Here is a 63047-nt window from a genome sequence, read left to right on the forward strand (position 1 = left end):
AGCTAACGAGTGAGCTGCTTCGAACCGAGGGGGTTTAATGGGGGCAAAGAGGGTGGCTGATGCTGCTAGTCGTGTGGCAAAGGAGTTAGCTGTGCATGATACTGCCGTGAAAAAATACGCGCGCGCGCGCGCGCATGCACACACTTGCCGCCAGAGGGTTATTTGGTTCTTAGCTTTATGCTTGTTTTATTAGCTGGGTTTCAGCTTTATGGCCCGGATGTATGAATATGCATCAACGAGATTCTCTAATGAAAAAATTAGCTATGTATTATTTTTATTCGCCGCTAGTAATACTGATCCAATTCTTTCAAGAATCGATGACGACTTACGTGTTTTCATCAGTCCTGTGTACACGCGACGACAGTATCGCAATATCGACTGATTTTTATTTAATAATGTTCCTGCACTCTTTCAATGGCACAAATGTGGTCATTTTTTCTTTTCTTTTCAAATTACATAGGCAGCGTAGCGCACCTGCGGAAGAGCCTTGTCTTCCATTGTTTAAGTTCAAAATCTTAATTGCAACTGCATAACCACGTACTGCTTTGAAATATTGTCTTTTATAACTTTGGCAAATGTCTACTTTCTTCGTAACTTTTTTATCCATAGGCTTAAAAAATAATTATCTCTAAAGTTTTTTTACGGTTTTTAGTTACTTGTTTTTTATATGTTCTAACGGATAGAGTACACTAACCCAAGCCAATCCCTATAGCTACCAAAAGTTACAAATACTGTATTATCTGTATATTTAGTATTAACTTATTATATTCTAGACACTTTGCCACTTTTTCTTTACAATTGTATTTTCCCATTCGTTAAAATATTAGAGAATTTGTCAATTCACAGAGCACATACTTGAGATACCAAATACATGGCAGTGGACCGAGGATTGTATTTAATGTCTTTATAACCCTAAAGTCATTTCCAATTTTTGCTCTTTGTTGCCTTCCCAAAGAGATCACTACTGAATGTAACACCTCTAACCTCATATCTGTAAAGTTTTCGTAACAAAAATTTATAATCTACTGCATCGAAATAACGCAAAATCCTACTAGTTGGAATAGTTAAATGTTTCATCACACATTGCTTCGTTTGGAAATGAAGATGACGTTAATGAAAAGCTCGTTGGTGCGTTTAAAAAGATAGCAATAAATGATTTTTCGCATGAAAATGACGATAACCCGACTGCTCTTGGAAAATATAAATCGGTAATCCTGCCGAAACAAAGCCGCGAAATCTATCACGCTTTGTTCCATTCTATTAGTTGACTCGACCGCGAGCGGCGTCCGTCAATGCTCGTGTCCCACGGAAACGTACACGCATAGCCGATCGCTCGGCGATTAGGAAATTAATCATCGTGCTTGCGCGCTGAAAACGCGCGACCGACACCCTTATAAATCATTTCCCTCTCGCATGTGCGTCGAGGAGTAGCTCTATCGCCAAGTGCTCGTTCTTCGGTGACAGTGATGTATCGGGGCGGGCGCGCGCGAGGCTGATTTTTGCTTGTCCCCTTTAATTACTCGTCGTTCGCAAAGAAATGAGATGGGCCCGCTGGCATTTCGTAGTTGTGATTCGATCTAGCGCTGCGTCGAGTCGTCGCGTGCTTTCAAAAAAAGAAATTACGTTACTTGGCAAAAGCAAGTCTGGAATGAGATGCTGAATCACAGAACAGATTTTCATGGGGTAATTGCCTACTAGTGCCAATAACAAAGATTTTATTGCAATTGTCAACGAGGCTGGCGGAATAATTTCACAGCCTTTTTTCTACGAAATTCATTCTTTTATAAGATAAATAATTAAAAATCGAATTTTTTCATTATATTACACTAACCGATATCAGATGCAAATTTAATGGATAACCAGCAGCTTAAAAAGTACCATTAAAATAATCAACAATCTTTTTCTCATGGTCAATCGTCGATAAGACTGCTTTCGCGTAAGAATAACTATGAAATGATGAACCAAAAACTAATGAGTTTGCCATTTACCAAAAGATCAAGATACACTTATACAGAAACCGAATGTTCGGTGTCTTAAACGTCGTCTTTAAATTGCTTCGCAGCCATACGAGCAGAACCAGCCACGCGCAACATCGTAGCATGATATACAGTCAATGCACATTTAGCGAAGCATCATCCTCGTTTAGCAAACACATACTCCGCTCCATATATCTCTCTCATCAAGCCTCGCGCGGCATCGTCCCAATTGTTCAACGCATCCCGGAATAATAATCCGCGATCGTTGGCTCGTCGCTAACAAGCCTGTAAATCATGTAATCAGTGCGGCGCGCGCAGAGCAAACAAACGCCCAGGAATTACCGTCGCGCAAACAGTAAATCGCGCGCGCATACAGCGCGGAGTAGGTATAAGAAAGCCGGGCGTGGGATCGATCGCGTACGCGCGTAAAAGCCGCGGCGGCCGGCGGCCGGCGGCATAATGGCGCGCGGCAATGCTGTTTAGAGCGCTCGCGCGCTCGATATAATTCACTGAGCGCGTCCGCGGGCTCGTGCCGGCGCCTGTACGCGGCGCGTTAATCGAGTAACGCGCCGCTAACGAGCCGAGTATGTTTAGCCCCCCTCCAAAGAGCCGTGCCCTGCGCCCACTACCCTCCCTCGACCTCCCTCTTCCAATGTTAATCCACTCTGCACCTCCGACTAATTAAGGAAATAGCCGTAGGTTTGGGCGCCGTCCCGACTCCCCTTTTTCGCTTTCGCCTCGCAACGAAAACGCTCGACGGCGAGGAGGCCGCCACGTAAGATCGCCGCGCGTCTAATCTCTGCCGAATGCACCGCGGCGATCCTCCGGCGTTCCTCCGCCGCTCCTTTTTTTCTCTTCTCTTTTTGCGCGTCACGGCCGGACAGCCGAATTGACTGATGTCTTGGGAGCGAGGGGGGATACGGATCGGTTTTGACCGAATCATCGCTTTATCGGCACTGACAGGGGCCCACATCAAAAATGTATATTAAAGCTAGCAGCGAGAAGCTGACAGTGAATGACGTATGGCCGCCCCGACGACGACGACGACGACGACGACGCAGCGGGAGGCTAAGGGTTATTGCTCCCTCTGCCAGAACTAATGTCTCCGAAAGAACCCGGATCGCTCCGATTATGCCCGGTGGTCTATTTTTCACTCGATATTAGCTCCCTCGCTCGCCCTTCTTTGTCATATTCTCACGCGGCGCTACGTCGCTTGCTCGGTCTCTATTGAGCTCGTACGTCTCTTTTTGAAGAGCAGTCCCGTCTCTCTGGCTTCGCATTCGATAGCTCTCCTGAAAAGCGCGACGGATTCGCGCGCATCGCGCCTTTACATCGATCGCTGGCCCGTTCAAGCCAGCCACCAACCACTCTGACACTCGGAGCAACGTCTGAAAGCGCGAAAGGGGGGCAACAGCAGAGAGCCCTTCAGCTCATTAGGAGTCGACGTCACGTTCGTAGCATACGTGGAGGTTATAGTCTCTTGAGGGTCTAACGAGGCGGCAGCCAATGATCACGGGGGCGCCACGCCGCCTCGCGCACCGGCTGATAAGAATACACGTGCTTCTCCCGCTGAGACTTTGTAAAGTGTGCACCACGGCTACAGCAGCCTCGTTACTCATCGCTTTCAGAGAGAGAGAGGCTTATCGTGTACGCGATGATACGTGACGTGCATTTTACGCGGACGTGAGTGATTGTTATTTTCTGTTTTCGAAGGTAGCCCTGCAATTCCTTCGAAATATTCGCAAAGCAATCTGGCAATCTAGATTGAGAACGAACGACAAGAGCGCAGTGAGGTAGCAGTAATGAAAATCACACGGTTGAAGCGTAGCGAGCGCAGACAACAGCTGCTGCAAAATGGCATAAGGCATATCGCAGACGTCCGCACGCGCAGCGGACATAGCGCTGGTGAGCCTATGGGCAAGCGAGAAATGAATGTAGCGTCGTAAAGACAATTGGCGCTCGTTAATCTTTGTCTTGGGGGCTGTTGCACTCTCTGGCAACTGAAGTTGGATCTGACGGAAGGGAAAGGTGGCGTGCGAGCGAATCTATAAATCGTCGCGCACGTAGGTTATATGCGCGCCGTAATTACGCGCCGAGGCCCATTAATCTTTACCGCGTACACTCCTCTCTCTCTCTCTCTCTCTCTCGCTCCGACTTTATTAATTAGTCATCGTTTGCACTCCGCGCGCCTGCGCGCGCGTATGTGTACGTGCGCTATTGTCGAAGGCTTATTAATAACTCCGCCGATCGTGACAGTCATTAGAGCCATTGCGCAAAAGACTTTATTGTTTTTCTTTTTCTTTTTTTTTTTTGTTTTTTTTTTGTATACGTGTACGCGCGTTGTAGCGCTGTGGTAGCGAAGGCTTGTTCGTATCGTTGTTAATGCCCTCGGCTCTGATTTATCGTCCGTAGGCGTGCTGTGTATATCAGCGCGTGCGCTTTGTTTTCTTTTGTGCTGTCGCGCCAACCAACTTTTCAAATTTTATTCTCGCGCTAATGCGCTCCGTGCGAGTGATACGTCTCGTTTTTCCTGCCTCGCGATCGCGCGATAAGTGCGAAAATGAATGTTGAAAGTTAAGCTACACACGGGCACTCGATCGCACGGGCGCGCTCCTTTATAATTGTAATTGGCCGCGCACCAGTGAGACAAAGTAGCGCTCGCGATCTCTCTTCGTTATAATTGGATTCTTTTGTCGAGCACGTTGTCGCGGCAATTAGGATTTCGGTATCGTCGTAATCTGGCAACATTCGTATTTTCTCTGTGCGCGATTCGTACGCTAACTCGCCAAGTCATTCTTTTGAAGGAACAAAAGAAAAAAAAATAATACAGCGATATAAATATATCAAATCTCACCATCGGACCTTTCGGTACAGATCGAAATGGCTTTTTTATGATGTATACCTGTGCACGCGTCAACCCGTAATTACCCGTGAGGCAGTTGTGTGGCAGATTGAACCATTTTTTCCCCCTGTGTAATGTACATTACATCCGGTTCTTGGAAAAACATTCTCGAATTTCGTTTGTAAGGACAGCTTAATCAGATCGACTTTCAGCGATACGCTAATGAGTCCAACTCTAATTAAAACGAATTGTCACTGCAGCATCAAAAGAAAACATTTATTGCGGAAATAATATTGAATAAGAAGGTGCTCTCGGCTAAGCTTTACGACAAACGTGTGCAAGTTATAATGCAAGCGAAACTTAAAAATCCAACGTAATAACGTGAAACGATCTTGTCTCGGCGGCTTAGCCAAAAATCGCGAAGGGTCGTGCGCGGTTTGCCTTTGTCTGAGTCCGAGGGGCCTTTCTCTTCTCGATCGAATCCCTGCGGATGTATACCTCGCACAGATATACTTCGGCATGTGATTTATGACGCTCGTGGGGTTGCGCGCGATCGACGGCCGGAGGAAAAAAGTGAGCGAGAGAGAAGGATAACCCACTCGATAAAAAGGGCTCGTGCTCCGCTTTCGGGCATTTTGAATGGCGCGCGGACGGGAACAGTTGAATGGGCGGACTCGACTGGCACTGTCGCGAGCGAGCGAGGGAAATTGCAAGCGCCGCCGGGCTATCTGCGAGCTTTCGGTTTTTTGCCGAGTTTCCTTTTCGATAAAATTTCGTTGTCACGCGTCGCCACGCACGAGAAGTAACGCGATATGAATGCCAGCGGAAAATGGCACTCGATTAGTCTGTCTGGAAACTCCTCGAAAGCTCGATCATCGCTCAAGCGACCAAGACGAATCCATTAATTAGCGGCACAAGAGCTCCCATAAATATTCAAGTCGGCGCACACTCTGCGAGCCTCAATTTTTCTTGCCGCAATTAGGAGCTTCCAATCAGATCTGCCGCACAAACCTCAACGGATCACTTCTCCAAAGCTTCTCTCCCTTTTCGTCGCTACATCATTAATACTCAGGCCCGTCGATTTCGCCATACTCATCCTGCTGCGCGTGTTAGCGCAAAAGGGTCAACGTGACAAGTCCAATCCGAGCTGCTTGCCATTAATCGACGGGTGAGAGAGACACTCGGCTGTATGTACGTTGGAGGGTGATTTATCCGAGAGCTTCGCTAATCCCTCCGTCCAGCTCGATTCGCGTGGGCTCGGTACGCTTGTTATGGGAATCTTACCAGCCGACCGAAGGCTTTTGTGTTTGCTGATTTTTCATTGCGATCTTGTAGGTGTCTGTTTACTCGTTGCATTGCTTCGATATTCGTGTTTGTGAAATGCTGATAGAAACACGCATACTTTACGAACAATACTATGGCCTGGAATGTATTTTCACTGAAAGATCAAATTACAATATAATCATATCTCTGTTTTCATTTGCATTATTTTTCACTTGCAAACGCGTCGATGGTTTTTTTTTCCTCTTTCGAACGAAGAACGCAATCAATTGAGTAAGTAATTTTCAACATTGGTTTCTTCGGTAATTAATACTGCATCAAGATCTCGTTAAAATTTTTTGCTGAGCAACCTCCCTGAATACTTCAAATATCGCAGCCAGGGGCAATCATTACTCTTACTCACGCGTACGTACGATTCACGTTATACAACCGGCACGATGTAGACACACACACACACACACACACATTTTCACGGTACCAATTCTTCACTTCTGATTGCCAGAAATACGCACGGCGTCTTAGTCACTTTGTTTGTGCAACAGAAACTGTAACGCGTACGTAAGAGCAGCCAGCTACTTTCTCATCCCTCGACAGTATTCAGCCGTCTGCCAAATCGCCTGGCGGTCTGCGTCGGTTGTTGTTATGGCTTCGCGCTAAGTGGCACGGAAGTCATAATTAACCCTTTCTCGCTCTCGCGACGCAATGTTGTGTACATTTTTACGGAGACTATATGTTTACCCGGCCGAAGAAAATTTGCCTCTCTAGCTAATTTGACTTCATTATGCAAATGCGGCGCGCGCGCACGCTCGTATTATTCAATGGGATAATATGCAAACGATATGAAAATGATAATGAAAATTTATAACCATGTCGCTATATGTGGCTGCTTACTCGGAGAAAATCGTATTAATGGTTTCCAGCGTCGATGCCTTATCTCACTCGACAATGTTCTATATAACGGCACATCGATCCGACCACGACACGGCCAACGAAAACAAAAGACTATACAGCAGAAGATGATAATTTACTACCCGGCACACATTATTTATCCCTTTGCGTTCGTAAACGGCAATGAATACAAGTTTCCTTTCAGATAAAAAGCGAAGCACACGCCGCACGTAAGAATTTTTCAGCGGTCATGTAGTTGGCATTCGCAGGCAAATATACTTAGACTCGCGAGGTGACGAAGAAACGCGTTTTTCTCTCTCTCTGCCTCTCGACAATACCCATCTCGCCGCCTTAGATATTCTCTCAATTAGCGGCGATAAAGCGCTCCGGTTGTCGGCGTTCAGACGATTGAATTAGCCATCTCATTACGCGAACGTAATGAAAGAAGCGATCGCGACGTTGCGCAACGACCAATTAAAGTGGTAATCCGAAAGACGCGCGCGTGCGTTGGCACAACAAACGAAATCTGCTCGTTCGCCGTTTATTGTAAAAAGCTCTCTGGCGCCCGCGCGCACGTCGGCTTTCACTCGCGACGGGCGCTAGATAAATGTACAGCGCACGGATGTATAACCGATGATTACGCCTGGTCATACCTCACGCCGCGGCCGCCACCGACGTGCTATACGTACACACGAGAGATTTACTTTCACCGGCAGAGAGAGAGAGAGAGAGGCCCGTGTACATATACGCGAGCGCACTTGGCGACTTTAAATGCTGATTTACAAGCTTTCCACGCGCTCCAGGCCGTCGATTGCAAATGCACGCGCGGGTGCTCCTTCGAAAGCTCTTTAGCCGAGAGCTTTTTTTTCCGTGCAAGCGATGTGACGGTGAACTTTTACGGGAGGACGATGTCGAGGGAGCATGCCCAGGGTGTGCCAATTTATTCGATTTGATTTTATTTTTGGAAGTTTGTGACGTGTGACGCGAGAGCTTTATTGATTGAACAAGTGGACGAGACATCGGACACGGAGAGTGAATGCACAGTGTGCATTTTCGATTAATTGCGAGCAATCACACCTAAAGCCATCTAACGAGCGTTCTAGCAAACTGTTTGATGTGTGCACACGCCGACACGCGGCACGTAGGTAAGTAGAACACTGCATGAAACGCGCGATTGTCAAGCGTCAAAAGTGAATAAAGACTTGCGGTGCAGCATAGCATGACGTTGTCGTCTATTCAATCCGAATCAAGTAAAAGCAATAATCGGGCAAAACTTATTTGAAATGAATTTCCGAGTGGATCGAGGGAATGCGAGACGCCCCCCTATGGAAACATCAAAAAGGATGTTAACATAGTTAGCGAGCGAGCGAGTCTGGCATAGTATTGCCAAGATTTATTGGATTAGCAGAGGAAATCCGAGGCACGAAGGGCATTCTGACCCTTCGATTAGTTTCGCTTGATATGAGTCGCCGCCGGCTATATAAGAGAACTGCACACGTTGCGTGCCGAGGAGAGCCTAAGGCCTTTTAATTAAAATAGTTGACGCATTGGCGCATACGCGCACACGCAACGCCTGGCAATAAAAGTCACAGATGAATGATCGTAAGCGCACTGCAAAGTCTCTGTCGAACGCGCGCCGCGCGCTTTTTCTCCGTTGCTTTGTTTGACATTCGACGGCTCGGCCGAGCGTTATACATCCGTGAATCGGCTGGCCGCGCACATCGAATTATTCTTCGGCAGCTCGAACGACTCTCGCTCGCACAGTTTCCTCCTTTCTTCTCTCGCTGTCAAAATTGGTCGTTGCCGACGAGTCTTCAAGTCCAACAAGTCTTCAATGAATAAACGGCGGAGAGATTGATCGCTGATTGTAACCAAACACTCGTTGCTCGGCCGGCTGTCCTGGCGGCACTCGGTCGCGGGGCAAGTTTGCGCGCGTGCAGCACGCAGAGAAGAGGCAATGTTGCGCGGATAAGCAGCAGCTTAAAAAGGTACAAGCTCGCGCTCACTGCTCGGGAGCGGGCGGCGAATCAAGATGCAAACGAGCGAAATTAATGAAGCATTAAGCTCTTCTTCGCGCCGGCCATATTTAATATCTTAATCTGGCGGCGATCTTATCGCAACGGCGGCGGCGCTGAGCATTAACTTGGCGGCTGCGGGATATATACGCCGAGTGGTTTTAGTGGGGTATAAATTAAGATTAGTCAGTCGGCACTTGCCATTAACATTTGCCATTACGGCTATTAACATTAATTATGGGCCGCGGCAGAGCGAGCGAGCTGGCGCAGCCGCAGCCTTCCAGGCCATAAACCACGCCATGATAGCTTCGTATCTCGCGCCTCTATATCGCATCGGCTGCCCGCGTTCCTCTCGTCTTCGCTACGCTCGAGCGCCGTCCGGCCGATCGCTCGTTGGCCCGCGACTTTCGCGGCCCTGCCCGTTCGCTTCCGAGCTCACCGGAATGCCGCTGGCATTGATTGCGCGCGACGCGCCGTTCGCTTAATTATTTTTACGTGCCGCGGAATTACATCGGCCGCGCAGGAACTTACCGCGGAATGGAGTCTGCCGCGCGTCCCGTAAAAAATTATGCATCCGGTGCAATTAATTCGGAGCTTTGCTCAACTTCGTTAGCATCTAATTGCGCGGACTTGGCAAGTAATTAGCTAGTATAGCCACGCGTCGGTACGTCGTAGCCTGATTGGCAACGCACCAGTCTCGATAAAAGTCGCTCAATTAAAGCCTAGAAATCCATTACCTCGAGCACGAAGCTGCCGAGCCATCCGGGGCGTCCGTTCGCGGAACTTGCAGGAATGAAGAAATTATCCCGGCTCGCGAGCAGCAATTAAAAGCTTCGGCTTTCCCTTCCAGTCGACGCCCGAGTGACATAAAAGGCTGCATTCCGCGAAGCGCTCTTCGCGGCAATCTACATCTCGCGTCGCGCGCGGCCGGCGAGCAGCATTCTCGCGAACAGCAGATGTGGCCGTACAGGAGCGCCTCTCGATCGACGGCGGCGCCCGCGCGCGCGCGCCGGAATGACAAAAACTTACGAGCGACGCGGCGCGTAATAAAGTCACCAGCGGCCGGTACTCCTGCGCGCGCGCAATTACGTACCCGTCGCTCGCCTCGCGTGCGCTTAATGCCGCCACGGCTCTCGGATTCTTTGTCTCCGGATCGTCTGCGCCTTTTTTCGCTTTCGCCCGGGACGATTGCCGTGGCTTCGCCCTCTCTACGCCGACCGAATTTCAAGTGGCTTATTTTCTTCCCGATGGCTTGCGGCGCAATAATTCTTGAGGGCTACTGTTGTCTCCGTGACCACGGCTTTTCGTTCGATCGCTCGCTGCTGACAATGAATTTGAATATCAAACCTACATCAAATCTGCGATACGCCGTACGCCGTGCTTTCTCATTCTTGCCACGCGTCTTTAGCCACGACAGCTCGACTGAATTTTGCCCTGATTTTGCCGCTTTAATCGACAACAGCGAAGCATCAATCATTTCTGTTGAATTGTTAGAGAAGGAAAAATGTGGACACCTCAACATATCGAGGCGAAGCTGTGGCATAATACATCGCTCGATAGGCATCCTTGACAAAGTAGATTTGGTGCTTAAAGTGGTGCGAATGGCGGCACGGCAGCAAACGCAAAGCCAGGCCGGTAATGAAGGCCCGCCGAGTGGTGTATATTATCAAGCGATAGGTGTCAAAGTTAAGCCCGCGCACGCAAACGCGCCAGATGTATGGAAGTGGAGCCGTTACAGGCGCGATGCACAAGTCGGAAATTACGCGCGCTCTCTCTCTCTCTCTCTCTGTGGGTGTGGTGCACATGTCGCGGCTGAGAAATCACGGCGACGGCGCCCAAGGATTATAAATGCGGGGCAAAATGAGAAGGAAAAGAGCAACGAACAATAAGTATTTTTAGCATCGGCTAATTGCAATACGAAAGCTGCCGGCGGCAGGGTTTTACGAGTTATTTTGCGAAATCGTTAATCAGCACGCACGGCAACGATCCTGCCAGCCAGCGAAACAACAACAACAACAACAGCAGCAGCAGCAGCAGCAGCAGCAGCAGCAACGGCAATAGCAGCGCATCCTCTAAAACCACGCGCGCCATAAAGAGAGCAGGCCAATTTTAATTCCACCGTAAGAACAGAGAGCCGCGCCGTTAAAGGCGTTCGTTGCATGGGGCCATTGTAAATTAGAGAAGGCCGGGCGCGTTCTTCAAGCGGAAGCTCGACGTGCAAGTGCCACTATATCCTGATGATTTACGGGAGCCCCATAACCGGCTACCGAGCGTTTATACGTCTCGCGGGCGTAAAGTGCCGAGATGCGATGCGCAATTCTCCCCGAACCCTCGCCATAGCACCCTGCCCATCTCTTCTCGCCGGCAACGCATAGGCGTTGCCGGAAATCGAAGCGCTCGTCAATCATCCGCCTGTAATGCACTCGTGTACACCGATGGCTTTCAGTTGCGCTGCGCGATGCGTCAAGCACTCGCCCTTGCCGACATCTTGTACGTAACTATTGCGCATATGTCATTCTGGTTATCTTGGATAAACGAAAGCTCGCTATTTCTCGTCAAACGTACACCTTTCCTCGGGAATTCAACGAATCATTTTTTTAAATTTTATTCCTGAGTCGTCCGCGTGCCTTGTTTTGCTCAATAATTGTTTAATCCTTTGTCAAATTCAACGTCAATCCCTTTATATCGATTTCAAAACGCACGATTACATTTTCTTAAACGAAATCGTAAAAAACGCAGATTAGCAGTTGCGTATAGGCATTCGACCTCCGGTTTGAATGATTTGCCTTCGCTTTAGAAATGCGTCTAAGTTTGCTTTAAGGCTGATGGTAAATCGTTTCTAGGTAGGCATGTTGTTGAAAAGAACGTTACCAACTGCATTGACGGAGTATTTCCGTGAAGAGCAAAAAAAATAACGTTTTATTTCTTTTACGCTGTTATTACTATTTTCGATGAATGGAAAAAGCACAGTTGTTTTTTAAATAGCTCAACGCAAACTGAACAACAGCAAAAAAGCATCGATAAAATTTTCTTTCGTCTGATAATATTTTTCGGAATTGTTCTACGCACCAATAAGCTCGTCTCGAAGCCACGAAACGAATCACACCTTCATCTTGTTTTTACAGCTCAACGCGATCCTCGATTCTGACTTCATCAATCTTTTCCAGAAATAATCGAGATAACGATCACTTTCAGTATCCAATAACTCACATATACTTTTACGCATTGAGCCAGTCCAACTCTTTCTACGTCTTCGGAGGATCTCAAATTTCTTTCGCTCCACGGAGTTCTATAATCTTTTTATCTGCGTAATGCTTACAAGTTTTAGTCGTTTTGTTTCGACGATGTTATAAAAATTAAATGTTACTGAAAAGCAATGCGTATTTAATAAATATTTTGCATGTAAAATGTTAGCTCAAAAACGGCAAAAAATCTTTTCGGTATGGGTATCTTTTCGGTCCCCTCGAAAGAAGAAATGAAAGATATTCTCATATGCTCGGTCTTTCCCATCTCAGCAGCGCATTCGCCTTCCGATTTTTCATCTGCCCCAATCCCAGTATTCAGGAGGACGTTATATTTATTTCCTCGACTCGATCGTCATAGCGGCGCACGAGAGGCTTGATCGTCGCCAGCTTGTGAAAACGTTCCCCAAGGAAGGGCGAAAGGTTATTCCCGATTGAGCCCTTAACGCCGGCCGCGACGCTCACTTTTTTTCCTTCTTCTTCTCCCGAATGTCCGGCCGAAATCCTTCGCGCGAAAATTGCCGCAATGCGCGCTGGGACGTCGTTAAAGCTTGCGGATGTTGGCTGAAAGTGATGTACGTTGGTCGGTATGATTTTTTTGGACAGTTGCGATCGTGCCGTTTGATCTCGGGGCAACAAGATCGAGAATTTCGAGATCAACCGGGTGAAATATTTCAACACGCGTGTTCCGTGTATTGCGTAAAAGTTTTTGCCATTGCATCCATGGTCAACGATACGAGTTCGACACTGCCAAGAAGCTTTTGCTCGCGCTAACGTGCTTTCACGCGCGCTATGCGAAATACGTCGGCGCATTCTTTATCGAAGAATAAAATTACGATTAAAAATTTGTCGACGGGCAACGTCCGCTCACTGCCCTCAAATATAAATCTCCTTCAAGTTATATTTAGCGGACTTGACGACCAGTTTCACTGTTCTCGGGTAGCTCTATCAATAGGATAATCAAAAGGCAACAACAAGTCACGCACCATTCGTTCGCAAAGACGATCGACCCTTATGGCAAAGTGCGCGTACGCACCCGTAACTTTTGGCGTTTATCGTCGCGATAAATAATACTCGTCGTTCGCGTAGGGTCGAAAAAGATGGAAAAAGTCATTGCAGTCACCCTTCAAAAACAGAAATTGATCGGGGCGGCGAACGGCGATTTTTTTCGTTTACGAGCCACGGCTCGCGCCATAATGGCTGCCAGGGATTCGCTGTACCCGGCGATGATTTATACACGCTGCGCGCTCCAAACCATCTCTTCTTTCTCTATTCCCGTATGTATATGTATGAGGAAATAAGCTCTCGCCGAGTGCCTCGATTTTTCGTTGTCGCTTGACGAGTATCTGCAAGTTGACCAATTCGTTCGGCCATTTTTTTTTTTTTTTCGGTCGTTCCTTACCGACACGGGTATGCTCGTACTTAGCATTGCGCGTCGAATGAAAAATTTGCGACGTAATTCAGCGGCAAACAGAGCTCGGATGCACTCGTTAGCGTTGCGAAATACAGTGACAGCTTGAAAAGTGACGACAGTCGAGGTTACAAGCGCAAGAGTTACCCGTGGAATGAAAAAGCTCACGTGTTGCGTCGAGCACGCCCCGCCTGGCCGCGCTACCTACACGATTCTCCAAGAAGCTCCGAAGCTATAGCGTACGTCGATAACGCATCGTTTATCTGCTCACGCTAATCTAACGAAAGATCTTTTTAGCATCACAGGGAATAGCTTGCCAATTAACTTCATTCTCAAAGTTTACTTGAATAATTGTTGAGGTGTATAGTGCTAAGAAAAAAAAACTAATTTATTGCCATTTCATACTTTTTATTAGAATTGCATTGAAAGCATGTGCTTACTTGTTCGAATTTCACGACCTTACAAAGTGTCAACTGGCACAGTAATACATTTATCAAGTTTTAGTATCGCTAAATTAACGCTCAAAATCGATGTGTCGCTCAATCTTACGATGGTCAACATAAGAACATCAGCAACGAGCGAATCTCGCAATCAAGCCGCAAGCTCTAACAACAACCTTGGCAGAATGTCACGGTCATCTCGCGCACAAGTCCTCGCAGATTTGGTGGGACGGCCACAACAGTTGCGGCTCGTGCGCGCAGCTGGAAAATCATTGGGCGAAAAAGAGACAGCGAAGACGAGCTGGAGGGCCTCGATCGATCGTCGCCCTCGAGCATGCGTCGTATGCTGGTGAACAGAGAGCCGACGCCGCCGCCGGCAGCCTGCTCTATACCTGAATGGGAAAAGTGAGCTCTACACACGCACGCACGCGTCACTCGCCATAGGCAGCAAGAACGAAGTGCAACGAGGATCACACTGATCAAAGTAAGTTTCTCTCTCTCTCTCTCTCTCTCTCTCTCTCTCTCTCTCTGTTTTTCTTCTCTGTGGATGCGTGATTATCACGGGGGAAGGGCATGGATTTGCTGGAAGCGAGACAGTGCTGAGACTGCGAGAAATCGATGGACTATTTTCGTGTTTAGAATTGGTTCTGTTGTGCAGTTTAAGAATAAAAAAAATGCGTTGGAACCACAGTACAAGAATATAAAACGATAGTTTCAACTTCGCGAGCTACGCAGCGTTCAACTTACGGCCAGTAGCTCTATATTTCAGTCTAATCAATTTTTCACCTGTTGGAATCAATCTGCTGTCCGTATAACGCAGACACAAGCTTACGTGAAAGATGACGTAAATCAATGAAAGAGATACTTATTTTTTATTATCTTACTTGGGATGATCGACGCGAAACACTGAAGAGGGAATAAGGATCTCTATGGAAGAAAGTGCCACGTAAAGTACATAAAGTGTGTGGGAGTGTATGGACCTATCGATTTTATTTTTATTTTACACATCGATTGGGAAAACTGTCACGTGCGTGGTTCGTGCAGTTCGTGATCGCATTTTAAAATAACGGCCACCTTAATTCAATCTGTCCTTTATAATGTCGCATCGTAGTACGCGAGGATAGGGAGGGGGGTGACTACAACCGAACTGTTTCAAAGTGTCACTTTGCGAGCCTAAATAACGTTCAAGTTATTCGTCGATCGGATTAAGAAAAAAGAGCTCATAACTAAGGTGCACGGTCTGTTAATGCAGAATTACGTGAAACATGCAAACATTATAATTCAATCAGATAAGTGGGTGTGATAATTTTTCAGGTATGCCGTCAGTCAGAAGGATCATTTTAGGCCACGTTATGTCAGATATGCGCGCGAAAATTAATCGTAAGAAAAAGTTGGAGGGTGACGTCATGGACACCCCATTGAAGAGATGCCTGTCTACGTTCGATATTACTCTCCTTGGTATGTATGCCGCGTGCCTCACTGCACCCACGCTTAATAATTTTGAAATACTTTCGTGAAATCTTCCGAGCGCATTGGCATCAGCTCGTTAAATAAATATCTTCGTATAACTTCGTATAACAACTCCGTAATTCTTATTCGATTAATCGATCGCATTGTTTTTAGTATTTCTTGCATAATTTTATCAGTCACCACAACGAAATGATCATTTTTATTTCATTGACTCTCGAAGAAGTTTGTTTGACAACTGAACCAGTTGTCGAATCTATACTGACAAATAAAAAATTGCAATTAATCATTACTCTCGAAGGTATCGGCCATATGATCGGCGCTGGAATATACGTGTTGACCGGACCCGTGGCTCGTGATATGGCTGGTCCCGGCGTTATATTAAGCTTTCTGCTGGCGGGCCTTGCATCTTTATTAGCCGCCCTTTGTTACGCGGAATTTGGCGCAAAAGTACCGAAAGCTGGCAGTGCTTACGTGTACGCTTACGTTTCTGTTGGCGAGTTCTGGGCATTCGTCATTGGCTGGAACATCATCTTAGAGCATATGATTGGTAAATAATGATTGTTTGTAGACGTAGAAGTAAAAAATGGTACAACGCTGTCAATGAAAATAAATTAGCTTGTGCCTGACCAAACCGGGTATATATTACTTGCATTGACAATGTATCAATGATAATGGTCCATCAGAATCATACGAACTGTACACGATAGGTGCAGCATCGGTAGCGCGCGCATGGAGTGGCTACGTAGATTCACTGTCGGGCAGAGCGATCAGCAACTTCACGAAACGTTTGATGTCCGGTCACAGTATGGAGGAGCCATTGGGTACTGTGCCAGATCCGCTAGCAGCAACTTTATGCCTCATTTACGCACTTCTTTTGGCTCTTGGGGTGAAATGTTCGGCAGCTGTAAACTCGCTGCTCACTCTTGTCAATCTCGGTGTGATGGGCCTTGTCATCGTATTAGGATTCTATCACGGGGATTTGGCTAACTGGAATTATCGTGGCACCGGATTCTTGCCGTTCGGAATGACTGGAGTATTTGCTGGTATTCATCAATATTCGTTTGGATTATTCCATTTGTTACGTTGACTGATTGGTCGAGAAAATTGTTTTCTAAGAAATGCCTCATTGTAACACGACGAACGATCGATGCGATGCGAAACGTAAAGTCTTGGAAGAATGGAAAGGACGTTCTTCGTTGGCTGTACTTTGATCCTCTTACGTCGGCGTATTGACGCGAGGAAAGCCCTGTTAAGATCCTATGTAAATATTACTTTTGGAAATCGTGCGCGCGTCACATGGTTTCCCTCTTTTCCATAGCTCATCCGGGGAAGCAAAAATAAGCATAAATAATATCCGGCAAAGCATACAGCTTCCAAGAAGAAACTAAGCCATTGTTAAAATAAGCTATCCGTTGACTCAACAGGCGCCGCGACGTGCTTCTACGCATTCGTAGGTTTCGATTCGATAGCGACGTCCGGTGAAGAAGCTCGTACTCCAGGACGCAGTATACCATTGGCAACAGGGCTCTCCATGGCTATCGTCACCGTTGGCTACATCCTCGTGAGCGCCGCACTTACGCTCGTCGAGCCTTACGCGAGGATCAGTCGCGATGCTGCCTTGCCCGAGGCTTTCGCCGCCAAGGGTGTGCACTGGGCTAAATACGTCATCAGGTTGGTGTCGCTCGATCTTGCGCGCAAACACAATTGGCCCGCGGCGTAATCGTTACGTTGATTTCTCACGCGGAAACGCAGCGTGGGTGCTCTCTGCGGCATGACGACAACGCTCTTTGGCTCTCTGTTCTCTCTACCACGAACGATGTACTCTATGGCCAGCGACGGATTACTGTTCGATTTCCTCGCACGAGTGAGCAAACGTACCCAAGTACCAACGATCAACCTTGCTATAAGTGGACTCGTGTCAGCTCTCATAGCGTTACTCTTCGATCTCGATCATCTGGTGGAGTTCATGTCCATTGGTACTTTCCTCGCTTACACCATCGTTTCGGCCAGTGTTATCGTGTTGAGATACAGACCACCGCCGCCGCCTTCTCAAGCTCAAGACAATACGCTGTCGACTAATACCACGGCGCCGAATTCTTCGCACCAACTGGCTTCCCCGGCCAACACCGATTTAGGCATGGATTTGAGCGATTGCTACAGCATGTCCACTTCCATCGAGTCGCAGGTCTGACCTCAATTGTTCTTCTTATTTAGAATGTGACGCGAGCAGCGATGCACTTGTAATGAATCGTTTGACAGCTCCTACAAGGATTCTGTATGGACGACATCGGCAAAGTGAGAGCGCGTTACGCTTGGCTGGCAAGCTTTCTGGGCAACTACGAGCCTGGAACTGCGGTGACCACGTGTATCATATTCTTTTCCGTTGCCTCCGTATCACTGTGCTCGCTGTTGGTCTTCCTGTCGCAGAATGCTTATTCGCCTGCCTGGTGGGATTACTTGATGTTGATCAATCTACTTGTCATCATTATTGCCAGTAAGTTTCAATTGACTGATCGCCACTCGCGATAAAAACTTTGATTAGCATCGACACGACTATATTTTCAGGTCTTTTAATCATAGCTGCCCATCAACAAAATCCACCAAGTATAAATGGTTCAAGCTTCCGAGTACCGATGGTTCCACTTGTACCAGCAATTAGTATTCTTCTCAACATTGGCCTGATGTTTCATCTATCCCTGTTAACGTGGTTACGGTTTCTTGTCTGGATGATAGTTGGTAAGTAGACATTCTGGCCAATTTATACGTCGAATCGATATTTCCAGCCTTCATTTTTTACAGGTTTACTCATCTACTTCCTGTATGGGATTCATTACAGCAAAGAAGCCTTAGACCCGTCAACCTACGCTGTATTGATGGAAAGCGCCGAAGCGGAACGGGGTGCCAAGTGGGGCTCGTGTAGTCTTAGACTCAATCGTAAAACCGACACTACCCCGACACTAGCGGCTGATGAGTTTTTACATTGAAAACTCTAACAGCAGTGGAATCGTAGAATGACAACATTTATGACTGATAATATTCTAGTTGAGCGCAATTTTGATTAGTGTTCTATTAAATGATTGTAATATAAAAAAATGTTCTTAATAATGTAAAGTCAAATCTAAATTGCGTTTTACTAGAATTTTTTGAAGAAGATAGAATAAAAGTTGCTTCGGTTCTTTGTAAAAAAATAATAATAGATTGAGATATTTTGGAAAGTTAAATTGTGGAAACACATGTTAAGACTGACAAAACTGGAGTAAAAGAAAAAAACACGCAACAAGTATCGAAATATAAATATAATGCAAAGTGTATTCGGAAATTCAATTTTCTTCCAACCAACCAGAATATGGAAACCGTAACTGCGTAGATAACATTTGTTGTTAAAGAAAAAAAAAATAATGAAAAGGTGTGCCTTGAGATAATTGGCATCGATTATAATGAGTTACGTGGTGCTATAATTATGTAGAAACATTATTTAGCCAGTCCGCGAAATATAGAACACGCATGCAAAAAATACATAGATGGAACAGCTGAATTTCTTTGTTTGTAATCCTGTAGAATAAAAAAATTGTTAATTACTGCTTCGATATTACTCGGGCTGACTTTATGTTCGATCGACAATATCTTGGTGTGAAATTGAATCTAAAAAAAAGAATAATAATAAGCAACGTTTGTAACAATTACAATGTATGACGGCTAAGCGATATTGTGAAAAAGCTCAATAATAACCATGAAACAATGCATTAATAATTAATACAAAGATGTATGTATAATAATAAAAAAAAATACTGTATTGTTACGAAACGTCAACGAGAATTATGGGCAAAAATAATTTTACTTTTGCAAAATTTACTGCTGAAGACTATATTACCAAAAACTGTTCTCACAAAAATGTCATATATACGAAAAAACAATCACTCGTATATAATCTTGATTTTGAGCAATGTCAATTGTTTACTATATTTTATTATTAATTTTATGAACGTATTTTATGAATAAATGTTTATAATGATTTACTTACTTTAAAACTTCTACGTTTCTGGATAAAAAAATCAAATTTCAATATTGTAAATTGTTGTCTGTTGATTTCTGAAAATGAACCCTCTTGTCAGATTTAGAAAACGTTTCCTGTCACGCGCATTATTAAAACCTACAACAAAGGTGAGTAAGTGCGCTCTATTATTAACAAAAGCGATAAAAGAAGCTATTAATCATTCAGAGTTGTGGCACTATCGAATCCATTAATCGACTAATTGCTAAACAGTTGAGTGGCTAGCGTCTTTTAAATAGATCTTGAACTCGGAAAAATCGCCAATCATTTGATTCTCGCCGTAAGAACATTTAATAGTTTTTTTAAAACTTTAAAGATGTTCAAGTTTATCTTGTACCTCGCTCTTTTTTTTACCGTACTCGGTGTCATGACTGAAGGTAGGGAAATTAATCGTCGCGACACCGATAATATGGTTGCAGTTAATGATGTTTTGGATAAAGAAGAAGTAAGTTTTTTTTCTAACATTTATAAACGTGCAATTTACTGAAAATATATCCAAAGATATTTTTCCTTCATAATCAATTTATATTATCTTTTGAAATATTTTATTTTCATGTTAATAATTCATTATTAAATGTTTTGATGTCGTTACAGATATTTCTTCAAATGTTATGCGATTGATTAATAAGAAAAAAATCAAAGTTTTATTAACAAATTGTTTTATATAGGTTGATCTTCACATCTTGAGTAACAATAAAAATTATACTTCTAGGAAGTAAATGTCATGGATAATATAACATCGTCAGGTCAAGAGGCATCTCAATCGATTGCAGGTGCAGACCTGAAATCTATTGCAAACGTCAAAGGAAAAGTTACGAAAATTGCAAAGTCTATTCAAAAACGCTCTCTAGAATCAGAACAAGATCCAGAACTTAGTAGCTGTTGCGGTTAATTTCAGTAAATTACATTTTTCCTGAATATTTTAGATTGTTCGTATTCACTTAATCAATTAGTTTTGAATGTATAAATGTCAGTATAATCGTGTGCTCTTATCGTATGTCAATAAATTCAGAACTTAATGAAATCTTTTTTCTTGGTTTATTGACTTATATGATTAGAATTTTTTTAGAATAATCGCGATTTGGACATGTCTTCATGAAGGAATTCACTTAATATATATGTATAATTATTCAAAATTAAAAATAAATATTCTTCTAAAAAACATTGCAAAAAGATTTAGTTAATAATTATCGGTTAATGTAATTGAAATATTTATAAGAAACCTATAAATACTAAAAAGAATAATGTTATCGAATACTTTCATTTCGTAAACGGCGATTTTTTAATTTAACGTCAATACACGAATAATATAGTAAATTCGATTATTCGTGCAAGTCTTTAACAGTTATGTCTATACAAACCTAACTCCTAATTTTATATTAATAATTAAGTATGTATAACAGTACCTCCTGTCGCGTAATCTACCACCACATCACATAGGTACATATATTCAGCGTTGCAGTATATGAGCCAACACACACAGGCGATAGTTTTACCGCTGTACCGCCATGTTACTCGTCTCGACGCTTTGACAGTGCTCTGTGCTCAGGGTGGAGTTAAATATCATTTCTCGCAGGAAGACTCCCACGCAAAGCCCTTTTTAGGGCGACAACGGGTAATCTTCATTCTTACATATCGTAACATTACAGAATCAATCACTTTTTCGTCGACTTCTTTTGCAAACTTCGTGCTAGCTTGCATGTTTTTACTCCGTTTCTAAATAAACCAAATTCATAACCTATTGTGATTTACTACGGATTTGTTTGAGATAAGAAGCATATATTGTGAAAAACTAAAAAACAGGTATTTATCATGCAGAACTAAGCTTGTTACAAACTTACTCTCATGCTGCTGAATACGTGGTGAAAACGGAGTGAAAACAATTTTATGACATTTTATCTATAAAATTTAGTCAAAGTTGCATATTAAAAATCTATAATTAGATTTGCTCTTTTAGGGTAATCATGGCAACTGATAAAGTAACACTTGGAGATGCATTATCCAATGTTGATGTTCTTGACGAGTTCACATTGCCTTATGAGCAGCCTTGTATTGAGGCACAACCATGTTCGGTTGTATATCAAGCTAATTTTGATACAAACTTCGAAGACAGAAATGGTTTTGTTACGGGTATTGCTAAATATATAGAAGAGGCAACAGTTCATGCAAGTTTGGTATGTGAACATTTATTTAATACATTGAAGTAATTCATTTTTTAATACAGACATTTAAAAACTTGATACTTTTTTGTAGAATGAACTGTTAGAAGAAGGATTGGAGCATGCTGTTATGCTTTATACTTGGCGATGTTGTTCAAGAGCTATACCACAACCAAAATCCAATGAGCAACCCAATAGAGTTGAAATTTATGAAAAAACAGTTGAAGTATTAGCACCAGAGGTTAACAAGTTATTAAATTTTATGTACTTTCAAGTAAGTATACTCTTTGTGCAAGGTTTGATTTTATTTTAGCATGACTCATTCCATTTTAGTTTTTGATGATTCATGTTATTATCATTTGATAAAAGAAACACAACTGCTTATGCTAACAGACACATTACTTTATAATCTCACAGAGGAAAGCAATAGAGAGGTTTTCAGCTGAAGTAAAACGCTTGTGCCATCAAGAGAAACGAAAAGACTTTGTTTCTGAAGCTTATTTATTGACATTGGGTAAATTCATTAATATGTTTGCTGTTTTGGATGAACTAAAAAATATGAAATCTAGCGTAAAAAATGATTATTCCACATATAGAAGGTAATTTTTATATATTATTTTTTTTAGAATTAAATATAATTCATACTGTGATTACAGAGCTGCTCAGTTTTTAAAAGTTATGTCGGACTCTCAAACTCTTCAGGAATCTCAAAATTTATCAATGTTTCTGGCAACACAAAATAAAATTAGAGATACAGTTAAGGAAAATTTAGAAAAAATTTCAGGCTACGAGGAATTGTTAGCAGATGTAGTAAATATATGTGTTCATATGTTTGAAACCAAAATGTATCTTACCCCAAATGAAAAGCACATGTTAGTTAAAGTCATGGGTTTTGGTCTTTTCCTCATGGATAGTGAATTGTGCAATATCAATAAGTTAGACCAAAAGAAAAAATTGAAATTAGATAGGATCGATAGAATTTTTAAAAATCTTGAAGTGGTGCCACTTTTTGGAGATATGCAAATTGCTCCATTCAACTATATTAAACGATCAAAACATTTTGATGCTTCTAAGTGGCCATTGTCATCATCAACAAATAGTATAAGCCCTCAATCTGATCTAATGGTTCATTTACCTCAAATTCGTGAAGACCACGTGAAATATATTAGTGAATTAGCAAGGTATGAATAGAATTAGCTGAAAATTTCATTATTTTTTTTTCTTTTATTTTTCTTTAAAAAAAGTTATAAATTCTAAAATCAATCACTTTTTGTAGATATAGTAATGAAGTAACTACGACATACAAAGATTGTGGAAGTGACTCTGAAAACAGAGACACTGCTGAATTAGCTTTGAGAGGATTGCAATTATTATCTGAATGGACTAGTGTTGTAACAGAGTTGTACAGTTGGAAGCTTTTACACCCGACTGATCACCATATGAACAAAGAGTGTCCTCAAGAAGCTGAAGAATATGAAAGAGTAAATTTGCATTGCAATTATAAATTGCATTTGCCATAAACGACTACTAACAAGCCCATTTTTCTTTCTAGGCCACGCGTTATAATTACACTGATGAAGAAAAATTCGCGTTAATTGAAGTAATAGCTATGATCAAAGGTCTTCAAGTTTTAATGGCACGAATGGAAACAGTATTTGTCGATGCAATTCGTAGAAATATATATGCTGAATTACAAGATTTTGTTCAGTTGATGCTTCGCGAACCTCTACGGAAAGCAATAAAAAATAAGAAAGATTTAATTAGAAGGTTCGTATTAATACACAGAGGCAATTATTACATAAGAATTTTTTGAATATTGTTATTTGATTTACTTACAGTATCATCGTATCTGTAAGAGAAACGTGCGCTGACTGGCATTTTGGTGTAGAACCTACAGCGGATCCTGCTTTGAAAGGAAAGAAAGATCCAGATAATGGATTTGGTATTAAAGTTCCAAGAAGGAAAGTTGGTAAGTTTTTGATAAATTAATAATTGACGAAATGGTTTACTCAAAACTTTTCATTCATTTTATGCTTTTCCTTATTAAAGGTCCATCCTCAACTCAACTTTATATGGTGCGCACGATGTTAGAGTCATTGATTGCAGACAAAAGTGGTGGCAAGCGAACGCTCAGAAAGGATATTGATGGACAATATCTTGTACAAATTGATCAGTTTCACAAAACTAGTTTTTATTGGAGTTATCTATTGAATTTTAGTGGTATGTTACAAGCTTTCTATTTAAATTTACATAGAATTAAACTGTTGGATTTAAAATCTAACTTATATTCATTTTTTCTTATAGAATCTTTACAAAATTGTTGCGACTTGTCACAACTATGGTACAGGGAATTTTATTTGGAAATGACCATGGGTCGTAAAATACAGGTAAGAATAAAATTAATTACTGTCAAGTCGTAATAATTGAAAGAAATTATTCAATAAGCGGTCAAGTACTTAATGGAAGGCTAATGAAAGTTCTACCATATCCTTTGCTGCGTCGCTTTTCCGCTTTAAAATCTTTCTATTCATAAATCGTGAACTTCTATCGCAATAAGTTTTTTCTGCTAAGCTCAATATTTGCTACTATCTCTAAACTGATTTCATGACTAGAAATGCCAAGTTCGACACCAACATAACGAAGAATGCAGCGATTTGATCACCATGGAGAAGCGCATTCAGGTATTCTATTGGCTTCAAATCTTCATCTCATTGTAGGGGGTAGACACGTTTTTACTTGTAGTTCCACGACATCAAAACTGCACGACTGGGATTTGGATATTTATGAATTGCACTGAGTGTTCTTTTTGTTTAATTTTATTGATTCTATTACTCACATAATTTGTAAATATTTTTTTAAGCAAAATAATTTGTACCAGAGGTGTATCCCTCATGTTTGAGTATAATTTGTAATTTTTATGTTCTGTATGATTTTATGAGCGATTATTACAAACTTATAGCAATTAACTACAATCTACACGTACAAGAGTAATAATTCATGTTTGGTGTTGATGATAATATGGTTTTAAGATTAATACAATATTTTTATATAATATTTTTGTCTGATTACCTATCAATCAATGTGATTTTATTGATTGATTCGTAGCGAATGGAAAAATAATGACTGAAAGTAATTTGTTATGATGCACTTACGGTCATTATGATTCAAATGCTATCATAGATGTAATGTAAAAAGTATATAATTTTTTTAATATCTTTTTTAGATTTTTATCGTCTGGTTTTTTAATACTAACTGCTAATTACGTTTAAAATTTATTAGTTCTAAAGAATTTTTGTTCCATTTTCTTTTTTACAGTTCCCAATTGAAATGTCAATGCCATGGATTTTAACCGATCACATACTTCGAAGCAAAGAGCCCTCAATGATGGAGTTAGTATTAAATAAATTTTTCCTCGGCTTCAAAAATCTATTCTACATATTTCTTTGAATACTTCCAGGTATGTATTGTACCCGTTGGATTTGTACAACGATAGCGCTTTGTATGCGCTAACAATTTTCCGGAAACAATTTCTCTACGACGAAGTGGAAGCGGAGGTTAATCTGTGCTTCGATCAGTTTGTTTATAAGCTAAGTGAACAGATATTCGCCCACTACAAGCAGCTTGCATCTAGTATTTTATTGGATAAAAGATTCCGAGTAGAATGTATTGCTGCTGGTGCTTACATTTTATCTTATCCCCGTGCCAATCGGTACGAAACTCTTTTAAAGCAGCGAAATGTTCAATTACTTGGTAGGAGTATCGATTTAAATAAGTTAATTACACAGCGAATCAATGCCGATATGCAGAAGTCTTTGGATTTAGCTATCAGTAAATTCGAATCTGGAGATATTACTGGAGTTGTTGTAAGTTGATTTTTATAAAAGTTAACGAAATTTTTCTTATAGACGACTGATTTCGACATTTATAATTTTAGGAATTAGAAGGTTTATTGCAAGTCAATCGTTTGACACATAAGCTCCTAACCAAGTGGCTAGCGTTAGATGAATATGATGCCATGTTTAGAGAAGCCAATCACAATGTCCTAGCACCATATGGTCGTATCACCTTGCATGTATTTTGGGAATTAAATTATGACTTTTTGCCGAATTATTGTTACAACGCTGCTACTAATAGGTAAATATTTATAACTAAATCAAAAAAAAATTACAAAATACTTAAATACTTAGTTCTTTTTATTGATAGATTTGTGAAATGTCGTGGTCTTCAATTCGTACAACCAGTCCATCGCGACAAACATCCACAAATGTCTCATCACTATCTCTGGGGTAGTAAACAATTGAATCTCGCGTACAGCACGCAATACGGCCAGTTTACCGGTTTCGTTGGTCCATATCACTTCCGCACGATGTGCAAACTTCTTGGCTATCAGGGTATCGCTGTCGTAATGGAAGAACTTTTAAAAATTGTCAAGTCTCTCATTCAAGGCAGTCTTTTACAATTCACTAAGACCCTAATGGAAGCCATGCCAAAAGTTTGCAAGTTGCCGAGATACGACTACGGATCACCGGGTGTTCTTGGTTATTACCACGCACAATTGAACGATATTGTGCAGTATCCAGATGCCAAGACTGAATTGTTTCATAATTTCCGTGAATTTGGGAATACTATTCTGTTTTGTTTGCTGATGGAACAAGCTCTTTCACAGGAGGAGGTTTGTGATTTGATGCACGCTGCACCTTTCCAAAATATTTTGCCTAGACCCTACTGTAAAGGTATTTTTTTCGATGACAAACTTCGTTTTGCAATTTTTATTTGTATAGGTTAAATTTTCTTTTTTTCTTTTTTTTTTAACGATTTAGAAGGAGAAAAACCAGAAACGAAGCAAAAGCGATTAGAAGCCAAATATGGAGCACTTCAGATTGTGCCAAATGTAGACAAGTTTGGAACAGCAAAGGTAAGTTATTAATGATCCATGTAATTATTCAGAATTCATTTTAAATATAATGGCAATTGCAGCAAGCAATGATTGCCAGAGAAGGAGACTTATTAACACGTGAAAGGCTCTGTTGCGGTTTGTCAATTTTTGAAGTTGTATTAAGTCGACTGCGTAGTTTTTTGGATGATCCAGTTTGGGTAGGACCGCCACCCGCCAACGGCGTGATGAATATAGATGAGTGTACTGAATTTCATAGACTTTGGAGCGCTCTTCAATTTGTCTATTGCATTCCAGTTGGAGAGACTGAATTTACAGTAGAGTGAGTACACACACGCAAATATAACGTTTGAACTTACAATACTATTTAATTTGGTTGAATTTTTTAGGGAATTGTTTGGTGAAGGCTTACACTGGGCTGGGTGTGCAATGATAACTCTTCTTGGCCAGCAACGACGATTTGAAGCTTTGGACTTTTGTTACCACATTTTAAGAGTGCAACGTGTTGATGGAAAAGATGAACATGTCAAAGGAATTGTAAGTATTATTTAAAATGCATGAGGGGTAAAGTCAACATTCTTTTTTTTTTTACATTTTTAATTATTTTTCAGCATTTGAAACGTATGGTTGATAGAATCAGGCGGTTTCAGGTATTGAATTCCCAAATATTTGCCGTTTTGAATAAGTATCTGAAGAGCGGTGACAGTGATGCTTCCAGTGTGGAACATGTAAGGTGTTTTCCACCGCCAATACATCCATCATTAGCCCATGTCCAACAACATTATCATGCTCCGGAATATTTACGACAAATCAATCATTCGTAAATGGCTACAAATCAAATTTTAGAAGGTTTATTATCTATGCTCTTTTACCAAAACTAGGTAAACCATCTGAATTAGTGCAAAATACGTTAGACTAACTCCTTACGTTTATGCATAATCTCTTTTATATGCAATAGTTTTTGATCATAGCAAATTTTTAGATTTATACATGTTTATTTACTCGCACTTCTCAATTCATGCACACGCACTATATTTAGAGTATTATGCGTAGGTTATTTTATAATAATTAAGATACAAGAGCGGGAAAGTAGATTGTTATCTCATGTGAATTTCCGCTTCGTCGGACGTAAATGACACATGAGACGGGAATCTCTTTACCAAATATGTATCATACGATATTTTTTGATACGACATGTGCAAAGTTCGATTTTGAGTGCACGTTTTTGGCTGAGCGTGCATTGTACTTTGTGCATGTGGTGTCAAAAATGCATTTTTTAAGACGGGTCACGGTTGAATAAAATATTTTATAACGCTTTTCCAATATTTTGAAATTCGTATTTTGAAAATTTCTATCGGTGAATTTTTTTTGCCATTAGTGCAGTTGATTGAGTTCATATTTAATCAAACTGATATTTTTGTGTATGTAATATAATTATTAATTGAATTAAATTGTTACATTTTATCCCTAGATGTTAAGAAAAATTATAAATTAGTGGTACGAATTTCATAAGTTATTAAAAAAAGAAAACAAGAAAAAAATTGCACATTTGTAATACTTTTCAGTATATTGCTACAAAGTATTACCCTTGATGGGAAACTATTTTTATTTTTTTTATGATAAGAATATTTGTTAAGCATTTATGATGTAAATACATTTATAAAAACTTCATTGTACTACCAAGCATTTTATATTTGCGAATGTAACACATAACTTATTGTATGAAAAGTATACATATATATAATAAATCGTACTTTAATCATATTACCTAAAAAGGATTTTATTTTTAATTTAAGTTTTATTTTTTGGTCTTTTTATTAAAATGATTTACTTCTAGCATTATATACTTAATAATTTATAATCATTATTTTTTACAGATCAGCAAAAAAGTCTGATACATTATCTAATTTACTGCTAGGTAAATTATGCTTAATTTGTTTTTGTTTTCCACCCTTTATAGGTTCTGATACATTTAAGGTTTCAAAATAACTAATATTCCAAAACTTAACACTATTATCGTAAGAATACGATGCAATGATAGTCCCATCATTGCAAATATCTAAACATTCCACAGATAAATCGTGCTGGCCAACAATTCCTAACTGTCTATTAGGAAATAGACTGGTAGCCCTGAAAATAGAAGAGTACTTTCATTTAATTTATTTAATTTAGATGCAATTTATTAAAAATAAATTAATATAAAATATTTTAAGTACCGCAATATTTTATCTTCACCACCAGTAACTACGATAGTTTCTGTTATTGGTATCATGCAGTTTATGGATTTCTTTGTTAAGCTTGGTATTTCATCAGAATGAAGCCCAAATTCACCATAATTGAAGAGGAATAAGTTTCCTTTACTTCCACCAGCCAAAATCTTTGTTCCATGTTTAAATAATCCAAGACACGTTAATTCTTGTGGATAATCTTCTGTCTAAATTTAAAGAAAATATATTCAAATGATATGAAATAAAAAGTAAAAGTTGTATATAGTAAATAAATATTCTTACTCGACAATGTAATTTTCTACTCCCTATACCCAAGGTTGTCAAAGTACCATCTCCACTGGCACATGCTAAATATTTTTTGTCATCATTTGTTATCATGGCACTAACGAAATCATCCATTTCGTTTAAAGAAAATACTGGTGTAGACCCTTGTTTTCTACGATCCCACACTGCAATAGGATATTTGAGTTAGCTTACAAAATGATTGTTTTACTATATTTAAAAATTGAAATTCATACATCTCACTGTTCCTTCATCATCACCAGTTGAAAATAAGTTTTCATCTATTACAGTTAGAGAATAGATTGGATCTCTAAATATATTAAAAAAGTTTTATAGAAAAGGTTAATCAATTTATTATCATAGATATATTACTTACAAATGTGCTTCATCATAAAGTCGAATTAATTTTTCTGTTGCAACATCACTCAACATAATTGTTTTGTCTTTACCAGTTGAAAACAAAACATTACCATCTTCACTAAATTCAATGTCTCTGCAAGCTCTTTCATGCAGTTCTATTGTTGATTTTAGTTCATTTTTTTCATTACCATACTTATACCTGAAAAAAATAATTAAATAAAAATTGTAGTCTATGTTGAAATAATAACAAATATTTTGAAACCTACAATAAAACATCTCCAGTAATACTAGCTAAGGCAATCAAATTTTCTTTTGGATGAAAACAGATATCTGCCATAATATCATCCAGTATGATGTTTGGAGGATGATTTTTGTGAAGTTCTTTTGATTTTAAAATAGCTTTTACTACTTCATCTTCATCTTCATCTTCCTCATCTTCTTTATCTGAGTCTTCCTCATTGTTACCATTTGGTCTATTAAATGTAGATTGTCTTGCACCATTTGTTTCTACAAGAAAACGAATGTTTTAATATTACAATTAGCTTAAATTTTATGCACAAAGTTATTCAGATAAAGCTATAATTTTCACCATACAAAATAAAAATATTCACCTCTTTGACGAGCATTACAGAGTTCATCTTCAGAATCAGAGGTTGACGTATCGTCACTAAGCTCGTATATATTTATATCATCGGTTAATTGGTTATTATCATAATCGTCGGTATCTTCATTTTCTAAAATAATTAATTACTGCTGATTTCATATATAAAAACAATAAATCAATAGATTTTAACTACTGTCAAAATTAAAACACAAATATAACCTTCAAGATTATTTTGATTTATGTCGTTATCATTTTACAAAAGATAAATATATAACAAAAGAAATCCTACTTTTACCTTCAACAAATCCAGAATATGTCTTCATAATTAATAATAGTGCCCAATTCAAATACACTTGCTCGAATGACAATTGCAAATCACACGTGGTCTTTCGTCCGTGGTCAGTCAAACTAACCAATATAGACGATTAAGCAGCGTTGCCACTGGAAAACTTGCAATAATTTCTAGGGACCCTAAGAAAAATTTTTCGAGCGGCAACACTGCGCTTTTGGCTCTCTCCAGATAAGATTCGAGGGTTTAGAAAACCGTACGGTATTTTTCCACAGTCCGCTGTTTCGCTCTATTCCAATTTTGTACTAACAATAGTTAAAAGCAATCTGGCAATAGACACAATGTTATTGTAATATGTTGGGGTCGGAACATGTAAACACAGTTGATTAGAAGAAAGTAACTAATTAATTTACTAAATTAACTTTTTTCATTGTTATTGTTATTTTGTGTAGTTTTATAGATCAACGTTATTTTTATTTATATATTTGTTTCTTCTAATCAACTGTGTTTACATGTTCCGACCCCGATATATCACAACGCTATTGCCAGATTACTTTTAACTATTGTTAGTACGGAATTGAAACAAAGCGAAACAGCGGACTGTGGCAAAATACCATGCGGTTTTCTGACCCTCGGATCTTATTTGGTGAGAACCTTAAGCTACTGAACTAAGGAAAAGTGACCAGCGGTTTACTTCAATCTATATCATTTGTCAAATGTAGTGCATCACTGGCCATTATGTATTATCTTGACCCAGCGTCGAGCCTAACAGACCACACATACACACCCTAATAGTCTCCTTAATACTGTATAGCGACCACGCTGATGAAATCATGCACATGGATTAACAAGGCATTTAAGCATAAATTGATTGTAGCATGTCGTTTACGTTCCACAGTTGAAAAACTAATTGTAAATTTATGAAAGTATTATTTATTTTTACTGTAACAATTGCGCTTCAACTATCACACGTCATTGTTGTTATATCTTAATTACATCTGCCACATTCTGTACGAATCAATTTGCATTAACATAAATAAAACAGTCACAATTCATGAAATCAAAAGATTTTTTATTTTTTAATAATAAATTGGTTCGTTATGCTTGTTTATAAAAATGAAGACTACTCGATGAAAATAAATAACTTTTGTAGTGTTTTCTTCGACATAAAAAATATTTCCATGTATATATGATAAAATTTAAATATCTGTTCACAAATCATAAAATATTGATATTTATGATAACTAAAATTTATGAAAATGATCAAATTATTAGGTTTCTACATATGTATTAAAAATACGAATGACCACAAATTGCTGTTGGGATTAGGGAAACAAGTAGGGAATGATGAAATCGGGCAATAAAATATTTATTGAGAACATTATTCCTCTTTTATTAACTTTCGCAGATATGGAACGCACGAACATAGGAATTGCTCTGGCGCATCGAACAACGACGAGAAGAAATATCTTCATCGTCGCCTGATGATTCATTTCTTCCGGATGTGGTGATTACTAGTATCTAACGATTTCGACTTTTAAAACGTTCAGCCTGATTTTCCTCGCACGCATTTTTCGTTATTTTTATTTTTGTTTTCTCACAAAAAATTGTTTTTTTTTCTCCTTGTGTCATCCTCTATCACACTAGCTAAATTTTTTCTTGGGCGTTTCCTCGCTATCCATTCCTCTCACACTCATTCGATTTCACTCGCTACAAGTCTCTTATCACATACTCCTCCATGCATACCACTTATTTTTTTGTTTCTTTCATTACCGTTTTTCTTTGCGTTTTTTACTTTAATTGTAGTTAACAAGCGCTGCATTTTCCAATAGTAGTGTGACTTCATTCGAACGTGTGCAACAAAAATTAATAAACAGCGACATATCACAGTACCGTATACAAAGCTTTTATGAGTCGCAGATAAAATATATAGCGTTAAAGGCCAATACAGCGACACTACATTTTTTAAATTAATTATTTATTTTTTTATTTATATCATCCCTTCAGTGTCCATCATTCGTCATACATAATAAGGAGAAAAAAAATGCCTCTTTTCTCTGTTTTGTTTCCTGCTTATTGTTTTTAAATAGTGAAACGTATTTTCAAATTTTTTCCAGGTTAAATGTTTTTTTATAGTTTTTCTTTTTGTGATTGTTTCTTCTTTCATGCTTGAACCCCATTGTTTTTATTATATTATTTTTATACAATAGTTTACATGAATACATGTTCTGTGTCCGTAATTTTTTTTTAAATCTTATCATCTTTTTTGCGAATCAAAGTATTCTTTTTGAATGTTATTTATTCGCTTTTAGTTAAGGATTAATGTAACAAAGTTTAGTTAACGACGGCCGGGAGATACTTTTCTGGAGGCGATTGATTATTTAATCGATATGCTAAAAGACAAAGTACAAAATAGCAAAGCGTCTAGATTTCAAGTAGAATATATATTGCATACATAGGGAATATCGAGTTTCCTTTGATTATTTTATTGCATTTGCACTGTTTTGCTTATTAGGGTAACTAAAAATCCAGAAATGTAGCTCCCTGTAAAGAAGCGCGTAAAAGCATTGCTAGAAACTCTTGCGCTTGGATTCGCTTACTTCAATTATTCATTCAAATCTGTTTATTTTACATACAAAAGAGCAAATAAAAATTGAAACTTTGCAATGCAAAGCTTCGAGTTGTTGTTTTTTCTTTCCGTTAACAATCGTGCGTCAATGAAACGTCCTGAATCAATATAATGAGCAATGAGAATCTACAACTAACCAATTTTTTCCCCTTTTTTATCATTGTTGAAATTACAGGAAGGTACGCACAAGCAAGCAGAAAAGATGGGCAGAAGGATACGACTGAGATCCTTGCAAAAATATTTCATGGACGCACTAAATTCTTTCGAGTTGAGGCACAAGAGTTTCGTTTGCCCGCCGATTACGCTGACTTCTCTTTTTTCCTCGAACCCATATAAGGGACTTTGGCAACGTACTAAAGGTTGGCAACGATAATCCTTTCATGTTCCTCGTCTCCATGCATAACTCGCATTCGACTTTATTTTTTTTTAATTTTTTTCTTTTAATTCACACCATCTTTGCTCGCTCTTCGTCAATTAGTCCACGCGCAAAATTGGGCTTTCGCTCCCAATCGACTACGCACATGTAGTAATAGTAGATGTAATGTTTAATATGTACACATCAATCGTACACACGCAATTACAATTAACTCAAGCATGCTATTTTTTTGTTGTTTATTTATCATTTTTGCTTTGCCAGCTAAACGTACACGCACATGCTTTCACTCTCGCGATACGCACGCACACTTGTCGATCAACTGCAACTATGTATACATCGTTATTTTCAATTATACACATACCTAGACATATCACTGATACATTTTTACGTATATGTGTAATGCCAGGTAATGAATATTAGTCGGATAAGATTTTTTCTGTTTATTTGATGACATTGATCGTTAATCGATTAATAATGCGCGTTTATATACGTATGTTATATATACAGAATATGGAAAAAGTGTTCAACACCGAATAACAAATATTATACAGCTTTACATGATTGAACGCTCAATCCGTCGAGTAAGCGTTTCATTACTTTCTTATCCTTACCACGCTTTTTTTTCTTGACAGGTTTGTTTTTTTTGTTACTTTGAAAGATATACTTTTAACAGTCTTCGATCGAGAGAAATGATATATGCTTTATCAGTCATACCAATTGTCAAATTACTGTCTAGCATTTTTGTTATAAGATAACATTTATAACAAAAATGCAAAGATGAAAAACATGAAAATATGAAAAGACTATGTTGAAAACCATAAACAATCTGCATAATTATGACCACATTGCTTCAATCAATGTTTCAGCGATAAGCAAAAATACCATTCTGGGTTGATATTAAATTCTTCATAATAGGCTGCTTGACGTGTAGATATTTTGCATAAATTTCCAAGTTCATGCTATTTAATGAAGGTTCGAGAAAATTTATAATTTTAAAAGTTCACAAAACTAATATTTTTTATTGGAAGATTTGAAATATAATCTATACAAAAAATTTTCAGTATTACGATTACAATTAGTTTTAACTCTCAATAGAAAACGACTCATCGGTATTGTTATAATTTTTGTTTAATTTATCGTGCATTTTGCAATCGAAATTAAAAACTACTACTTTGATTACCAAACCGTGATTATTATTGAAACGATAAAAGTTTTACGAGATTCTAAGTACTTAGTATATGTGATGCAATGAGATCCATTATTCACAAATTTAATTATGGTTACCGTAAATATGATTCATTAAAACATTATAATATACTTTAAAAAAATACTATTATTACTTATGTTACAGTATTATTACGAGACTGTAAGATAACCGATATAATTTTTAATTTATTTATACAGCAACGAATCAATAAACTTTAAAATTGTAAAAAAATTAAATTTTGAATAAATATGAAAAAAATATTGTATGAAATTAATAATTCCAATTTTATATAAGTAGATTATTCTTAATTCAAAAAATATATTAATTTTCCGCAATATGGGAAAAAATTTTGAAAACTTTGTTTAGCAGTATAACAAAATAGATGTATTAAAACAACCACGAAATTCGCCTTTACATATTATAGTATACAATCCGTAATTTTCAACATAATGTCAGTTTGTGTTTCGAAAAATTTAATCACAATAATACAATAAAAATGCAAATTTTGAACACTTTATATCATTTACAGTAAATAACTTAGTTGTGTTAAATAAAAGCGTGTAAAGGAAAAAAAAGAAACTTCAAATTTGTTGACATTTACATAATTGTTAAATAAAACTGATTATGCTAAACGTATAGTGCGTGTTTACCATCTGTTTCACTTCTTACAGTTCATTTTTAGTAACAAGAGAAAAAAATGAAAGAAAAAGGGAAAAACAACAACATAGAATCTACTTAACAAGTCTCATGTATATCTTTCTGAAAAGAAGAACCAACAAAAGATAAGTCGAAGATTTATTAATATATATTGTGAATTAGAAAATGATTAGCGCTTAATACTAAAAAGGTTACTCGCAATCACTTTTTTCCTTATTCAGGCAGATGCCTTTGTAATAAAGCGACACTTGTTAAAGTGTAATTACTTTTGTTATTTTTTTTTATTTCTCTCATCGATAGACATTCATTCCTTTAACTGAATATTGCTGCTCGAAAGTTTCATCAAAATAGTGTTATTTTCTAAAAATTTAACTGATAAATCAATCAAGCCTTTTTAGAGACTTGTATCTATTTCTGAAGACTTGTATCTTATTTTTCGGACAACGGAAGAAATTCCCATTACATTAACAAAATAACGGTTTTTTTTAAACTAATGAGTTTGATGACAATAAAATTATTTCATTAAAAAAACTGCATTTGAAGTATTAAAAGTTAGGATAAAATTCGTTAATTCAACTACTTTTGCATTCTTTAATTCAAAAGTAGATTTGAAATTTTATTTTAAAAAAATACTAATTTTATATATCATTCAAACTTTTCAAATTTTTTTTAGAAAATCACAAATTTTTTAGTAAATAAAAAGAAATCTCTAGGAACAGCAGTAAATCTATGAAAACATTCATCCTCGACTCATATATATGCCCAGTTTTGGAAAATAAACTTGATCTTCAAAAATATTAAGGCTGTTTGGTCTTACAAATATGCTTATTATATATACATTTCACTGAAAATTAACTTTTTAATATTGATTGAATGCTCAAAACAAAGAAAAAAGAAAATAAGCGTTAATAATGAAGCTTCCGAATCGCTAAAGCCAATTAGCATGATTTACTATTCTTTGCTTCTGTTACTAATGACTCATCACGCCCATGTGATTGCCAACAAAGGCGTAGTTTAGATGGCACGGGGGGGGGGGATTTTTCACGTTTAAAATACCCGTATTTTGTTGTTCCAAACTTTAGAAAAATACCTTTTTAGTGCTAATTTGTGCTATTTAGTTGGATAAAAATTTTAACATACTAGAAATAAATTATCCATTAACGTATGCAAGTATCTATTTTAGTAATATAGAGATTAGTAACATGAAATTGAATAATATAATAATGTAAAATAAAGAAAAAAATGTCAACATAAATATCTATTATTCGCATTTAACGATTACCGTGTGTAATACTCAATAGTCCTCATTTTGCAATGTTACTGTTAATAGGAAAACGTGTTTTTCCTTTTCTCTCTACAAATAGTCTTTCCTTTTCCTTACTCGATAAATATGTATATATTTACAGACTATTTATATCAGAAGATACAAACTCATCGAGAGATTTTATTGAGCAACTTTCGAACAGCAATTTTCTCGCAAAACAAAAAAATACTAACTAGCGTAACGATTTCTAAAATGATTCTTTTCGTAATCAACCACAAGCACATATTATCCTTTACCATTTACACTTATTTAAGAGTTATTTATTTATAATTATTAAATAAGCGAGTGTGTGTAAAAATTTAATGATTTCAGTAAACACTATTCACATGTTATCGTTTAAACTCGCTTAGACGCTTGTCTTAAGATTTTTGCATTGCTGAACGATCTTGTCTTAAATACGTCAATCTGAATCCATTCGATTTCGATTAATCCAGTTAATGCACGACAAGACGACCGATAAAATCGTCTGTGCTTTTTGTTTATTTAGGAAGTAAGTAAGAGACACTCGCACTGTCTTCACTATACATATCTGTCGACCGTTTTTGGCTCCACATTACGAGACTTCCGACTACATTAACTCGACACGTGCTTAAATTATCCATATTGCCACGAAAAACCAAAACGCGTTCAATGTCCATTTCTAAGCTCTTTAACAGTTTGGTAGTTGTTTTCCCTCGCAGAGGGAACCTTTCATAAACTATATACATTCGCGTTTGTTATAGACAAAAAAAAGAAGAATCTAACGATTCATTTTTTTTCATAAATGAGCAGCGCCTAAACGAACTTTTTGATTTCCGTAGTATATATGGATTTATAATAGTCTTTTACTTTCGATAAATATAAGTGACTGGTGTGAACCCTATAAGATATACAATCGACGTTTTGCTTTGTTTCGCGAGTCACTATACATATGTTCCAAGATTTAGCGAAATTTCTTATTTTCTTTCTGACTTGCACTTTTTCACGTTTCGCGCTCAAACTCACTTATACAAACACTTTGCTACCTTCTGAGGCACTAGACTGCGCCACTTCGGCTTCGTTGATTCAATGTTCAATTTTCCAGTGCTTGAATCAATATAATCTTTCATACTCTTTTTACTGAGGTTCGAAAGTACTTTTCTTTAATTTTTTTTATTCAAGACGCAGTTCAACTGTGCCTTTTGAAATTATGTCACAATATTCACGTCGCACCAGCACTAAATGAGCACTAAGATTAGATGCATAACAAAACAAGGCAGTTCATTTCATTATGATTAAATGTATGTAGTAATAGTAGCATGTACGTATTTCATGAATTTGTGGATGTGTTGAAACTTATGTAGAGTTATTTTTTTAGTTTTTTTTTTATACTTTTACGTGTTTAAAGCACTATGTTTTTTAAATAGTCTAATATTAACGACAATTTTTCACTGTTCACTATAGTACTGCACTCGACTCGATGATGCTGATCCTGATTCTCGCATCACGTCGTCCCATGCTAATGTCATGAAATGAAATAAAAAAAGAATAATAATTATCAACGTATAGATTAACACCTTTATTAATAATAATTATCATCAGAATTGTGTCATCCTGTAAAAATATCAAGTTAGAAAATTAAATCAACAAGCTTACCTAATCCGACAAATGAAACAATCTTGTCGTGATTGAATTTTTGTACGTGGTTTTCATCAGGGGCAATGTAACGTGAAGAGAAGTCCTCTTTGGGTTGATTCCGACATTTTTCGACAATGGTGGTCGCCGCTGGCGGTGGTGGTGGAGGCGGATGCTGTGCCACCACATAAGGCGTTTGAAATCTCATTTGGCAGTTCATGAAGGGCATCGTCTGCACTATTACTGGATGTGGAGGCAACTGATGCATCGGTATGTAAGTGGGATTTATTTGGTAGCCTGTAGGTAGTTTTTCTATTCTGACGTGTTTGTTGTATATGGGCGGCTGCCTATTGAAGTTTGACGGTGAAATTGAAAAACGTGACATGTCTGGACTAGCCATTGGAGTTTCCTCGTCTTCTTCTTCGGAAAGAAGTAGTTCCTCGTTGACTTCAAAACCAAAGGTCAACTCACTTGACTCGGATTCGGTACTTCTGGCTTGGTCGGTAATATTCTCGTCGAAGAGAATCACTGCTGGTCTTGAAGTTGTTGATGTGCTGGCCTTGTTGACTGGCTGTGACTCTGGTACTTTAGCTTCTTTTTCGTGTTTGTTCAAGTTATTTGACTGCTTTGATTTCTTGCTTTCAGTCTGGTCGACTGTCTTTTCTAACCGACAGTTCATTTGGACGACAGGAATCTAAAATCAAATATTCATTAAGTGATTCATGAAAATTAATTAGCGTTGTGAAAAATTTAGAGATGAATATATTATGTATTAATGGTACCTGCTGTGGGTAATAGATTTTGGTAGTCTCTTTTGAGTTAACTGGCTGGTCTTTCACAGCTTTCGGAAGCCTATCAGTTTTATTTACACGTATAATGTCAGCATCGATTAGCCGTGACTGAAGGACGACAGGTTTGGAGCTCATAACGATCCTTGGTTTGGTCGGCTCATTAGTCGTTTCAGACGGACCAGCCGTTACGTTATAGCTACTTGCGACTTTTTTCGGCTCCTTTACGTCTTCCTGTGCCTGTGACTGAACTGGGGGATTACTGGAAGGTTTAGACTGCATCGGCTCTTCCGCTGGGTGACTCTGAATTTTTATTTGATCACGCAACTCGTCAGCCTGGGATCGGCTTCGCGTATTTGAAAATTCACGAGTACCTGGCGGATGAGTTTTACGTATCCTCGCACTGTTTTTCGAACTGGCACTTGAGTCCTTACTGCTATTCTCACCACTGTTGCTTTCTAAGTCCACTGTCTGCGTCGGAGATCCAGGTAACTTCGTAGGCAGTGGATTGGTCGGTGTAGTATCGTTAGAGTTAGGACTAGAATTGTTGCTCGACTGTTTAGTATCTTGCTGCGATTGACTATGTTGCTGCTGTTGCTGTTGTTTCATTTTCTCAATATCTTGCACATACTTAGCTACTTTTTTGATAGCCTCCTCGTCGGTTTTCTTGCTATTTTTCGGTGACGCTTTTGATTTGGTCGAATTGGTCGGTGAGGATGGCTTATCGAGACTGAGACTAGCGCCTTGTTGGGCGAAACTGTGCTGTCGCGACTTACGATCAGAATGTTGTAACTCGTCCAAGCTAGGGTAGTAATCGGCATTAGGAAGTTTCTCGGCTTCTGGGGAATTTTTGGACGATGTCACACTAGGCCATGTCTGTGCATTCATTAGACTGCTCGACATTAAATTCGATATGTTCATAACGGGGTTGGTCGACATATTAAGCGATGCCATGCGCGCTATGTCAGCGTAGCTTGCCGGCGGAGCATTCGACGACGAGTTTGCAGTCTTTGACGAATTGTGTTTCGATGAGTTTGATGTTACTGGCAGCGAATGAACCGAGTCTAAGTCACTGCTATCCGATTTGTCACTATAAAAGATATTGAAAATTTTGAGTACAGATAAAGAAAGCGCAAGATATCGTGATAAATTAATACCTTGGAGGCATGCTGCTGGCAGATTTTCGTCTAAGCTCAGGAGACAGTGGCGTTCTAAAATCGTTTGAGAAACCTCGACCTCGTTGGAGATAAGAGCCTGAACCCGACAGATTTTGAGCTCTGCTACCACTTGAGCTTCTGCGTTGCTTTTTGGTTTTCTTCTTCTTGTTGGTCACAACGTGGAATTCCGTCTCTGCCTCGTTCTCGACGTTATGTTTTTTCACCGAATTCACTGAATTACGACGACTACCGTAGTCGTCACCAGTATCATTGCAATAAATTAACTGGCCCTCCTCTGTGCCCCAAGATCTACGATCACCTCGTGGATGGACAACTGACGTATCACCGGTGCTTCGCTGCTTTGCACGACGTAGAGATAAATTCAAAGGACCTACGCAATAAAATTATTTAACTTACCCTCAATGCTCAGAAACAATTTAAATCACTTGAGCGAAGTGTTTTGATCAAGATTACCATGCTGACTTGAAACGCTATTAGATCCACTGGATGTCGTGCTTTTTTCGGTGGTGAGATCCTCGAGTTTAGTCTTCGAAATTTCTTCGAGGGAATTGGACTTTTGCAATTTCGTGGAAATTTGTTCCCTTTTGATGTCTTTATTGTCGCGAGATCTTGACTTTGTATAGGCGGCAGACTTAACTTTGACGGAGTTGCTTGTTTTGCCTTTCTTGCTCTTACACTCTTTATTCTCGATGAAACTTAATAAACTATCGATGTCCTCATCATCACGATGACCCTCGACATTTTCCGCCTGGTATACTATGACGTTGGGCTCTTGCACATTCTTCCGACGTGGCTTTTTACGTTCACCGTTGTAGCCTTGTACAGCGTTGCCGTTTTCATCTAACGATTTTTTCTCACCGGATGCTGACGATTCTTTGCCTGCAATGTGATGTGCTGTCAACCTAGAGACTATTATTTTATTGTCCCATTAGTTTCTAGTAATAATTTATTACTGTTATAAAGTATGTTGTTTTGCGATATTCACCCATAGAAATGCTAGGCGTCGGCCACATAACCGAGTAAACGCTTGAGGGTCCGCCCATTACACATTTTACAGCGTTGTTGTAGGACGAAAGCGGCAAGGCGTTAGGGTTAATGGTAGTGCTGCTACTGCTACTGCTACTGTTTGTCCTTTCAGAGCCGTTCACATTTATTTTGGACTTATCCAGCTTAATTGTATCTTCGCGGGAAGTCGAGGAATCGACCGTCGAGCCGTCTGATGGAGGTACTTCCAAGGTCGCACGTGTTATGAAATGTACCGGCCGGAGTTGTTGCTGTTGACCGATAACTTTCATTTCAGTGCCCTGCTGGTCCTGAGGGTCCAGGGAACGAAGCCACTGAACGCCTCCGAGCGCTGCCGAAGCATTCTGCTCGCTTATTAAACTTGCCTGCAATTGCAATGAACATACATTTTTTTATTCTTGTTGTTATTATTTTAAGAGGAGCATTTTACATCGAACTCTCCATTTTTTTGTTATCAGAGAAAGAAAGCGTATGCAAAACTTGAACGATGGATAGAATTTTGTTTTTGATAATTAAAAATTAATAACAATTGTAATGCTGATTGTGAAAAACCTCTACCAGTGCAGCACACAAGTTATTGTCGACTATGGATAATGTCTTAGTGCGCTAGTGACAATTTTGTTTTATTTGGTCTTTTGTTCAAACGCTAAAGCCAGTATGTAGATATATATCTTTTACAAGTGACTTTTAAACGCAGAGTGATCGCTAAATTTTAGCCAAATCTATTTTTCGTTTTTCATAAATTTCGAATCTTAAGACGATTGTAGCCAAGTCGTAGTTTGGTTTTAAAATTTTTGATCGAGAATACCAACCTCTAAGTCTTCAAGACCACTGACTACACAATCTTGTTTATTGTATTCCGGAGTTGGGTTGTCTGAATCAAGCATCTCATTTGCTCCAAGCTTCCCTTTGTTACTGCCGCCTCGTTTGTCTCGCAATTCAGTTTCAATGTCACACGAACCACTTAATTTACTATCTTTTTTGTCCTTCTCTTTATCTTCTTTCTTAGAGTAACGATCGTAAGAAGGTTTATCCAAAGATTTGGATTTTTCTTTGTTAGTCCAATCGTATAGTGACTTTTTTTCTTCGGACAAACCCTTCTGAAATGTGATAGATATATTAGAATCAGAATGAACAAGAGATTAGAAAGAATATTCAGAGAGATAGATAACATACTCAAAGCAAAAAGAGTCGAACAATTCAGATAGTTCGCGCAACGGAAGTGATATGAATAAATAAAAAATAGTCGCTAGTTTTCCTTACTCTGTCCACAAGTCTCAAGAGCAAGGATTCATACTCAACGACATGTGTTCGAGGAACAGTGAGATGAAAAGAGTAGAAAGTGCGCTAGAGAGACTGATTTAACAGAAATGCGAGTCGCAGATAGAGCGTACCTTCCTTTCGTACACCAAATCAAAGTTGCCGAAATTATGCGTGGCGTTGACGTTTGATGGTAGCGAGCCGCCTTCCCTCTGTCTGGCTGACACGCTAGAGTGCGACTTCTTGCTGGCTTTGAGATTGCCACGATGTCGTGGATGACCGGAGGAGGCAAGATAAGCCAAGCTATTGGTCGTCGAGTCGAAGTCGTCGTGAGCCAAGTTTTGGAGACTGCCGCCGTGGGTCAGGTGCTCGGACACCGAATCCCCGCAGCGACGATGATTATGCCGTCTCGAGCTGGCGCCAGCTCCACCGCCACCGTAACCGCGGGGCAGGCAGCGCCCGGCACTGCTCGTCACGCTCGCCCAATGGCTCTCCTCGCTCTCGTCGGCCTCCGCTTCCTGCAGCAGCTCCTATTTTCACCCCACGCACACCACAACAACCCACATTGAATTGACTTTCGTCAGTTTCTTTCTTTATTTTTCAACGCATTTGTACACAGCAATCTCTTCACAACAAGTTACAAAGTATACGCCGCTTTACACTTGCCAGTTTTCTTAGACTGTTTAGATCATTCGGCCAGACAAATATTTTGCAATGCCTTTTAGTAATCCAAAATACCTGACAAGGATTTGTACAAATTTACAATTTAAAATTTTGAATGATAGATCAAACAACTTCCAATATAACAATTGTCTACTACATGGTTTCAACCAACACTATCATAGAACAATGAATTCTTTCTGAAAGATGTTAAAGATAATAAATTTCATTCCAATCATGACATTAACAAAATTTCATCTGTATAACAAAATTTCATATAAATTCTTTGAAGAAGAATACAAAGAAATAACAACATAACAATAGATTGTAAAGACAAGTTATGTAATGCCTGTACGTTTGATAACAAAGTATAATATGATTGATCACTCTGCGCTATTCTAATGGTTTTTTTATAAATTAAATTCAATTAAAGTTAATGTTGAAATTAGAAAATAAAATATATTTAAAATTGTCACTAGTGCATGAAACAACTAAAAGCACTTAACAACAGTTATGAATTCAAGGACGTAAGGCTGAAAAATATCTATATCTAATGAAAATCACAAGTTCCTTTGTCTTTTTGATAAATCAAAATTAATCAAATTGATCAAATTTTAACTTGCTTAAAAGTTTATACTAAAAAATAAGTAAATATCAATTAAAAAAAATAATTAAAAAAGAAAGAAAACATTATTTTTTTATAGAGAATTTCAATAGGGCATTTGAAAATTCTAAATGTTATTGAAAAAACTGTACTAATAATCATGAACAAGCTAATTTTTTTTGTGACCCAATTTTCAGGTTAGAAAGATTTTCAGTTCAATTAAACTGAATAATAACAAATTTGGTTGCAGTGAATAAGCAATGTTTCATATTTCAACTTGAACAGTTATGCATCATAAATGTTAAACTAATTTTACAAAAAAAAGACAATCAGTTATATCATTTTACTCTCAATGTTTGACTTAATCAAGAAAGTTCTTGTACAATAAGATAAGATGGTCGAAAGTCAAAACTCTTTGTCTGACAAAAGAAATCACTACTACTTAATTAATTTAGTACAATACCTTGAAAAGATTGGACTTTCCCTCACGGTCCTTTGGACATTTATATGTGATGGCTTCATCCAACAAAGCTCGCAACTCTCCTTCGTTTAAAGTTGACAGAGTTGCAGGTTCTTCCTGTAATATAATAACATTTCTTAGTTTAAATATTCTTAATTTAATATTAATGTACAAAAATTAGTTTAGCAGTAGATAAAAATACAAAATAAGGTAGTGTTAATCAGGTTTTCTTGATAAGACCAACAAAAAGTAAAAGATAAATTTACGGCAGATAAGAAACAAAAGATTGTTTATAGTAAACAACAAACTATAGTAGGAAAGCCATTTATTATATTATGTAACTATAGAGAAATATATTACGATAAAATTTTATAATTTAGCCATAATAGATCTTTTTACTTTATCAATGAACATGAAAGTTGATCAAGTTATCAGAACTTTGACAAGAAAGAACAGAGTTATCAATTTGAGCTGAGGTTATTTTTCTTCCAATAAAACTCAATCTATTTGTACTAAATTAAATTTTAATGACAAATAATTTTATATAATTTAGCAGTGTAATAAAAAAATCAATAATTTTATCTGGCAAAAAACAGATTTTGTTAAATCTTTTACAAATATGAGAGCTATACCATTCAATTTAAAAAAATGTTCCATATTCCAAATTGAAACCAAATGTATTAACTGATCACTCTTTGATCAAGTATCTTTATACTTACACAATTTCCTATTGGTAAAGGTAGAATAAACTTAAAATTAATGTTGCTGAACAAAATTTAGCCAACAAATATATATTGAAAATGATGTCTTTATTATTTTCTAAATTTCTAGAATTATGTGCTTATACACATATAAATACAAAATTTTATATTAAAATAAGCTTATTCATTTGATTACTAACAGTGCCTTATTGGAGATGATAAATATAATATCATGACAATTACCATATTAATTTTCTTTTTCTTAATTATTACCAATGTTACAAATATGAAATTGGTAATAACATAAGTATTCAATCATCACTTACTGAATTTCAAGTACTCCTACCTAAGTATTGTTTTCTTTTATGGGCTATACAAAAGATTAAATTCTCTAAATAATAATATTTATGTCAACTACTTGAAAAGGCCCAACAACTTTTACAGGACATATTCTATGTTAAAGTTTTTTTTAAGATTCTAATTAAATATCATTGTATATCTAGGGCTGCATGTAGTAATAAATGTATTTTAATTAAGAATGATAATTGATAAGGAACCTCATCTATTATATGCTAATTAAGTTTCGAAATATTCAAGAAAAATAAATCACACAATAAAAGTCTGTGTATGAAGAAAGTAGTTGCTGATAAAAGCGCGTTTATGTAATTGACGAGTTATTTATCCAAGATTAGCAAATAGAATCAGCCTAGTAACAACAGCAACACATCGGACTCGTCGTTCAATCGAAATTATATCAGTATTTCTGAATTTAAACAGGCTAAATATTTGATGATTCATAGGTGTATATGTATGTGTATATATTGGCAGCACTAGCGTCAGAGAAACGTTTTCTTCTTTCTTTTTTTTCTCTTTCGTTTTACTAATAAAAGCATAAAGATAGCGCGCTTATCAATTCTGAGAGAGCAGTGCAATTGGTCAGTGCAAATCTTGACCATTCGAAAGATTTGCCACGTATGGCTGTAGCCTTCTAAACTCATCTATATACATTGTATCGTACTTTAAACATCTGCCACACTGTTAAATCAACCTATATATCTAGGCATAATTCTGTTCGGTTTCTAGCTACAAAACAGATGCAAGCGATTGGGGCCAAATTGATATCGCGAGTCGAAAGACCGACACAATACGCATAGACACAGGCATACACGCACAAACACACTAGGGACGGCGAATGGCAAAAAAGTTTCGCAAAATTTCATATGCATGATACGAACCTCAAGTCAGCCATATTTTTTTTCTAATCACTCGGCGAATGGCACTTGGTAGTCGATCGAGCGACATTATCGCGAAAAAAAAACCGCCGTCGTCGTCGGTCGTGCACACATACGTATGCATGTGTGTAAGAGAGAGAAAGAGAGAGAGACTTGCACACACTTATAGAAAGAGAGAGTCGACTTACTTGAGAAAGGCGTGAAAAAAAGCAGTGCGTTACAAGGCGGGTCGCCGCCTGGCTGCGCCGGGCAGTGTGCCGACACGAGTTGGTGCTTGGAATTTATATTTTTAGAGGACACCCAGATATCGGCGGCCGCTTACGACTGCGGCGGTACACACACAACTCGAGGAGATGAGAGAGCTGAGCGCCTCCTCGCGCTGTTAAGTTCTCATACCGCGATACACGCACACATATAAGTAAGAGCTATTCACGACTACAACCACGACGATGGCTACGACGAGGTTTGCTGCTGCTGCTGTGTATTGCTACTTTACTATCTCTGATAGAGCTAGACTTACTGCGAGAAAGAAGAGGAGAGGAGACACACACACCACCAGCAGCAGCAGCAAGCGACTACTATTGCGACGAACGGGCGCGGCGCTGCACACTCTTTCCTTCTCGCGAACTGCGAATTCTCTCTCTATCTCTCTCTCTCCCCCTCTCTCTCTCTCTTTTCTACTCGGTCGGCATGGTCGGGGCGCCATTATACGCCTGGTCTGCCTGCCTACCTCACTGGAGTGCAGACACACGGCCATTGCAGACACGTAGCGATAGGTTGAGGTACCCGACTGTCCCCATCATCCTCACGAGAAAGTCAGAGCTTTTCTTTGTCCGTTGTACGATTTCTTTTTCGTCAATGGACGTGAGCTTAACGCTTTGTACGGATTATTTTCAGTTGAATTTCTTTCCGAAGTACTCTAGGTAACTGGTTGGCTAGTCAGTGGCAGTTTCCTTTTACAGTGGGCTGGCAATGTTTTAGGGTTCGTGTATAAACGCCGATAGAATTTTGAGATTCAGTTCAAAGTTGATACTACATGTTTCTAATCTACTTCCATTGATTACGCCGAGATCTGTGGCAAAAGTGTCGAAAACAATTTTTCGAGTATTTTTGGAGCCGAGCGCGAAATGAGTAATCATTTATTCGATATCTACAAATTTTACATGTAACAATTTAACAATCTAACCTGATGTCCTACAGAGCTCACGTAAAGCAAAACAAAAGTAGTCGTGAGGTGTCAAGTTACAGTTAAAAGTTTTTTCATTACTCTCATTTTATGAATATTGAATGAATTACCGGAATTGAGTACCTGTTGTAATGAGTTCAAGCTCGTTGTTAAAGTAAGATGTAAAGAATCGTTTGAAAAAGCATTTTATAAAAATTATAGTATCAAAGTAGTTAACAAACGTCAAGGATCTTCAGCTATGTAAGAAAAAAGGGGGAAAAAATGTATAATGAATTTTTTTCTGCACAATGCGGTTGATAAGTTGCATTTTTTTCGATTAACGTGTAATTTCTGAGCGCTGAATGAAAAAGGACGTATCTTCAGGATCGCTGTATTAACGGAAGTAAAAGTAACTATTTGATTTAACTTTTGTTGTTTCGATAACTGAAAATAAATTGCTATCTCCGTATATGCAATAATTTTCATAAGCTCTGGCATACATAAATTGTTATCCTTGGTACCCGTACTTAAAGATGACTTGTTAAATCCTTACACCAGCTATTTTTAATTTTGAGCTAACACTACGAAAAGTCATTCTTAAAAATAATACGTCAGACCGAACCGTAAGAAACATTCCCGAAGTGCTATATACGCAACAGTGAATGTATACAGTTATAACAAAATATTGGTTATTTTAACGCAACGTATTGACAACGTATATAATTTTCCAACATATAATGACAATAATCCCTTTCAATAGTGCGACTAAATAAATCTGAAGACCCGTACTATATATGTTATGAAATATGAAATAAATAGAAAAGCTCTCTTCATCCTTTATATGGTCCTATTATGTCTCGTTTGGTTTTATGATTGATTTGAATGAATAATCGGAGCAAGGAAACGTTGTGTTTTACATTGAAAATAAATGAGTAGCTCAGCCCAAAACCGGTCAACAATGAATTTATCGCAACTTTCGATCAATGATTTACCGATTTAAAACTGATCGGTCAGACATATTAAGGATCATATTCCATTTTCTCGGGCTATTTACGTAAACATCGGCTGTCAATGGCAGCGCGATTAAAATACAATTTTCCGCCTTCCCAATAATGGTCCTCGCCTCGGCGCGCTCGCATAAATAAAATGAATGTACTTGTCACATTCAGATCACCCGCGGGAGAGAAGAAAGCTCGCCAGAACGGAAAGTTGAAAGATGCCCGCGAGACAATCTCGCCAGCACGCTCGCACGCGTGTCTGAATGTTGTACGGGGCCGTGTAATGTGGTCGAACGATAAATAGCCAGTCGCGCGAGACACATTTTTTTTTACAAAGTGAGAATTATTCCGCTGGCCGCGCGCATCGTGAATTGCAAATAATTGTTGTCCGCTGCCATAAACGAATCTCTCGGCGTCGTCGCTGTGCCTGTCCTTCCGCTCGAGAATAAAACATGGCTTTAATGCAATTATTATTCAACTTTGTTGTTCTATTTTTTTTCCGTTCGCCATTATAATCTTGTTAATGCGTTAATGTTAGTGTTAGTGCGCCAAGACTCGCTCTTTTTTGCAAATATGTTTAAACGATATATTTACTTAACGGGCGACCCACCTAAAGCAAAAACGAAAAAAAAGACAAAATATTTTAATATACGAGCGCCACAGCGCCGACATTCGAATAACGCGCAATCGCAATTATTTTTTTTATTCTGTCCAAGTGCACAAGAAAACACCTTACCGCAGACGACTGTTCGCTCGCGAGAGTGTGGTGAACACGCTTTGACGAAACCGTTCACCGCGACTACTAAAGTGATAACAACCATGAACGTTGTTACAGCAGAAAATAATTGTCAACGTGGGCAGTGTCGCCAAAAGCAAGTCACTCGCGACTGGAGCGCTTTTAAAAAGTAACCGTAACCGTATATTATACGCGCGAGTGATGCAATCGTCGTCGACTTCTCTTTTCGTCGTCTACATGGCTTTCACGCCTGCGACGATGATGATGACGATAACGATGACGACGACATTGATGATGATGACGTTGACGACGAAGATGATGATAATGACAATGATGATGATGGTGATGGTGATGATGATGATGATGATGATGATGAAAATGACGATGACGATGACGACAACGTCCTCAATACACGCGTGGGCATACGCGGGTATACCGATTTACAGACAGATAGAGAATTATGCTTTTGCTAAAGATAAAATTTCATTAAGGCGTGTGCCCCGTTGAGATTTTCCCGGAATTGCTTAGATTATTCGCAGACAAATCAGCATGAAGTGATTTGGTATGACGCCAGGCCAAAAAGTTGCAGCAGTTTGTGAATCAAAGTGTTTCAAAGTGAATTCCAAACTCTTTATTAAAATGATCAAGTCATTCAATTTCAAGTTTTACATCCTTAAAGCATTCAAATCAGTGTATCAACTCTATGATTGACGATTTCAATTAGTAAACGTCGACAAAACTTCAGTCTAGACAAACAGTATAGAGAAGCTTTTTAATTGAAATCGGCATCATAGCAGATGTACTTATATGTGCTCTACGTAACGTACGATGATATCTTAATTACAGGCATTCCATTTGATTTAATTGTGGGTAATAATATACCTTACATAAATGACGCTCGCTCTACCGAGTGAAAATTCATTGCTTTTCTGTCCGTCTCTCCGTGCGTGCTCCAATGTCGCGAGATCGAACTTATCGATTTGATTTTTAATACAAGTGTTCTGCATTGCAAATACATTACAACCACCACCAAACCAACTATATAGCAACAAGCTTATTATCCAGAACACTGCGTGCCAATATTGCCAGTTCGATCTCAAAAAACAGTTCGTAAGATACGCCGGTAAAACAAAAGCAGAAAAAGCAAACTCGCACGCGAGGCACCAAACGAAATCCGCAACATAAGATTTATTCCTGTTGCTGTAGCTTTCTAACCTCTTTTCGCGCGCACGTTTTCGCACACACACATACATGCACACACGCACGCACGCATGCACACACAGACGCACACAGGTAGGTATGTCATCGACTTCCTTTTGGATAAAGATGAAAGAAAAAGGAGATTCGCAAATCGCACCTGCTTGCCGTCGATGACACTGGTATTGTTGAGCATCGGCAATGCGGTGTCACTGGATTTGTCGCCCACAGGACGTTCCTCCATGAGAAATAGAGCAGTAGGCGTTCTACCCTCGGCGAAGGAAGCCGAAGTACCAGGTATAGGTACGTAAGCCGCGTACGTAGATGTCGGCTTGTTCTGTGCCGTCGTCGTCGATGAGGACGCGGATGTCTGTTGCTGTTGCTCAGGTGCCATCTTCGTGGTGGCTGTGCTCATGTCGACGTTAGAGCTCGTGCGACTTCGAGCGCCGGTGAATACGAGCGAGTAGTCAAGGTCATCGGCGCTAACCTCACTCTCGCTTCGTCGGTGGCGCGCGTCGTCTGCCTCTTTTGAATCACGTCCAGGCGCGCACACACTCTGTTCCCAACGCGATATCTTCTATGCATATACAGTCGTATGTATATGCACGCGATCGATTTTTCGTACGATTTTGTTTACGCACGCATGCACGCACGTACGAGTCGTTGCGTGTTCCAGTCTAGTGCATACGGAGCGGCCAGAAGGCCGGAGGAGGAGAGTAGGCGAGTGCACAGAGCAGTGCCGTACAGTAAAATAGCCTATCTCTTCCTCTGTTTGTGGTGGAATCTCAGTGGAGCGATGATGACAGGATCCTCATCGTCGTCTCTGAGGTTGCTGCTGCTGCTGCTGCTGCTGCTGCTGCTGTTGCTGCTGCTGCTGCTGCTGCTGCACGACGGCGGACAGATTCAAGATGGCCGGATGCGTCTGCTGCCCAGCTCTCCTCGGCGGTGGTGGCGGTGGTGGCGGCAGCGGCAGCAGCGGCTCTAACGATGCATACCTCGGACTGCCCATAATCCGTTGTCAATTTCGTACAACTCTTCGCACGCGCAGCAATCGATTAACGCCCCCGTGCGTGTCCGTTGCACGTATATACGTCTGGGTCTTTATATCACAGAAATTAGAACGAGAAAGTGCGTGCGCGATTTACTGTACCATTGTTTTTTCTTTTTTTCGTGATATTTCGCACACATTTACACATATACACTTAGGAAAGACTGCGAGTACGCGGCACGGCAGCTCTCTGCCCAACCCGACCAGAGGCCCGACCGACGACTGCTGCTATCTTGCTCTATGTTCAACGAGCCACTACTCTCTCTCTCTCTCTCTCTCTCTCTCTCTCTCTCTCTCTCTCTCTCTCTCTCTCTCTCTCTCTCTCTCTCTCTCTCTCTCTCTGTCTCTCTTTCTCTCTTGCTCTCTCCGTCTCTCTTGTGCGCTACGCAGCTCTCACTCTCTGTCTCTCTCTTGCTGTTGGTGCTATATATTGTTCCTTTTCTGCTGGGGCGACCGTCGGTAACCAGGCTCCGTTCAATGACTGTCAGAATTGTTCGTGCCTTTTTTAAAATTCTTCCCGAGGATTTCCACTGTTTTTCTTCAGCGTGGTTTCCTTTTAAACCGCAACAAGATAGTTTTCAAAGCGCGCTAATTGCACACAAAGAAAGGCTGCAAGTGCACTAATTGTCGCAGTCTCAATGCGGTCAATGGAAAATGTGTGCAATTCGTTCAAAAATACACTGCATCGTGCAAACCATCTGTACCTATATACCAAAATATCTCTTTGTCCGCCTGTCTGCTCCGGGTCGAAGCTGCGGTTTCGAAATCCTTTGTCCTAACGGATGAGCGAACTCACAGCATTGCACTCGTCAGCAATTTTTGCGAGTCCAAAATAAACGGCCGAAGCAAAAGTCAGCACCTTCGCGTCACATGTTTCTCGCGACAATGCGCGCACTCTTGGTCGAATCCCTTCGGTTGATCAACCGTCATCACAGCAGCTCATCCGCGGCCATCCTTGGCGCTCTTTTCGTCCCTCTCGTCACTGGGTGCACAGGACGCGGACGCGGGGAGCAGGTGCAGGTAGCTTTTGGCCGTGCGTCATCCAGAGACGTATTATCGATCGGTCGCAATCGCAGTGCAGCAGTGGCAGCGGGACCTCCTTTGTCTCCTCTTTTTTTGATCGCGGCATCGACCGGAACAGCCGACGGAGTGAACGCCGTGCCTCCTCGTCGTCCGCGGGACACGATGTGCAGGCACGTCTGTGCGCGCTTCCTCTTCCGTCCTTTCTCACCAGCCGGAAGTCCTTTGGCGCATGCAAATGCCACGCGACGCGATTTCATCGGCCGCCTCGCAGCGCTGGCTGGCCTCCTCGGCGCGATGGAAAAGCGCGCGCATGCACTCGCTCTGTCACGCGACTGCGTGCGCCGGCGTTCTGCCGTCCGTGTACTCCCTTCGCAAAGAGCGGCGCGGAGAGCAGAGGCCGAGAAAAGGAGGCAGTCTGCGGGACGAAGGTGCTGACGAATCGTAGGTAGAGAGGTGCAGCCGCGCGCGCTAACAGCGACGACCATCGAGACACGTCGTGACCAACGTCGTCTGCACTTTGCAGGGCCGTACGGGAATGCGCGCGAGATTCCGTTATTCCGTACCGTCCGGCGATGGGATCCGGCTTCATCGCGAAACAAGGGGCGAACTCGCGCCAACTCGGGGCTTCCGCGAGGGGAACCAAACGATGACATTTCATATTTCCTTAAGCCCGTATTCTTTTATAATTAGCACTTCAAAACAAAAGATTCCTTGTGCTTGCGGATGCTAAGATAACGATTCAAAAATGCCCAGGTGATAAGCGTTTTTGACGGTGTAGTGTTCGGTGTCGTCATTATATAAACATACACGTGCAATGACTTTTATCAATGTGACAGGATTTCTCGCGAAATGACTCCTCCTCGTTTGCCCCGCTTGTTTTATCGATGATTATTACTTTGCGGATGACAATGACGTACGTGTCTCGCTATGCCATCAAGTACAATAGAAAACTAAATATTTCGTGGAGATTCAATGATGTCGCGTTGATTGAAAAGCTTTTCTTCTATTTTCTACAAGGTTGATAACTGTTCATGTAGAACCGCGATAACCTTTCATTGCGAAGTGAAAGTTCAAAAATTGCTAAGTTACGAACCCACCCCAGTACTGTTTGATTCGACAATTTTCTTCAACTTCAAGGTATTTTATATACAACTCGTGGAATGATCATTTGTAAAAATAAAAAGCCGTATGATGCTCCTATTTGAAATTTCAATGGAACAGATACGCCTTGAACTTGAATTTTCGTTAAATTTAAGAATTTGTATCTAGAATAATCAGGCAAATTCTAAGACGTTCTTATGTGTCTCCCGAAATTCCGCGAAAAAAAATTGAAAGCAACAGTGACACACCTATACGCTCCTGAAGCAATTCAGTCGGTATCTTCTGCTAGCAAGTTGAATCGCTGCCAAGGCTGCGCAAGTTTCCGACAAAACTCGAGAATCGCTGCGCGAGATGTCTCTGTTACCAGTGACGTCTTTTCTCTAAGGGATCGCACACGCGTGCGCACACATTTCCCGTCAAAACACCCGCACACGCAGTAGTAAAAGTCAATTGCGTTAGCGACAACGCGTAGAGAGGCGGGACGGGCCTCTTCGATTATTCCATCGTGAGTGTGCCGATTCCTCCCTTTTTTGGCTTTCGTTTTGGCGAACCGGCGCATATAAAATATAAGCGATTTCGAGAGACAGCGATAACGACGTCGCAAGAGATAAAAGTCTATATTGAGAGCGATTCTCTTGCAGTGCGTGTATAACGCTTCATTTTTGCGTGTTTTTTCAGATAAACCGTTGAGGCTTTCTGCTCCCAAAGGAAAACAAAGCGATACTACAAAAATGACGGAGACTGAGAACATCTTTTTGTTCGTGCCAAATATCATTGGTAAGTTGACGTTCATTTAAATAACAAATTAACGTTCCAGATGATTGTTTAGCTATCGCGTTGTTTATCAGCAAATATCTCAATTATTTGATAAGAACTCATGTATACTGTGCAAATTGGCTGAGTTCAAATATACCCTTTCAATAAACTAACAGAGACATGACCGTAAAGGAATTTCAAAGACTTCCTTTTATTGATTGAATTCTTAAACTACTGTTTTATGTAATGGCTCTCATAATCAATAGTAATGTCATTTGTAACTTTGAAAAATGTTTATTCAATGAAAAATCTAATGCTTTCTTATAATATTTTCAGGCTATGGCAGGGTTATTTTGGCACTGATATCCTTTTACTACATGCCAACTCACTACGTAGTGGCAATATGGTGCTATGTCATCAGTGCTCTTTTGGATGCATTCGATGGACATGCTGCAAGATACTTTAATCAAGGAACTAAATTTGGTGCTATGTTGGATCAGCTGACTGACAGAGCTGGTACTATGTGTCTTTTGGTTTGCCTAGCTCAGTTCTATCCAGAGTATACTTTTTGGTTCCAAATAAGTATGGCTATTGATATTGTTTGCCATTGGATTTATTTACATACGTAAGTAATGGAAAAAACTTTTTAAAAAATTGAGTTATTCAATAACTATTGTAGAAATTAAATAGAATTAAACACAGCTCCAAATTGTAAATTTATTTTATAGCCAGTGAATTATAAAAAATTTCTCTTTTTTAGAACTGTTTTACAAGGCAAAACAAGTCACAAATTTATTGACATGTCTGAAAATCCAATAATGAGTGTGTATTACACTAATCGTACAGTACTATTCTTTATGTGTGCTGGCAATGAAGCATTTTATGCAGCTCTGTATCTTTTGCATTTCACCGAAGGACCAGTGTGTAAGTTCTATATTTTTAATGTTTAAAATATTTAATATATTTAATTATTTTAAGAATTTATTCCACTGGCCAATTAAATTTAAAGAATTAGTAATTCTATTTTTGTTTAATTACAGTTATCGGAATCAGCTTATTCAAAGTTATCGCCTATTTGTCAGCACCAGTTGCTTTTGTAAAAGCATTGATCTCTATACTTCATGGTTATGTGGCATGCATAAACTTGAGTATTATTGATGTGAAGGAAAGAGAAGCACTACACAAAGCCAAATAAAGCTCCTCCCATGTCATTTCTTACTTGCTAGTCAAGATGAATGTGATCATAATAATCTTCCTTAAAGTCTACTTAAAAAATACGTTTCCATGATACAAAAAAAGTGTTAAATGTTTAGAGAAATGTATACAATCCATATTTTTTATAATTTCCACAGAGTCAATTTTATGTGAAAATAGGAATGAAGTCCTCAATGCCGGACATTGATAAATTTGGAAAAAAAATTATATAGACTAAAGTTATAAGTATAGATCTCAATAGGTACAACCATTTTCGATTAGCAGCTATTGAACAAATACTTCCATCAGGAAGACTTTCAATTACATTTAATTATTTTTAAATATTAAACTATTAAAGTATAAGCAGATCTATAAATATATTTTCAAATGGAATACCATTTTCATATTGGACCATTAATACAGCATTTTAATTACATTCAAACAATTATGATGAAGATGTATCTATTTTAATACCACAAAAAGTAACATATTCTTTGTTGAATATGTCAGATAACTTTGCAAGAAGTACATTTAAAAGTTAAATCAAATATATATTTTATCAAGAAGATATTTTCATGAACAAGGCAATATTGGAAATCATGTGGAATTTAACTATATTAATTTTGTATTTTTCTAAAAGAAAAAGAAACCAAAGCCAATGAAAATATTATAAACAATAATTTAAATACATATTACATTTTCTTATATTTATTTGAATATCTAGATTTTTGAAGTACTTCTTTAAAGAAAATGCATTTAATTTGATTTGATGTGTTATCATTATTTCAAGGATTAAGTTTATTTATAACTCTGCAGAGGTATTCGAAAGGTACTTATAATCATTAGCCTTGGTTCCTTGTAGTTGAAAATTCCCTATAGTCAGTAGTGTGAAGAAATGTAATATTGAACATTCTTTGAAATAACCATTAGGTTTATATAACTCTATCTGAACGGTGGATTTTTTACAGAATATGCTAATATCAATATGTACTTTTTTCTATTTTTCAACCTGATATGACAAAATTGACTCATTTTTTAAAAATAGAGTAAAACAATGTTATATTTTGTTGCTATGCAAAATTTCATGTGTTTCATAAATCCAAGTCTTATATGTATAAATATGTTGAAAATATAATGCGTTTGAAATTATTTATCATACATTGATTTGTTTAATAACACAAAATCATTAAAATGTTTAAACAGATAACTACGAAGAAATAAAATCACTACCATGACCTTGGTCCACCAATATATACAGTAAATATATTTTTCAAAAATTTAACTATTCAAAGTTTGAAAATTGAATCAGCTACATGAATCATATTTTATTAGAAAAATACCGCATTTTCTGCAAATTAAAAATATGCTGCATTTTTAAAACCCGTTCTTGCAAACAAATTACGTAAACTGTTGGATGTGTCAATATACACGATCGGTATAAATAAAGCACATCTCGAAGATATTCAAATCTAAGTTGAAATTTTCTAATATTCCTTTATATAATTAACCAAATTTTACAGGTCGACAGTTTAGACTAGACAAATTTTTTATTGATTTATAGTTTTTAAAACTATAAATCAATAACGCATATCTTTGAGATATGCAGAAACGATACTAAACAAAATATATTTTGCCAGTCTTTCATTCATTTGACGGAAAAATAGAATGACAATTGTGGGTTTATGGACTGTTTACTAGTAATAAACATCGTAATGCGAGAATTGATAGAAGTATAAAATAAACCAGCATAAATCGTTAAAAAATAAGTAAATATTGTATTAAAAAAAGAAAAAAAAACTAACCTCAAAGTGCAAATTTTGATATAATCCTGTGTGATTCGCACATTCACTGCCCAGTCACGTTTCAGCGCCATTTTACAGCTTTGAACATTCGCGCAAGTTGTTCGTGTGAGATGATATTGTGCCGGCCGCTAGAGTGGTGGAGATAAAATTTGAATATGCAATAACAAAATTCAGGATAAATCTTTATTATTCTAGCTACGTGTGTACTAATGAAAATAAGTACAATAAAAATATTTCGCGAATCTGAAAATATTTTTTTGTTAAATGTAGGAACGAGTACTAATATTGATACACAATAGGTAATGAACAAATTGAAATAATTTTCAAAAATTCGCCATTTTTTCGAAAATAATTAAAAATGTCCTTTGTAACATTTATTTAAATAATTAGACAACGTAGTTTAAGTTCGAATGTTTTTTTATTATGAAAATAAATAAATCATTTGTGTAATATTTGAACTTAAACTTTAAGTATAAGAACAAATAAAGCTTTTTTGATAAATCATTCTAAACTCATAGTAGTTTCCAATTAATTTTAAACAATCTTTTTATAATAACAAAACTAATTTTGGATTATCAAGTGTCAAATATCGTGGCCTTGTGAAAAATACTACTTTAATTATAAAATTAGCTTTGTTCTACATACATATATGATTTCCATTCAAGCAAACGATTGAAGCATAAAAGATATAATGCATCAATCTACAGCTTTACGATAAGATTTTGTTCTGCGCAACGCTAAACAAAATCTTATCTATAAACACTTTTTTTATAAAAAGATCGTCCCGTAACAGGTAAATCAAATTGATTATAGAAATAAATTTAAAAGTTATTACAAAAGTTTTATGTAACATTGAGCAAACAAAGTACACACGTAAGACTATTTTTTTACAAGTTTATATGCATTAATAATTACATTATACTGCAAAATTATTCTCTTACGACAATAATATTATCATCATCATAAACTAGGTCGGTTCTTGAAGGGTAAACAGATTTCATGTTACCCTCAAGATCAACAATTTTTACTTGTTCAACAAGTAATTCGTGAAACTTATTTCTTTCATCTGGAGCTTCACAGCCCAAACCTTGTATGATTAATTCCTTTAAAAATTCGTCCAAAACTTTCCTATAAGAAAATAAAAATTAGAAGCAGTGAATCTGATTTTAAGTAATCATGCCTGAAATTATTTGATACACTTACTTGCACGTTTGTTGATTAAGAGCACTTGTTACTTCAACAAACATTGTTTTTGTATTAGTTGACATTTTTGTGATATCACTGTTTGTGATCGGTGGAAAAGATATGACTTGATCCTTAGCATCTAACAAACAGGGATAGAGTGGCTTGCCTTCTAAAAGATACAAATATTTATGAATTCCAGAATAAACGTTACGTTTTTTCTCTTTGCGCAAATTATCAGCTTCTGTTTGCAATTGTTGGAATAGTTCAGCACCAGTGAATATTTTATTGCGTATAAGTGGCTTGATTTCAATATCATTTGGAGGCTTGGCAGTATATGTCAAATCACCTATATAAATAAAAACATATGTTATTTACACTTTTATGGAAAACAAAATCTGTTTTAGCTTTATTTACCAACGGTAAACAGATCAAAATCATGAGTGGCTAGTGTTGCAGCATTTCTTTTATCACAAATCCCTTCATGAAGTCTTGTTTGGAGTTGAATAAATTTTTTGAAAGAATCTTCAGTGAATTTTAAATTCTTAACAATGCAAGCAAGAATATGGGGTCTAACTTTCTTTACATCCTCTGATATCTTTACTACAGGAATGCTGTCAGAAACCTTTAAAATGTATAGTTTGTGGGCACTCTGCTCAATTTCAGCATTAACATTGTCACTTTCAAAAGATTTCCTATTTTTCTTGCCTTTTTTTGACTTAGTGTTAGAATTAACTGATGAACTTCCAATTTTTGGACAATGTTGACGAATGTAATCTAAAACTTGTTTTGTTCTGCATTGATCTACAAGTTTATACAACCTTTTGTCTGAGAGTTTATTTCCTTTCAAGTTAAGATCTTTTAATTTAATGCAATCTGCAATTTCTCCAGGAACAACTGGATTTATACAAATTATTAAGATCATTAATAATTTATTTATCAAGTTAATTATTAAGTACGGAGATAAGACTGCAGATATTACCTGAAATTTGATTATTACCAATATCCAGTAGTTTGAGAGATGGTAGAAGGCTAATATTGGCAGGAATCTCTTTAATTAAGTTATCATTAACTTTAATTTCAGCAAGATGTATAAGTTCAGAATAACAAACATCTGGAAAAATTTCAAATCTATTGTGAGATAAGTCTATGGTACATAGCTTAGTATTAGAAACTTGTGATGGCACATGGCTCAGCAGATTCGAGCCAAGATTCAAACTCATCAGCTGTGGCAAATTTTCCAACCCATCTGGGGATTCATCCAATTTATTTCTTGAACAATCAAGAACTTTTAATTTGTTGAATTTATCAATAGTTTTCGGTAGCTTTCTTATTGCATTTGAGTGAAGTACAAGATTAGTTAAATTTTGTAAATCTCCTATTTGATCCGGAACATCTTCAAGACATGTATGATTGATATTCAAATAGTTGATTCCATCTAACTTAAAAAGTGCTGGATCAAGGCCATTTTGTAATATTTTTTCGGATACATCTGGACCCGAGAGAACCAACTCGTGGCGATTTTCCTTGATGACTTGCGTGATTTCAAACCAAGTGTCACTCATTTTAAATATCTTTAAAGCCGAAAATTTTCTCCACAAATATAATCTTGATTTCACGTTATCCTTAAACTTTAATAAAAGCAGTCTACTGTTTACAGAGCAGTTTGAGGTTAGATCCGAGACGCGCCGCGTTGGTTGCTCTTTAATGCAAATAGAATAAAAGTCGCTTATTTTTTGTAATTTTTACTTTTAATTTATTATTAATTATAATTATAATAATTTAATTTTTACTTTTAATATATATTGAAGGAATTACTTGAATAAACCTAATATTTCAAGAAACATATCTTGATTCCGTCGAAGAAATGATAAATATCTACATTACGCCGGTCATATACTCTTTATCAGCGTCCAGTCCAGTGCTGTCAGTTGAACTTGCACTTCACGCGCAGACTCGCAGCGTGCAGAGTTCCGGATGAAGAAACTCAGTAAGAAATCGACGAAAATCGATCCGGAAAAATTATAGAAAAACTACGCATAATTGGCAAAGACAGCGAAATTTACTAAAAATTCCGCACAATTTAATTTTTCTAAATTAAAAAATTCTAAAAGTTAAACACTCCCAGAATAATAGAAATTGAATCTACGTAGCATTTTAATACGGTTTTTATAGAAGTGAATGTGTTGAATCGTTAACAAATATTACACGCAAGTTTTCTATTCGGTCAAAATATTATAACCATCCGTTAAAGAATATAAATATTATTTCTCACTAGCGATACACCCACCTGAAACATCAGTCGGTAACATGGATCTATATATACTTTTTTACATTTGTATATTTGAAAAATAACCCATATGCTAATGGGTACAGCCATTTTCAGAGTCTACACGTTATATATTAGATACTTATTTCTTTATATTTTATGATTATAATGATATTTTGATTGAATAAAAAAATTGCGCGTAATTTTAGCTAACGATTCAATATATTTATTTCTATAAACCCCAATAAAAATGCTACACATTCAATTTCTATTGATCTGGGAGTGTTCAACTTATGGAATTTTTTTATTAATCGAAATCTTAATTGCACAGAATTATTAATAAGTTTTACTATCTTTACCAATCATGCGAAGTTTTTCTATAATTTTTCAGAACTCTCAAGAATCAACAGACCACGCGGTTTTAACAATAATAATAATAATAAATAATACGCGTGCTCCGTATTACACAAATATATATATACTTGATACAATCATTACTTTTATTTGTAATAATTTTGTCAATTATATTATTCATATTACCTTACACATGTATACTATTCAAAATATGCAACGTTAATTATTAATTGAACTATAAATTTTAATTTAATTTTTATTATTGATTTATTTTTTATTTTTAAGTATTGATTATTGAGTGGAAATACTAATTATATTGTCTGTCACATATTTGTTTATTTTTTTGTAATAACCTAATAAATAATGATTATGTCCTTAAGTGGAAAATGTAAGATCGAAATATTCATATAACACATACATTTATTATCATTTGTAAATTCTTCTACTATAAATCAATACTTTATAACTTCAAGATTAAAAGTTAACCGATTAATAATAGATTAAAACTCAAGGCCGCGAAAGTATTGGCAAATCCATAGAGTGTGTATATTGACACCTGAAGCAAAGCCGCGAGTACGTAGTCTATTATATAGTACTTAATCTACTATTGTATTTTCCTTTTTTTTTATACAACGGAGACTTTCAAGTTTTTTCTATTATTTCTCTGTTATTGTTTGGTATTTATATATAACAAACAATGCAAGAAAACTTCATAATTTCCTGATATATTTATTTGACTTTTGTTTATTCAAGTATTCATAAACTTTAGTTTTTGGTAACTTTTAAGTTCTTAAAAGATTATTCTGGAGATTGCTTAAAGGCTTCTAATTGTATTCGGCACTCGATATAATTATATTCCTCAGCTTGAGACCCCCGACTTGACGTCATATGTTTTCGGAACTTATCGCAGACTAGCAAACTAATGGATTAGGGTCTCCAAGATACATTATTTTCTAGTTGTCTAACTGATGCTTTTTTTCGCTTTTTCTAACACACTTATTTATTGAAGCATATTGACGCAGATTATAACATATTTTACGTGCAAGTGTTGTGTACGTATGATAATAATAAGTATTACCATTAAATAGTAAGAAAAAATAAGTAGAACATTTTATGTTTATTTTCATGAGTAAAATACTGAATTAAAAATGTCGTACGATTTTATTTGAAAAATAAATGACTTCATAAAAAGAATTTACGTATGCGTTTGCTTAATCATGACTCGAAATTCGAGCACATATTTATCGAAAAAAAATCTTATATTTCCTAAGTCAAAAATAATAGAATAAAAAGAATAATCTCGTAAAATATTGTATTGTTTGTATAGGTGAAGGTTACTCATTTTTCATATAATCATAAGAAAATCATAAGAAGATCTTTAGATGTTTTACAAACAAAAAAAGGCTGTTGACTCAAGATCGAAGGACATCAAACACTACGGCTAATCTCTTGTCGCTACACCTTGAAAATCAGTGTTATACTCATTCTATACAGCTGCGCGCATAAATTATGCAACATTACGTGTATATCGTAGGTATCCTCTAAGCGAGCGCTCCAAGTTCAACGAACAGAGCAAAATGTCAAGCGCTCGGGCAAGCGAATCCTACAGATTAGTCGGCGTATAAATATTCAGCGCGCTTCGGATGTACATACATATCGCCGTTTTCGCCTACGAGTAATCGCATGCTATTTCTCACGTCTGCGTTTCGGCATTACTGTACACCTACTACGACTGCCGCGAGGGCAATTAATACCGGCGTTTTACGTGGGGCTTCCTTTTTTGTTTCCTTTCGTTACCTTTCTGGAAAGGATTAGCGCGGTTGGCCTTTATCTATAGAAAGTAGAGGAAAATTTAAGAGGATTAGGGAAGAACACTACTGGATATAGACCGATAAAAAAGTAACACAAACAAGCAATGACAGCGAAAGTTATAATTATTAGGAATAAAAGCCCTTTTTTATAACAAAATGCAATTTGGACGCGTTCAATGCTTTTTTTATTTTTCACAACTGAGTAATGGATTCTAATAGCAATTCTCGCAAAGTAATAGCGCAATTTTGCAACGCCAAATATTCCCTTTCATTTGGTTCCAAAAGTC

At 38.0% G+C, this 63047-nt stretch overlaps 7 protein-coding genes across 12 annotated transcripts; 4 read left to right on the forward strand and 3 right to left on the reverse strand.

Annotated features, from left to right (window-relative positions):
* The first annotated feature begins 14051 nt into the window (after window positions 1-14051).
* On the forward strand, window positions 14052-19625 carry LOC131675711 (cationic amino acid transporter 4). Of its 2 annotated transcripts, XM_058954813.1 has the most exons (9): window positions 14055-14579; window positions 15410-15553; window positions 15864-16112; window positions 16273-16608; window positions 16990-17236; window positions 17318-17750; window positions 17825-18059; window positions 18131-18301; window positions 18365-19625. In XM_058954813.1, exons 2-9 carry the CDS (start codon window positions 15412-15414, stop codon window positions 18547-18549), a joined length of 1998 nt encoding a protein of 665 aa, XP_058810796.1. In that variant the 5' UTR covers window positions 14055-14579; window positions 15410-15411; the 3' UTR covers window positions 18550-19625. The 2 variants fall into 2 exon arrangements, with proteins under 2 accessions (XP_058810798.1, XP_058810796.1); XM_058954815.1 differs by lacking the exon at window positions 18365-19625 and having other exon boundaries at window positions 14052-14579; window positions 18108-18228.
* Window positions 19626-19864: 239 nt separating this feature from the next.
* Window positions 19865-20773, forward strand: LOC131675712 (uncharacterized). Its single transcript, XM_058954816.1, has 2 exons — window positions 19865-20061; window positions 20329-20773. Exons 1-2 carry the CDS (start codon window positions 19933-19935, stop codon window positions 20506-20508), a joined length of 309 nt encoding a protein of 102 aa, XP_058810799.1. The 5' UTR covers window positions 19865-19932; the 3' UTR covers window positions 20509-20773.
* Window positions 20774-21103: 330 nt separating this feature from the next.
* LOC131662814 (cytoplasmic FMR1-interacting protein) lies at window positions 21104-28366 on the forward strand. The gene is made up of 19 exons (XM_058932761.1): window positions 21104-21231; window positions 21574-21790; window positions 21870-22049; window positions 22193-22374; window positions 22432-22956; window positions 23052-23256; window positions 23328-23542; window positions 23614-23744; window positions 23825-23995; window positions 24080-24162; window positions 24388-24456; window positions 25091-25164; window positions 25233-25638; window positions 25710-25909; window positions 25979-26508; window positions 26596-26690; window positions 26753-26991; window positions 27059-27206; window positions 27281-28366. Exons 2-19 carry the CDS (start codon window positions 21581-21583, stop codon window positions 27491-27493), a joined length of 3876 nt encoding a protein of 1291 aa, XP_058788744.1. The 5' UTR covers window positions 21104-21231; window positions 21574-21580; the 3' UTR covers window positions 27494-28366.
* Window positions 28367-28422: 56 nt separating this feature from the next.
* On the reverse strand, window positions 28423-30938 carry LOC131662815 (WD repeat-containing protein 55 homolog). Its single transcript, XM_058932762.1, has 9 exons — window positions 30693-30938; window positions 30439-30551; window positions 30151-30273; window positions 29806-30046; window positions 29556-29738; window positions 29416-29489; window positions 29180-29346; window positions 28886-29103; window positions 28423-28799 (listed from the first exon to the last, which is right to left on the reverse strand). The coding sequence occupies exons 2-9, from the start codon at window positions 30464-30466 to the stop codon at window positions 28541-28543; spliced, it is 1293 nt and encodes a 430-aa protein (XP_058788745.1). The 5' UTR covers window positions 30467-30551; window positions 30693-30938; the 3' UTR covers window positions 28423-28540.
* A 7011-nt stretch (window positions 30939-37949) lies between these two features.
* LOC131662813 (uncharacterized) lies at window positions 37950-51565 on the reverse strand. 4 transcript variants are annotated; one of them, XM_058932759.1, is made up of 10 exons: window positions 50381-51564; window positions 44195-44308; window positions 42602-42997; window positions 42020-42307; window positions 41170-41572; window positions 40638-41063; window positions 40164-40554; window positions 39001-40096; window positions 38240-38912; window positions 37950-38102 (listed from the first exon to the last, which is right to left on the reverse strand). In XM_058932759.1, exons 1-10 carry the CDS (start codon window positions 50633-50635, stop codon window positions 38032-38034), a joined length of 4113 nt encoding a protein of 1370 aa, XP_058788742.1. In that variant the 5' UTR covers window positions 50636-51564; the 3' UTR covers window positions 37950-38031. The 4 variants fall into 4 exon arrangements, with proteins under 4 accessions (XP_058788742.1, XP_058788739.1, XP_058788740.1 ...); XM_058932756.1 differs by having other exon boundaries at window positions 40638-41093; window positions 50381-51560; XM_058932757.1 differs by lacking the exon at window positions 50381-51564 and adding an exon at window positions 46645-47241 and having other exon boundaries at window positions 40638-41093.
* Window positions 51566-53774: 2209 nt separating this feature from the next.
* Window positions 53775-56826, forward strand: LOC131662816 (CDP-diacylglycerol--inositol 3-phosphatidyltransferase). 2 transcript variants are annotated; one of them, XM_058932763.1, is made up of 5 exons: window positions 53775-53897; window positions 54071-54169; window positions 54485-54773; window positions 54909-55072; window positions 55189-56825. In XM_058932763.1, the coding sequence occupies exons 2-5, from the start codon at window positions 54124-54126 to the stop codon at window positions 55341-55343; spliced, it is 654 nt and encodes a 217-aa protein (XP_058788746.1). In that variant the 5' UTR covers window positions 53775-53897; window positions 54071-54123; the 3' UTR covers window positions 55344-56825. The 2 variants fall into 2 exon arrangements, with proteins under 2 accessions (XP_058788746.1, XP_058788747.1); XM_058932764.1 differs by having other exon boundaries at window positions 53817-54005; window positions 55189-56826.
* Window positions 56827-57243: 417 nt separating this feature from the next.
* LOC131662728 (leucine-rich repeat-containing protein 47-like) lies at window positions 57244-60253 on the reverse strand. Its single transcript, XM_058932590.1, has 5 exons — window positions 60120-60253; window positions 59309-60028; window positions 58744-59223; window positions 58348-58675; window positions 57244-58272 (listed from the first exon to the last, which is right to left on the reverse strand). The coding sequence occupies exons 2-5, from the start codon at window positions 59889-59891 to the stop codon at window positions 58074-58076; spliced, it is 1590 nt and encodes a 529-aa protein (XP_058788573.1). The 5' UTR covers window positions 59892-60028; window positions 60120-60253; the 3' UTR covers window positions 57244-58073.
* Window positions 60254-63047: the final 2794 nt, after the last annotated feature.

Source organism: Phymastichus coffea, unplaced genomic scaffold, assembly GCF_024137745.1.
Source record: "Phymastichus coffea isolate CEN01 unplaced genomic scaffold, Cenicafe_Pcof_1.1 PCOF00028, whole genome shotgun sequence".
NCBI lineage: Eukaryota > Metazoa > Arthropoda > Insecta > Hymenoptera > Eulophidae > Phymastichus > Phymastichus coffea.

What these genes read in the sequence shown, in the direction of transcription:
- LOC131675711 (XM_058954813.1), top strand. Translation starts at nt 15,412, where the DNA reads ATGCCGTCAGTCAGAAGGATCATTTTAGGCCACGTTATGTCAGATATG. An exon ending in CATCTTAGAGCATATGATTG is followed by an intron (nt 16,113 to 16,272) that starts GTAAATAATGAT and finishes TGTACACGATAG; the next exon opens with GTGCAGCATCGGTAGCGCGC. An exon ending in TCTTGTCTGGATGATAGTTG is followed by an intron (nt 18,302 to 18,364) that starts GTAAGTAGACAT and finishes CATTTTTTACAG; the next exon opens with GTTTACTCATCTACTTCCTG.
- LOC131662815 (XM_058932762.1), bottom strand. Translation starts at nt 30,466, where the DNA reads ATGAAGACATATTCTGGATTTGTTGAAG. An exon ending in CTGTAATGCTCGTCAAAGAG is followed by an intron (nt 30,047 to 30,150) that starts GTGAATATTTTT and finishes GTTTTCTTGTAG; the next exon opens with AAACAAATGGTGCAAGACAA. An exon ending in GTAGAAAATTACATTGTCGA is followed by an intron (nt 29,104 to 29,179) that starts GTAAGAATATTT and finishes CTTTAAATTTAG; the next exon opens with ACAGAAGATTATCCACAAGA.
- LOC131662813 (XM_058932756.1), bottom strand. Translation starts at nt 50,635, where the DNA reads ATGAGCACAGCCACCACGAAGATGGCACCTGAGCAACAGCAACAGACA. An exon ending in TAGCGTTTCAAGTCAGCATG is followed by an intron (nt 40,555 to 40,637) that starts GTAATCTTGATC and finishes TTTATTGCGTAG; the next exon opens with GTCCTTTGAATTTATCTCTA. An exon ending in AAATCTATTACCCACAGCAG is followed by an intron (nt 38,913 to 39,000) that starts GTACCATTAATA and finishes ATTTGATTTTAG; the next exon opens with ATTCCTGTCGTCCAAATGAA.
- LOC131675712 (XM_058954816.1), top strand. Translation starts at nt 19,933, where the DNA reads ATGTTCAAGTTTATCTTGTACCTCGCTCTTTTTTTTACCGTACTCGGT. An exon ending in ATGTTTTGGATAAAGAAGAA is followed by an intron (nt 20,062 to 20,328) that starts GTAAGTTTTTTT and finishes TTATACTTCTAG; the next exon opens with GAAGTAAATGTCATGGATAA.
- LOC131662728 (XM_058932590.1), bottom strand. Translation starts at nt 59,891, where the DNA reads ATGAGTGACACTTGGTTTGAAATCACGCAAGTCATCAAGGAAAATCGC. An exon ending in TGGTAATAATCAAATTTCAG is followed by an intron (nt 59,224 to 59,308) that starts GTAATATCTGCA and finishes GTATAAATCCAG; the next exon opens with TTGTTCCTGGAGAAATTGCA. An exon ending in TTTTGATCTGTTTACCGTTG is followed by an intron (nt 58,676 to 58,743) that starts GTAAATAAAGCT and finishes TTATTTATATAG; the next exon opens with GTGATTTGACATATACTGCC.
- LOC131662814 (XM_058932761.1), top strand. Translation starts at nt 21,581, where the DNA reads ATGGCAACTGATAAAGTAACACTTGGAGATGCATTATCCAATGTTGAT. An exon ending in AAGCTGAAGAATATGAAAGA is followed by an intron (nt 23,257 to 23,327) that starts GTAAATTTGCAT and finishes TTTTCTTTCTAG; the next exon opens with GCCACGCGTTATAATTACAC. An exon ending in CCATGGGTCGTAAAATACAG is followed by an intron (nt 24,163 to 24,387) that starts GTAAGAATAAAA and finishes TTTCATGACTAG; the next exon opens with AAATGCCAAGTTCGACACCA.
- LOC131662816 (XM_058932763.1), top strand. Translation starts at nt 54,124, where the DNA reads ATGACGGAGACTGAGAACATCTTTTTGTTCGTGCCAAATATCATTG. An exon ending in GTTCGTGCCAAATATCATTG is followed by an intron (nt 54,170 to 54,484) that starts GTAAGTTGACGT and finishes TAATATTTTCAG; the next exon opens with GCTATGGCAGGGTTATTTTG. An exon ending in CATTGGATTTATTTACATAC is followed by an intron (nt 54,774 to 54,908) that starts GTAAGTAATGGA and finishes TCTCTTTTTTAG; the next exon opens with AACTGTTTTACAAGGCAAAA.